This window comes from Lepidochelys olivacea (assembly GCF_965140295.1).
Source record: "Lepidochelys olivacea isolate rLepOli2 genome assembly, chromosome: 8".
NCBI lineage: Eukaryota > Metazoa > Chordata > Testudines > Cheloniidae > Lepidochelys > Lepidochelys olivacea.
Genome location: NC_140418.1, coordinates 917,177 through 980,015, shown reverse-complemented (window position 1 = coordinate 980,015; position 62,839 = coordinate 917,177). Strand labels below are relative to the sequence as shown.

The 62,839-nt window shown below is 64.6% G+C and overlaps 2 protein-coding genes across 2 annotated transcripts; one reads left to right on the top strand and one right to left on the bottom strand.

Moving 5' to 3' along the window:
- Positions 1 to 3,789: 3,789 nt before the first annotated feature.
- LOC311524667 (lateral signaling target protein 2 homolog) lies at positions 3,790 to 18,409 on the bottom strand. Its single transcript, XM_084635995.1, has 13 exons — positions 18,290 to 18,409; positions 12,025 to 12,165; positions 11,599 to 11,736; positions 10,951 to 11,153; positions 10,497 to 10,586; positions 9,875 to 9,964; positions 9,213 to 9,314; positions 7,863 to 8,555; positions 7,425 to 7,561; positions 6,351 to 6,464; positions 5,731 to 5,820; positions 4,389 to 4,501; positions 3,790 to 4,047 (listed from the first exon to the last, which is right to left on the bottom strand). Exons 1-13 carry the CDS (start codon positions 18,329 to 18,331, stop codon positions 3,916 to 3,918), a joined length of 2,085 nt encoding a protein of 694 aa, XP_084492121.1. The 5' UTR covers positions 18,332 to 18,409; the 3' UTR covers positions 3,790 to 3,915.
- An 8,611-nt stretch (positions 18,410 to 27,020) lies between these two features.
- FAM193B (family with sequence similarity 193 member B) lies at positions 27,021 to 48,168 on the top strand. Its single transcript, XM_084635994.1, has 10 exons — positions 27,021 to 27,149; positions 34,632 to 34,871; positions 36,432 to 36,654; positions 37,010 to 37,219; positions 38,730 to 39,099; positions 39,953 to 40,148; positions 40,528 to 40,764; positions 41,443 to 42,460; positions 42,882 to 42,957; positions 46,157 to 48,168. The coding sequence occupies exons 1-10, from the start codon at positions 27,114 to 27,116 to the stop codon at positions 46,251 to 46,253; spliced, it is 2,703 nt and encodes a 900-aa protein (XP_084492120.1). The 5' UTR covers positions 27,021 to 27,113; the 3' UTR covers positions 46,254 to 48,168.
- Positions 48,169 to 62,839: the final 14,671 nt, after the last annotated feature.

Genomic DNA, 62,839 nt, shown 5'->3' with positions numbered 1-62,839 from the left:
CACCATCTGGCATAACCAAGATTTGCTGGAGCAGCTGCGTTCCCTGCCGGTGCTGAAACTGGCCAGTCCTTCCCCATCACTGCCACCTCATGCCAGTCCTTCCACATGCGTCTCGGCCTCGGGGCGGGAAAAGGCAGCCCGAGCTGGAGCTGCCGGAGATGGCCGGGCCCAGCTGGCCAAGCCACAAGAGGGCCCATTCACAGCCCCCTACAGCTGCAGATGCATGGAAGCCGCTGTGGGATTCTGGGGTGAGGAGTAAAGACGCCTCCCTGGGGGAGCAGGACAGGGGCCTCTCTGCCCTGGCTCAGGGTGCGGGGCAGAGGATGCACCAGCAGCCATTGCTGAGTGGTGTTACCAGCGCAGCTGCAGCAAGGGGAGGGCCCAGCCCAGCCCTGGGGTTCTGGGGCATTGACTTTGGTCGCTGCTTGTGAGAGAGCCTGGAAGAGTCCACGGCCTTGGCCCTGATTCCCTGGCTGCTAGGAGCAGAGAGCAGCTGCTCACACCTCAGCCTGTCCAACCTCCACACCCTCTGTACCTTGTCCTCCAGCATCGAGGCACCAGGCTGGGCTGCTGGGAGCGGACGGGCCAGGTGCAAGAGCCTTCTGGACCAGAGCCCTCCTGGGCTTCACAGCTCATCAGTGCTGCTCAGCGGGCTCTGCCCCCACGCGCTGGGCAGGGAGAAGCCCGGCTCCCCGAGGGCTCACCCCACTCTGCAGCGGGGCCAGCACAGGCGGCTGAGGGGGGTGTAACGGGAGCCCTCCGTTCACTGGATCCTGCTGCTCTGTGCAGGCGATGCAAGCTCAGGGCTATCCCCCAGCCAGGCAGAGCAGGGCCCCTGGCACCCCTAGCTCCAGCGGGCGGCATGGGGCAGCCACTTGCCCCTCCTAACCGACGCCTGGCCGAAGTGTGGGAGAACCCAGAGCCAAGCCTGGGCCGGGCCAGGCCAGCCCAGCCCAGCCAGCACCTGCTGCACAAACCCCACAGGCCGGGCCCGCTGTGGCCTTACCAATAACTGGACCCCTGAGGCCCCACCCTTTCCCACCAAGGTCCTGCCCCCCCCCGCTCCCTCTCTCGCTGGATCCCTCAAGGAGCCCACCTGGCAACTGCAGGTAGGAGACGCCCAGGCTGAGCAGGGGTTGGTGCAGGTTGATGGCCAGAAACTGGGCCCCTGGCCACCCTAAATGGCACCTGGGCATAGAAGCCAAAACCTGGCCAGGTGGCAGCTCTCCCTGCCCATCCCCATTGTCCCCTGGCCTGGCCCCCACCCCACCCCCAGGCACTCGCTGGCATACAGCAGCAGGGGCAGAAGGACGTGCCTGCGGGCACCAGGAGACAGGCCACAGCATAGGCAGGACAGAGCCCCTCGTCCCTCCCCCGCCCAGGCTGAGTGGAGCAAGCCCTGCTCGGTGTTTGCAGACATTAGGGGTGGGGGGGAAAGCCCACCCAGCCTAGGCCCACAGCTGGCAAGGGTTACTGGACGTGGTGCCTCCCCCAGTCTGGGGTAACTAGTCTTCCTATTCAAAATCCAGACAACTGGTGACCACCTGAGTTTGGAGCCAGGCTGCCATCACCCGCACTGAGCAGGACCATACAGCTCAAGGGTCCTGCATTCCTGGGCCAGACCCACACCTGGCCCCCATTTGTAAAGTCATCCCGCAGGGCCAAGTCCCTGCCCTACAAGCATGCGGCATAAGGGATGTTTTCTGGGCTTGCCTGTGCCTGGCTTCCTCCCACAGCCAGCCACGGCCCCCTCTGCACGGCTGTGCTGCCTGCCCCCCGGGGAACAGAGGAGAGCTGCATTCAGCCACCACCCCCCTTTCTCTGGGCTGCAAACTTGGATCCTGAAAACAAGTTGTAATAATGTCCCCCGTTCTCCCACAGTCACCTGACTCCACGGTTCAGGGCTTACTCCAGCTGCAGCTAATGTTCCTGGTTTACTGCATTATTTGAAAACCAAACTTCATTTTGCTTGTGCACAACCTGTGCCATTCATGGATGCAGGTAACCTGCTCCCGCCACCTGCCCATCTTTAAAGGGACAAGAGCCACTGAAACAAAACATAACTTTTGCCATTGCTTCTTAAGTATGCGCGTTACACACAGAATCGTTGTCCTACGTTCCAGCCTAGCTGGGTGCTTGGATGCACTTTTTTAGTGAAAGCTTGGTTGCCCCTCGTGGTCAGGGTCACAGGCCAGCCCAGCAGCGAGCACCAGGAGCGGGGGACTCTGTGAAGCTGCAGACAGGGCCAAAGAGAGCTGTTGGTTGGCGTTTCGTTTGCTAGGCTCTACGCTGGCAGGTGTGGGACTGAATGGGAGCTTGCCTGAGAAAGGGCCTGCTGCACCGTGCCAGCCACATGCGGGTGCCCAGCCGTGGCTGTGGCCACTCTTCCACAGGGCACTAGCCTTCATCCAGCCTAGGGCTTGTTCTTCCTGGCAGAGCTTTCCACCAACCCTACCCAGGTGCAGGCTACAGCCTGGGCCTAGAACAGCTGCAGCTTCCCTAACCCAGCCAGGAGCTCAGAGCCACGATCCTCCCCTCCAGCCCGCTCGGGAGCAGAACCATGCAAGGACAGAGGTACCTATCCCACCACGGGGCTTGGGAGAGGAAAGTGTGAGCGCTTTGAGACCCTGGTTGGAAAGAGGAAGAGAAACTCTCCCCACACACACACAGTGGCAGGGGACAAGGAACAGCTCAGGAACCACCTGCAGCCCCCCCCCCCCGCCCCCAGAGTCAAGGTGCAGCCCACACTGACCGATGCCAGTGGGCAGGACCACCCCATTGGGCCAGCCGGACCCCTATGCTCACTGGGATGCGGAGTCTCCCGCGGCAGCCGCTTCCTCTGCACTCCACAGGGGCAGCTGCCTGCATTCCAATCTGCTCTGTGCCTGTTAGTTGCTGCCTTGGCTGGGTAGAGTCTAGGGGCTCCGGGTTTAGTCACTGCTCATGCCAGACCCTGCAGCACCCAGAGCCCCTCTTGCCCCCGGCAAGGCTGGGCAGCCCTCGAGATACAACACTGAGGTTTTCCCAGCCCTGCTTTCAACAGTGTGCAAGGGTGGGCTGGCTTCTGGCACCAGTCCCAGTGGCTGATCTGAGCTGTTCAGTGAGTAGGACAATGCACCTTGCCCACAGCATGGGGCAGGCGGGGATGGAGAGAAGAGAGGAGGAGTCCTCCCCCTGTTCCTAGGCCCCCCACCGTGCCTTGGTGCTGCAGGGGAGGCTTGCCACTGTCACCAGAGCCAGCACTTAGTACCCTGCCGTGCAGGCCCAGACCCCTGGCCTCAGAGCTTCCTTGGGACACGAACTGAGCTCCTGAACCCACCTGGCTTCGTTTGGGAGAGTGGCACAAGAGGCTGGGGCACTGGGCCCAGCTCATGGCCAGGTGGCCAGCACCAGGCTGCGTTCTCTGCAGTCACTTCAGGAAGCAGACCCTGCCTGTCCCAACGCCTCGAACTAGGAACAGGGAGGAGCACGTCAGGCGAGTCCGGCTGGGTCACTGTGGAGCCGGTTCTGTTGCCAGGGGGATCTGCTGTGGTCAGAGTGAGCAGGAGTGGCTGGAGTGCAGTGCCCACAAGTCCAGGCACCATCCCTGTGGGCCCTCCCTTTCCTACCGAGATGGCAGCTGGAGTGCAGCTGGCTGGCTCAGATCCAGGGAGGGTGCACGTGGGGATCTGCTGTCTCCACAGCCCACCCTCCAGCTCAGACAGGGAGTCCTTGACTTAAAGATAAAAACCCCATTGCAAGAAGTAGTGAGAGCCCTTCCGGGAGCTCCCCACCAGGTCTGCGCAGAGTCCCGGCCCGCTCCGTAGGTGGTGCAGGCTGCCAGAAGCCCTGAGCAGTCTTTGGTAGCTTTCCGAGGTAAAGGGTGTGCGATGATCCACGCCACTGGGGCCGCCAACGCACGCAGCCGAGAGCGGCTCAGGGGCGGCTGGGGGTCGGGGGCCTGGCGGGGAGGTGCATGGTGTAGCAGTGAGTGCAGACACGCACTGGCTTCAGGAGGCCGTAGTGAGGGAGCGGCGCCGTGTGCTGGGAGCAGCGAGAGCAGAAGATCTGCCAGGGAAAGAAACTGAGCCATGAGTGAGGGGCGCCGCGCGGGAATCCAGCTCCGGCCCGCTGCAGGGCCACCCGAGGCAGGGGCACCCAGCGCGCCCAAGGGCAGCAGCCGTGAGCACTTGCCTGTTCCTGCATCCGCCAGTCCACGCAGCCCTCCCCCCGTGGGCCCCACCGCCCACTCAGAGGCTGGGGAGGAGCCAGTCTGGGCTGCCCAGGAGCAGCCCCGCTGCCAACGGGGCTTCGTTTGCCCCTCCTCGCCACCCCACAGGCGTCCGCTGGCAGGAGCCCCCAGCGCAGCCGGCAGGGTGGGAGCCCCCTGCCCGAGCCCGGCTCCCTACCTTCCCGCAGCTGCGGCAGTGGTGACGCCGGCGGACCACGGAGAAGGGGGCCTGACACGCCGGGCACCGGCTGCAGGTGCCGTCCGGCACCCAGGGCGGCAGCCTGGAGATGCCTGCGGAGGGACAGGAGGAGGGCAGCTGGTGAGACGAGCCGGGCCCCGAGGAGGCGCATGAAGAAACCAGATCCTGCCGCGTGCCAGCAGCAAGGGGCGGGCAGAGCAGCTCACACAGACACGGCCAGCCAGGCACCGACAGTCCCCACCACTGGAACGCCTCCCCGGCTGGCTTGCTCCTCCTGCACAGGACTCAGCCACTTGCCCACCGTCACACGGGGACCTGAGCCCCTAACGACTGGGCCAGCCTGCCGCTAGTCACGGGGGAAAGGCAGCCAGAGATCCGGATCTTGTGCGAGCCCAGGGGCCGGAGCCTCACTTTGCACCAATCCTCAAGTGAGGGGGTGGCCGGGCACAGCTGGGCCTGCCCAGAGCTGGGAGGGGAGCATGCTGGAGAGGAAGGGCCTGCTCCAAGGGTTCGATACCTTTCACAGTGAGGGCATCCCAGGGGCTGGCCCCGGGCTGGAACAGGTGCTCTCGGCTTGGCCAATTAGGAGGGCGGGGCAGCACCTGGGCGCAATAAAAGCTCAAGGAGAAGAGACCAAGGTGGGTCCCTGGGGGGCAGGAGAAGGGGTTTGCCAGGGGAGGGGTGGACCTGTCTGAGGTGACCTTAACAGAACCTGGGGTCTGGCTGGGAAGAGCAGGTGCACTCGGGGAAGGGCTGGGGTAGCCGTGGGTGCAGAGGTGCAGGAGGGGAGCCTGGGGGGGGTGGCAAGCAGATGCTGGAGCCTGGTGGGTGCTACGTTGAGGGGGCGTTAAGGGCCGTGTCCCCTGACAGGAACGGGCTTGGGCCGGTTCTGCAGGGTGCAAGTGAGGTCAGTCTGCGGGGGGATGAGGGAGCAGTGGGAGGGGGAGCACTCGGGGACCCGCAGGTAACTAGCCACTGGCACAGCTACTACCGAGGGCCGGGGTGGCTCTCTCCTCACTGGAATATGTAAACCCAGCCCAGCTGTTCTCCTACCAGCCGCTCTAGGCAGCCAGGAATTGCTGCGGGGGCCTCTGCCCTGTCTCACACAGGAGGGCCGATTTGGTGATCACAGTGGGCCCCTGTGCCCTGATCCAGCAACCCAAGAGCTGCTCATGGAAACTGGAACTGTCTGGAACAGGAGGCCGGGGTGGGATCAGACCTCGTGTGGTGCCAGGGTGCTGACAGCAGGGACCAAGGAAGAGTTTATTTAGTCAACAATTAGGGGCCAGCAGGGACCCCAGTCACACTCTACCCCCCTTACCGTCTCCGTGCCCGGTCCTGTTCCCCTCCCTGTGGCTGGAGCACAGAGCACAGTCTGCCAAGGGGGAAGCTTCTCCCGCTTCTTCCTCCTCTGGGGTGCAAGGGGAAGCGTCAGCACCATGCACACAGGAGCTGTTCGCAGCAGGGAGGGGCTGGTTTCTGCTGCTCAGCTCCCTGCTTCGCGACCCAGCAGCTTGCCAGCAGGCGCACGCCCCGTGGGCAGAGGGCTGGGGCCCCACAGCACAAGGCGATGCTGTTTGTAGCCCGCAGCGTGGGGCTGGTGCTGCACATCGGCTCCCAGACAGTCCCGCAGCTTTAGAGGCCAGCCGCATGCTCCAGGGCAATTGCTCGGCCCCATCAGGGCAGTCCCCGTACCACAGTGTGGGGTGTACTTTGTCTGGGGTGCTGCCTGAGCCGTGTGCTTGGCCATCGCGCCTCCCCAGCCCTGGACCCTCCCCAGGGCAGATTTGGGAGCCAGCATCATGCAAGGGGCTCCCTGCTTGGCATTGCCACTAACCAGCGAGTGACAGACAAGACCGATGGGAGGAGCATCTTCTGGGCCAGCCCCACAGCCACCCCCTCCCGAGAGACTGCAGCTGACGGAGCAGGAGCATCACTCACGGCCGGTATCTGTCCCCACCGGAGCCTCGGGCTGGGACATCACGATGTGGAACACCGTCTTCAGGATGCTCCGCAGGTCGCTGGCGAAGTTGGTCTGCAGCTGGTCTGCCACCCCTGCCCGAGAGAGAGCAGCAGCGTCAGGGCCCGGGGGCCTGCAGCTGCCCCAGAGAGGGGCTCTGCCGGAGTGCTGGTGGCTTGGCCCACAGGGTGAGATTCAGACAGCGCCAAAGGACTCCGCACTAATGACTCGGTCTGGGGCTGGCCACCGCTGTGTCTGCAGGCAGTTCGGGGGGGTTAGCCCCACGCTCAGCATGGGGTGGCCTACGGAGACACCAGCGTCCCCAGACGACAATGGACTTTATAGGGACGTCCGCGAGGTGCTCGCAGAGCTCGGCTCCTCCAGGCCCGCAGACCCCCCCTCGGGGCTCTGGCCGAGGATGCAGCCTGCAGAGACTGCAGATCCCGCAGCAAAGCTCAGGCTTAAGCCAAGCGTTGGCAGGCAGTGCCGGGTGGGACATGTAGCCTCCACGGCTCTCTTGTGCAGATAGGCGGAGCCGCTGTTTTGGGCAGCGTTACCCTCGGGCTCTGTCCTGGGCTGGGCAGCCTGGGCACAGGCACCAGGCTGGGGCTGGCACTCGGCCTGCCGTGTCCGCTTGTGCCCAGCGGCTGGGAGCATGTGTGCATGCTCCCCCTGCCCTGTTCCAGAACCGCTCCAGGTCCTATGGGCCCAGCTAGCTCCACGCTGCTGCGGCTCCCTCTGTCCCCTTGCGGGGTCCCAGCGGGTGGCAAGACAGTGCCCTCTGATGAGCCACTCCCCGCTGCCCGCTGTGGGGAAGCGCCTGGAGGACGCACCCCCTGCAGTCACACCTGCTGGCAAGAGCCATTGCTGCCCCATGGCAAGAGCTGACTAGAAGCAGGTTTCTGTGCGCCTGGCTCACGCTCCCCTCACAGGGCACCCCACTGCCCGCAGCGAGCCCAGGACAGCCCCGTGCCCTGGACCCGGCTCCCCCACTGCAGCGCGGGACAGCGCAGGAGGCCAGAGTTCTCTCCCGGCCCGCTGCGCAGAGCACATACCAGAGATGCAGACGAAGAGCGTGTGGATCATGTCCTGGGTGCTGCTGTAACGGGAGCGGAGCTCTGAGCGTGCGCCGGGCAGAACAGCCCCGGGGAGCACTCTGCCCCGGGCACTGCCTGGCTGTTGCCCCAGGGGCCTGCTCAGAAGAGAGGAGCCAGTTACACAAGAGGGCACAGGTTGGTCCCCCTTCCCTGCCCCCCCAATCAAGCCCCCATCTGATCCGACAGCAGGGCCTTCCCTGCCTTCTTCACCCCCTGCCACCGGCACTGGCCCCTAGTTCAGACACCAGAACTGGGTTTGGTTGCCTCAGGTGACTCGTAGCCACATGGGCTACGAGGCTTGGCCTGGAGGAGGCACTGGTTTGCCCCAGGGAACTGCTCGCTGGGGCCCCTGGCATGGGTATCTGCTCCAGAGCCCTATCATTCATCACCACTTACCCGCCGCTGTTGCCAGGCAGGAGCGGGGGGAGAGGCCTCGCCCACCCGTTCTGCAGGCAGGCACAGGCCTCCATGCATCCTCCTGTCAGAGTCGGCTCCTGTGGCCTAGAAGCCACTAGTGCCAGCTGGCCACGGTCTGTGGAGCATGCCCAGGGCTGCTGGCCTCTGTCCCAGGGAGGCCCCATGCTGTCAGCGTGCCCTGCTCCCTCTGGCATGGCTGCATGCGTCTGCAGCCGCATGTCCCTGCTGGCATTGCCAGCTCTGCCAGGAACCCCCTGGCGCCCAGCCTGAGCAGGTGGCCACAGGCCCGGCGAGGCTGACCCTGTGCAGGCCGCATCCACATCACTAGTCCTCACGCTCAGGGGCCTTTCGGGGAGAGGGTCCGAGCCAGGGGGCACTGGCTCCTTTGCCTCCTCCTTGCCCTTTTGTGGGGCTCCACTCGCAGCCCCTGGGGCTCCAGCTGTTCCGCGGCTGCAGGCCACCGTGCGCTGGGCTCCCGCAGCAGCTGGGGGGTGCAGAGAGCAGTTGGGGGCGGGCTGCGGGGAGCACCAGGGGGCAGGGCGACGAGTATCCGGAGCCGCTTCGCCCCTGGGCTCAGGACCGGCTGCGCTGCAAGGACCCTCCGATTCGGCAGCACACAGGGTCTTCTCCAGCAGGGCGAGCTCCTCCTCCGAGAGCACCCGCAGCAGGTCCCTGCCGGAGACGGGCATGAGACCTTCCCAGGCTGGGCCTCCCTCTGCCCTCCCACAGCTGGGGGGCCGGGCGGGAGGGGAGCGAGGGCAGCTCCATGCCACCGGGCACCTGGGGCCCCACCACAGCTTGAGCTGGGCCCCTCCCAGGCACCAGCGCCAGGAGCGCACTGGCGAGGCAGTCTGTGCCGGGCCAGGGGTCGTGCTGCCAAAGGGCACCGCACCCCGGCTTTATTAACCCCACTGGAGCCCCTGTGCTCCCCATTACCCAGCCCCCCCACCCCACAGCGCTCCCCTTCCCCCTCCCCACCCTGCTCCCCACTGCCCAGCCCCCCCGCCCCACAGCGCTCCCCTTCCCCCTCCCCACTGCCCAGCCCCCCCGCCCTGCTCCCCACTGCCCAGCCCCCCCCGCCCCACAGCGCTGCCCTTCCCCCTCCCCACTGCCCAGCCCCCCCGCCCCACAGCGCTCCCCTTCCCCCTCCCCACTGCCCAGCCCTCCCCACCCTGCTCCCCACTGCCCAGCCCCCCCCACCCCACAGCGCTGCCCTTCCCCCTCCCCACTGCGCTCCCCTTCCCCCGCCCCACTGCCCAGCCCTCTCCCTCCCCCGGGCGCTCCCCCTCCCCTGCCCCATGGCTGCCCCCCACGGCCCAGTGCACCTACCTGATGTTTTTCAGCACGCTGCGAAAGGGGCTGAAGAGCCTGGACGTCTCCTCGGGCCTCCGCTCCAGGCCCAGGGGCCCCTCGGGATAGATGAGGAGCCCACTGCATGCAGGGAGAGGGAGCAGCCCCGTCAGCTCTGCCCTGGGCTGCCCCCTCCCAGCCCTGTCTCAAAGCAAACCCTGGCTCTCGGTCTGGGGCTCCAAACCGGAGGACACCAGCCTCCCACCAGCCGCTGGCCAGTGCCCAGGCCGGGGCGCAGCCAAAGGCTCAGCGAGTGGCTGGAAGGGGCAAGGGGTGGTGCAGGCCCTGTGGTCGGGAAGTGGTTCCAGGTCCCCTAGGGACACACCCGGGGCAGCTGAGCTCACGGGGAGAGGGGCTCAGCTCAGGCGCCCGCAGGCCAGTGACCCTTCTGCAGCAGCAGGGCGAGGAAGTGCCCTGTCCCGGGGCAGCTGCACTGCCTGGCGCCCAGCGGGGGGGGAGAGCGGGAGCCAGCCCAGGGCAGAGGAGAAGAGATGGGGCAGCTTGGAGTCGGGCAACCACTGCCCCACCCTGGGGAAGTCCTGGGCCACAGCTCCGGAAGCCCAGTGCGTGGGGGGATGCCTGGCTCCACACCACCCTGGCTTGTGCAGCCTCAGCCCCCCAGCACGGAGCTGCCCACTCACCTGATGATGGCCAGGCGGGGGATGGTGAACATCAGCAGCGGCTCGCACCCGTCAATCATGTCCTGGCTCAGGTAGCCGAGTTTCAGGGCTCTGCTCAGGGAGGGCAGAGGCAGGGGGCTTGAGACAGGCTGGGACCACGGGCTTCGTGCCAAAGAGCAGCAGCTGTTGCTTTAAGCCAGGCCTGGCAGGTGGGCTGGGGGACCCAGTGAACCTGATGCCCTTTGGTTCCCCAGCAGGCTTGCTGGGGGCGCCCCAGGAACGCTCTGTGAGCGTGACCCCAAGGCAGCAGCCGGGGGCTGGGGACAGTCTCTGCCCCCACATTGTGGCAGTCCAAGCACCCTGCTTCCAGGAACGGCCAGGGGGACGCTCCAGCTGCTCAGCACCCAGCTGGCTCATGGAGCGGTGCAGGCGAGAGCTCCCCGCCCACCAAGGAGTGGGGAGCTGGGGTGTCCCCACTCCTGTATCGACTGGCATTCAGCTCCCATTCACCACCGGTGAATCCAGCAGCCCCTGCATAAGCTGCAGGGGAACTACACCCCAAAGTAGGAGCGGGGGCGGAATTAGCAATTCTTGCCCAGGGCCTCTCCCCTCAGGGTGCCCTGCCAGCCGCGCAGCCCCTCACCTCTCCACTGTCTCACAGAAGAGCACCACGATCTCCTGCTGCTTGTAGAGCTCCTCCGGGGACTTCACCGTGACCAGCAAGGACACGTAGCTACAAGAGACAGGCCAGCCATGAATCCCAGCCCTGTCCTGCTTCCCAGGGCACCCAGCGGGGTGTCCTGGAACACTCTGGCCTGGAGCGAGGGGCCCAGATTGTGCCCAGGGGGCTCCTGACAGCAGATCTAGCCCTGTTTGACTCCCTCCAGAGTGGCTTGTCCCGGAGGATGCCCTTTGTCACAGCCCCCGCACTACGAAGGACAAGCAGCTACAGGCATTCTGCACCCACCACGCCCAGCCTGGCGCTCTCTGGGCTGCTGAGGAATGGCCGGGGCGGTGGCGGAGGCTGCTGGCCTGCCCTGCCCCAGTGCTTGCACCTGGCCTCTGTAGCCAAGCTGAGTTCTGTGCCTGGCACGTACCGGAGTTCAAATTCAGCGAAGAGCGTGTCAAACCGGATCAGCGCCATACGCATGGGCTCCGAGCAGGGGCTGGCCTGGCTCAGGCTCTGCTCCCGCAGCACTTTCCGCACCAGCTGCAAGCTGCACACCAGGTTCTTGGCCAGGGGACGCAGCTGCAGCCCGTCTGCTTCCTCCAGCTCCAGGACGGTGCCCGCCACCAGACACTGTGGAGACCACACGAGCCGCTCACGGAGCCAGCCCAGCGCAGCCCCTCCCCTGCCCACCTAGCCGAATCCCACCACCCCGAGAGCACGTGACAGGAGTCGTGGGCTCAGCACAGGCCCAGGGGCCAGGCAGCCTCCTCGGAGTTGGGCAGAGCACGTGGTCTGCTTGGGTGGAGCCCAGGGCTGGACAGTTGGGCGTGGGGGGGGGCACTTGCATGGCACCTCCCCTCAAGGTATCTGGGGACAGCAGGTGTTTTTAGCCCCTGGCTCTCTTGGGTGCAATCCAGTCTAGCATGAGGGAGACCATACAAAGGATCCTGGCACCCTTCCTGCGCCCCCCAAAAGGGGGTTCTGAGGCTCCAGACAGCTCCAGGAAGTGCATTTCCTAGAAGGACTGGGGTAGGGGAGCTCCCGGACTGCTCCCCGGGAATCACCGCAGGCTGACCTCAGCCGCAAACAGCACGTGGTTCCCCAGATTGTCCACCAGCAGCTCCTCCGGGAACTTGGCAAGGTAGTCACGGCAGTGCCTCTCCTTGGGGATGCACTCGTTCATGAGCTGCTCGATGAGGGTCAGCAGGTGAGCCTGGGCAGGGGAGCAGGAGGCGTCTGTTGAGATTGCTGTCCCACACACGAGGGATGCTGGTCGCTGGCGGGTCCCTGCCAAGCCATGCAGGGCGGGACAGAGCATGCACCATCTCTCCCAGCTCCTCCACCAGGGCCAGGGCCCCAGCCCTGAAGTCCCAGCCCTCCCTCCGCCCTCGCTGCGCTCCCACCCTGGACAGCAGCACAGCCCGCTACTCCAGCTGAGGGCAGGGCACGCGCACACGCCTTGGGCCTCATGTGGGGGGCAGGGCCCTGGTTCACAGGGTACCTGGCTGAGGTGCAGCTGGTTTAGCAGCACCAAGTATTGCTGAGGGTCTGTCTCCACGTCCAGGCCATTTATTTCCATCACCACGCGGGTCACCCTCTCGTCGGCGTAGAAGAACTGGGACAGCAGCCTGGGGTCGGATCGCTGGCGAGAGACATAGGGAGAAGGGGAGCCTCTGTCAGTCACTGTGGCACCCCAAGGACCAGAGCGCTGTGGCTCCAGCCTCCCCCAGCAGGAGGCACTGCAGGGAGCCCTGACTGCTGGAGGGGGTGTGACGAAGTGGGACTGTTCTTAGTGTTTCCTCTGAATAGTGTGGGGGTGCCTCAGTTTCCCCTAGGCAGTTCTTAAGTCTCTAGGGGGTGGGGTAAGGGTGTATGATCATTGCAGAGCCCTAGAGGACAGGTGTGTGCAGGGGTCTGGACACAGAGAACGGCCGACACCCTGTTTCCTGGCCACTGATGGCCTGGGCCCTTCCCCCCTCCAAGGTGAGACCTAAAGGGTTGGAAAACAAAGGAATCCGGTGACCTCCTGGCCTGGGAAAGGGACAAAGCCCAGAGGAGGAGCAGCAGGAGAGAGTTTCAGTTTGGGGCTGGCTGGGGACGAGGAGTGAAGGGCAGACGGGGTTGTCTGGCTCACGCCCCCCCAAAATGGACCCGGCTGATGGGTCCTGTTCTCTGCACCTACAAGCTCTGTGTTAGACCATGTTCCTGTCGTCTAATAAACCTTCTGTTTTACTGGCTGGCTGGGAGTCCCGTCTGACTGTGGAGTTGGGGGGCAGGACCCTCTGGCTCCCCCAGGACCCCACCTGGGCGGACTCGCTGTGGGAAGCGCACAGAGGGGCAGAGGAGGCTGAATGCTCCGAGGTCAGGCCCAGGAAGGTGGAAGCCGGGTGAGCCGTGTGTCCTGCAGACAGGCTGCTCACAGAGAGGAGACTTCCCCAGAGTCCAGCCTGGCTTCATGGGAAGCAGTTCCAGAGCATCGCCCGGGGACCCCGTGACAGGGGGAAGGGGACAGGCCCAGCTCCAGAGCCCTGTCCTGCTTGCTCATATTCGGCCCCAAGAGCTCACATGGAGCCAGTACGACATGCACCACGTGGCCAGAGCGGGTCTGGGGCAGCGCAGTGAGCAGAGGAGGGGCACAGGCAGGAAGGACGGACAGCACCTGCCTCCTCCCAACCCATCGCGCGAGGGGCCAGCACTGTGTCCTGTTCCCCGGGCCCCCCATGGGCAGGAAGAGCTTCAGGGACAGGCCGTGTGGGTCCGGGGGGAGCGGTACTCTGGGCACTGCAGCCAAGCATGTAAGCACCAGAGGCGATTCAGAGCTGGGGGCATGGGGCGAGCTTGGCTCTCCTCAGGCCAGACAGCAGCATCAGTGGCAGCATGAACCAGCCATGGGCCTCAAGCCCGAAATTCCCAAGGGGCACCGTGTCCTTTGGCCCCTCATTTCCCTCCCTGTTACTGGGGGGCTAGGTCATGGCGTGGGGATGGGGATGGCGAGAGCACCCTCACGCCACAGAACCCGCTTGTCAAAAGGCGCTCCCGGCCCTTCGCTCAGTGCGCCAGCCAGAGACACGGGGCAGCAACTCATCCACGTTCCTCCAGAGCCGGGGACAGAACCCAGGAGTCCTGGCTCCCAATACCCTGTCTGAAGAGCTAGATACGTCTGGTGCAACATGGACTGCCAAGTGGCCCCATTATTGCCGATGGCCTGGCCAGGAGCATCCAGCTACTGTCCTCGGTCGGGATCCCCAGGCTGCTCCCAAGGAAACCTGTGATGCCAAGATCATCTCTAGGCAGCCTCGGGCCAGCAGAGCTGAGTGCAAAGCTGCAGGCCGCGGCTGTTCCATCAGCAGGAGGCTGAGTTCAGAGCAGCCCCTAGCCCCTATCTGGCCCTGGGGTGAACATGTCCCAGGCCGTGACAAACAGCCCCCTAGGGCTCTTGGGGCTGTCGGCCTTCCTCCAGGTTTCAGAGTAACAGCCGTGTTAGTCTGTATTCGCAAAAAGAAAAGGAGGACTTCCTCCAAGGTCTGTGGGCCCAGGAGAGCAGAATACACCAGTTCTCCAAGCCACTCCTGGCCACAGCAGGCCGGACAGCAGGGTTCCCAGCATGGGTGCCAGCCAGAACCAGCGAATCCTCCAGAGGGGGAAGGGGTTGGGACGCGCCTGGAGAATTCCTGCAGCTCTCCTGCTGCCAGAGGAGCCAGGAGCCCCTGCCCTGAGGGCAGCACAACAGATCCCAACTGTCGCTGACGCTCCCAGGAACACTGATCTGTCCGTCCGTCCATCCCGCCCCCCACCCCAAGCCCAGCAGTGGAATTTTTTCAGGGCCACCCATGACCAGCAGGGGGTGCTGCAGCGGGGTTTGGGGCAGGACTGACAGCAGGAGGGCTGCAGGCTCAGTTGAAGCTCACCTATAAACCGTAGCGAGGAGGTCTGTCTCTCAGGCCACGGCACGCGCCCAGCCAGTGCACATGCTTGTGAACAGCCACAGCCGTGCAGAGCTCTTCAGCAATGAAGTCAGGGCCACAGCAGGCCCCCGCCTAAGGCCATGAGGTCACACAAGCCCCAGGCAGGCATGATGGAGCTAACCCGGTAAGAGGCCAAAGAGACTCAGCCATGAAGCAGGTTAGCAGCACACACCCCTGCAGCACGCCCGGCCTCTCACACGCTTCCTCAATCCAAGCCACTCCACAATTAGCTAACCACACAGCCGCTGAACTGGGTTGTGCAGAGGCAGCTAGAGTGAGTGGACCAGGCACAGGACTGGGATCCAGGAATCCTGGAGCTCTCATTTTGGTTCCACGCAAAGCCCCCACTGTGGACTGTGCAAGTCCCTACCTCAGTTTCCCCAGGTGTAGAACAGGGTTAATGAGCTCAAGCTGGATCCCAGTAGGGGTGGGGCTGGACGTGTGTGCACATGTCACACCCAGGTACAAGAGTCTGAGAAGGCAGCCTTTGTGACAGGGTGACTGCCCTCGGGAATAGTGAGAGCTAGTGGTCAGTCAGCCCCTGGCCTGGGGTGTGTCCCTTAAAGCCTGGGCCTTGTACAGAGGATGAAACGCGGAGAAGGGTAGAGCTAGGTGCCGGGAGAGCGGAAGATGGGCCCAGGGCAATCAGTCAGACTTGGGGAAAGCCCAGGCTGCTGTCCCTTTAAGGTCCTGGGACCAGAAGCCTTGTAGAGTGGCTGGGAGCAGAGCGTGTGTCCACATGCTGTCGCTGGGGCGATGCGTCGCCCCCACAAGGTATCCAGGGACCACGGCGTGGACAGGAGAACAGAGCCCTGCAGCTCCTCTTTCCCCACCACACACACACGGCTCCCGGGGCCGTGCACACAATGGGGTCACCTGGCGCTAAGACCCTCACTCCTGCACCTCTTGCGCGGGACCACCTCGCCTCTGCAAAGCCCCCAAACCTACTGTAACACTGCCAGCTGGGCGAGGGGCGGCATCCCCATCCTGCTTCGCCCCATGTGGGAGAGAGCCGCAGACCACAGGAGCCACTCTGGGAGGGGCCGGTGAGACTGATCAGGGACAGCAAGAGAGCCCCTCTGGGCCTCAAAGCATCGCTCTGGAGAAGGCAAACAGCCTACTGCAGCCTGCTAGCAATGCAGCCCCCGTCCCCCATGGGGAAAAGCAGAGAGAAGCCTGGACAGTGGCCACTAGCCACCTGCAGCTCTTCCCTTCACCCGGAAGCCACCCCTCCCGCCGTCAGGAGGGCACCTTGCAGCTGAGCAGTCGGTTGCCTTTCCTCGGCAGTGTCTAACATCAGCCCACAGCACGGCCTGGATCCACCTGCCGAGCTGCCTGTGGACACACCCTGCCTCCAGCCCCTCTGCTTCCCAGTCACCCAGGACTCTCTGGCGTAAGCACACAGGGCCCACCTGGGGCTGGCCATGGGGAATCCCAGCCTGGGCCTTCCCTGTAGCTTTCCTCCAGGGAAAGTTGAAGTGGCAGGGCCCGGCTCTCAGCTAGGTTGGCTGTGCCCTCCTGTTCCTTCCCCAGCCCCCCTCAGAGAGAGACGCAGCTCCTGGCGCTGGGTCACCCCCCGAGCCGGGCCTCAGGGCCAAGACAGGGATCTTCCCTCCTGGGCCTTGCTTGGCCCTGTTCCAGTCTAGGTGTCAGCACCCCGAGCGCCAGGCCCCACCCAGTCCCGTTCCCCTTCCTGGATGGGGGAAGACAACCCCCCCGCCCACATGTGGCCTTTTTTAAGCTGGAGTGGAAGGCCTGGGACTCCGGTAAACAGCTCCTGCCTGTTGACACCCTTCAGGCATGTGTAGGCTGTGGCCGTGGCCCTCCCCCACCCACCTTAGTCACCTCGGAGACATGCTCTTGTACCCGTCTTCCCCACAGCTCTGGCCCAGCCCAGGCCCGGGGCCCAGCCCTGCTGGCAGAGCAGCAGGGGCAGTAAGAGTGGGCCGGTTCTCACCCCAGCCAGACCCCGTGGACGCTGTCCAGCCCCTGGAGCGTGAACTGTGCTGAGCCACCCCCCAGCCTAAGCCCCTCTTCTCTGGACGGAGGGAAGGAGCTGCAGGGCGCGTACAGAGCTAGGCAGGCCAGGGGTGTCCCTGGGAACACACAGGGGCCAGGCCCCAGGAGTCGATGGGACACTTCCACCCTCTCTGCCTGCACAGGGGGCAGGGGCTGCCCGGAGCTCCAGGTCTGGGGAGAGGCTGGACAGCAGCACCCAGGGCAAGCGGACAGGTTCCTCAGCAGTGCCAGGTGCAGGGACAGCCTAGGTGCCTGGTTCAGACCGGGGCACTTACACCAGGGAGCCGTGGGGCCAGTCTCAGTGCCGACAGGCTCCTGCAAGGGGGCTGCAGCGCTTCCTGGCCAGGGCAGGGCACTGTGCCAGAGGGCAAAACTTGGGGCAAAGGGCCCTAGAGCCAAGCCCCCCCGCCAGCACTGCCAGTCCAGGCCGTCCCCCTCCACCTCAGAGAATCGCTGCCAGCGACAGGGGCAACCCACCCCTCATCTGATCCTTGGCTTGGCTGCCCCACAGCCCCCCAGGACCCAGGGATGAGTTCCCTGCCATCCCTGGGAAGAGCACGGGGTATGGGGGGGAGGGTACTGGGGCAGGGGATTCCTGCCAGCACCCCGAGGGGGGCAGATGGGAGTCCTGGGGGGTGGGACAGGGGGTCTCTGAGAGCCTCCCTGGGGGGCAGAGGGGAGTCCCGGCGGGTGGGGGTGGGACAGGGGGTCTCTGGCAGCCCTCCTGGGGGGCAGATGGGATTCCCAGGGGGTGTGACGGGGGTCTCTGGCAGAGGGGAGTCCCGGCAGGTGGGACAGGGGGTCTCTGGCAGCCCCCCCGAGGGCAGAGGGGAGTCCCGGCGGGTGGGGGTGGGACAGGGGTCTCTGGCAGCCCCCCCGGGGGCAGAGGGGAGTCCCGGCGGGTGGGGGTGGGACGGGGGTCTCTGGCAGCCCCCCCGAGGGCAGAGGGGAGTCCCGGCGGGTGGGGGTGGGACGGGGGTCTCTGGCAGCCCCCCCGAGGGCAGAGGGGAGTCCCGGCGGGTGGGGGTGGGACGGGGGTCTCTGGCAGCCCCCCCGAGGGCAGAGGGGAGTCCCGGCGGGTGGGGGTGGGACGGGGGTCTCTGGCAGCCCCCCCGAGGGCAGAGGGGAGTCCCGGCGGGTGGGGGTGGGACGGGGGTCTCTGGCAGCCCCCCCGGGGGCAGAGGGGAGTCCCGGCGGGTGGGGGTGGGACGGGGGTCTCTGGCAGCCCCCCCGGGGGCAGAGGGGAGTCCCGGCGGGTGGGGGTGGGACGGGGGGTCTCTGGCAGCCCCCCGGGGGGCAGAGGGGAGTCCCGGCGGGTGCGGGTGGGACGGGGGGTCTCTGGCAGCCCCCCGGGGGGCAGAGGGGAGTCCCGGCGGGTGCGGGTGGGACGGGGGTCTCTGGCAGCCCCCCGGGGGGCAGAGGGGAGTCCCGGCGGGTGCGGGTGGGACGGGGGGTCTCTGGCAGCCCCCCGGGGGGCAGAGGGGAGTCCCGGCGGGTGCGGGTGGGACGGGGGTCTCTGGCAGCCCCCCCGGGGGGCAGAGGGGAGTCCCGGCGGGTGCGGGTGGGACGGGGGGTCTCTGGCAGCCCCCCCGGGGGCAGAGGGGCGTCCCGGCGGGTGCGGGTGGGACGGGGGGTCTCTGGCAGCCCCCCCGGGGGCAGAGGGGAGTCCCGGCGGGTGCGGGTGGGACGGGGGTCTCTGGCAGCCCCCCCGGGGGGCAGAGGGGAGTCCCGGCGGGTGCGGGTGGGACGGGGGGTCTCTGGCAGGGGGAACTGGGGTCTCACCTTGGGGCGGTGCAGCCACTTCCTGACGGCCGCGGGCAGCATGTCGAGAGCGCGGCGGGAGCGCAGCGCCCGGTCCCGGACTCCCGGACTCCCGGCTCCCCGCCTCGCCGCCCGCACGGGGCGGGCCCGCAGCTGGCACCGCCCGGACGAGGAACAGGGGCGGTGCCTGCCGGGGCCAGCCCGCGCCCAGCGCCCCCGATTTCTCTCCCTTTTCAAAGTGCCCCTGGCAGGTCAAATTCTCCTTCAGCCCCGCGTGCGCCGCGCGGAAGGGACGTGCCCCAAACTCACACTGTGGCAGGTCTGGAATAGAACCCAGGAGTCCCGGCTCCCTCCCCTCCCCCGCCAACCACTAGACCCGCTCCCCTCCCAGGGCCAGGGCTAGAACTCAGGACTCCCGGCTTCCAGCCCCCCGTGCCCCGGAGACAGGAGGAGAACCCACCCCCTTTGTGCATTACACCACCCGGGCAGGGCGTCCCAGGCGTGCCCCTGCATGCCAAGGCACTGATACCAGAGACAGGCCGTTCCCCTGCTGGGCTGGGCCCGGGGGCCCGGGAATGGGTGCTGGGGGCAGGATGTGTGACGCCATGCATGTGGGGTGGGACGTGTCCCAAGGGACAGAGCGGCCTCAGACTGACCCACGGAGGAGTGTTTGGAAGGGTCCCAAAGGACGGCCGCGGAGGAGATGGAGGCAGGCAGGCAGGGCCCCAGACACCCCCACACCCAGAGTCACTGGCTGCTTGCCCTTGGGTGACGGGGAGCAGTAGGGGTGCCGGGTAGGCTGCCGCCAGCAGGGTGGCCGGGGTTTCCTGGGTTCTGCGTAACCGCAGGGTAGCTGGGGAGGGGATTTCACTCCTGAGCCACAGTCTAGTCATGTCTGTTATTCATGGAGTCGTCTGGCCCCAGCCCTGCTCCCAGCCTGTCCAACAGTCATAACCACCGTCCCTTCCGTGGCAATAGCCTCACCCCTGCTCGGATCTGCAGGGGCTGAGCCAAAGGACTTGGAGTGTCTCCCCACCCCCGGTCACCTGGGTTTGTGTGGAGCCAAGTCTGCAATGGCCCACAGCAGCAGCAGGGACCCCCACCGTGCTCTGCCCAGATCCCTCTTGCACTGTGAGGAGCGAGCATATGCTGGTAGCAGGCCTGGCTGGGGTAGCTGCCCTGTACCTTTAACTAGATGGGAGACAGCCCCTGGGCAGGGCTGGGTGTTGCAATGGGCTGGACCGTAGCCCAGAGCAGTTGTTTGGTTTTCTGAAGTTTGTCAGGACTCGCTGAGCCAGGCAGAACTCGTTCATCCCAGCATAGGCCACGGGTGCAGCCAAGCCAGGGATGCCTCTGACACCAGCTGGTGGCTCCAAGAGCAAGACTGTGATTAAGCTGCAGTGAGCCATGTGCTGGTCCTGCATGCAAGTCCTGCTGGTCCTGCATGGGAGGCAAGGACAGCTCCTGGCCCTGCTTGGGTCTTTGCACCACAGCACACCAGGAAGTGTAAGTGCTCTTAAGGACATTGGTGCCCTGCTAGTAGGAGACTGCCTCCTTCGGAGGCCATGCACCTAGAGTCTCTGTGTAAGAGCATAAGAACAGCCAGACTGGGTCAGCCCAATGGTCCAACCAGCCCTGTGTCCTGTCTGCCAACAGTGGCCAGTGCCAGGTGCTTCAGAGGGAGTGAAGAGAACAGGGCGATTACCGAGTGATCCAGGGCTTAAATTCAGCCGGAGCAGTCTGGAGCCGAGCTCTGGTAAATATTTTCAAAACCCCTGGAGTTTTTATAACATGTTTGGGGCAGGGGATATGTGGGGGCTCCAGGAAATACTCTATAAGAATTTAAGCCCTGGAGTGATCCATCCTGGTCAGCCACTGCCAGCTTCTGGCAAACATTGGTTAGCCACACTCAGAGCATGGGGTTGTGTCTCTGCCCATCCTGGCTAATAGCCATTGATGGACCCATCCTCCATGAATTTATCTAGCTCTTTTTTGAACCCAGTTATACTTCTGGCCGTCACAACATCCTCTGGCAATAAGTTCCACAAGTTGACTGTGCGTTGTGTGAAGAAGTACTTCCTGTTGTTTGTTTTAAACCTGCTGCCTCTTAATTTCCTTGGGTGACTCCCTAGTTCCTGTGTTATGTGAAGGGGTAAATAATACTTCCCTAGTCACTTTCTCCACACCAGCCATGATTTATAGACTGCTCTCATCTCCCCCTGAGTCCTCTCTTTTCCAAGCTGAGGAGTTCCAGCCTTTTTAATCTCTCAACATACGGAAGCTGTTCACACCCCTGATCATTTTTGTTGCCCTTCTCTGCACCTTCCCTGCCATCACCTACAAGGCAAGGGAAAGAATCCCAGTTACTCATGGTCCGCACCTGGGGGTGATTAACTGCCTCCTGGCGAGACAGGGCGGAGCTGGGCCTTTACGTAGGCCATGGGTGCTCCAGTGGAGGCAGCCTGCCGTGAAGCCCTGGTGTAGGGCTTGACAGGTAGCACCAGAGTCCAGATTAGGCTCCTGCAGGGGAAGCCTGAGGTAGGGCCACGAGGGAACTCCCATGAAGCCTGAGGCGGGGGAAGAGCTGTTTGGCTGAAGATTTTTCTTTGGCCTTTCGTTTGGACTTGGGGTGCTCCCTGGGAAGGGGTCTAGCCCCAGAAAACCCAGAGGGGAGAGGAGAGATGATGCAGGTCTGAGGGGGGAGCCCAATGGGTGCCTGCTGACAAGGGAGCCTGGGGGAAGGCCCGGGCTGGGGGAGCATTGGTAAGAGAAAGGCAGTGGTTTCACCCTCAGGAATGCTGAGTGGGGATGGTGCTGAGGGAAAAACAGAAAATATCCGTCTCACGCAGGGATTGATAGGATTGTGCATGTAGAAGCCTAGGCTCTACCATACCAGAGCAGATCAGGGTCACCTGACACTGACCACCATCTGCTGCTTCAGAGGAAGCTGCAAGAAACCCAGCAACTGGTAGGGTGAGGGCAGCCTGCCCCTGGGAAGCTTTGTGCAAATCCCCATTAGCTAGTGGGGATTCCTGAACTGAAGCTGGGGGGTTAGATCCCCTTCCCACCTCAGGTTGGTTTGTCTTTAACCCTTCCTATGCCATGTTGGATGTTCCTGTTCTCCATATAAACGTCCAGCCCTTTTTCTTGGAATCCTGTGAAGGTCTTTGCCTTGGTGATACCTTGTGGCAGTGAGTACCACAGGACGCTTGTGCACTGCATGGAAAAGGTCAGTTTTAAACATGCTGCCTTTCAATGGTTGAATTCCCCCGCCCCCCTCCTTGCTTCATGAAACGGGATTTGCTAGTTGTCCTGCTCTATTCCTGTACCTTTGTCCTGTGATCCGTGCCCGGGCTGCGTGGGCCCAAGCAGCAGGGGAAGCACTGCAGAGGCCTGCAACTTAACCAGATGAGACTGGACTACAAGCACCGAGTCTGGGTCAGAAAAAAGCCAGCCCCTCTGGGGTGAGCTGGGTCTCCGCCTCCTGCCCGCAGGGTCCATGCACGGGCCCTGCCCCTGACAGCCACTGCCACTTCGCTCCTGTGTGACTGCTGTGAAGTGAGGATGCGCAGCAGTCCGAACACCGCTCACCCCACAGCATGGAGGGCTGCCAGGAGCTGGGCATGCAGCTGCTAGGGCACACAGCCACCACAGCAACGCCCAGGCAGGAGCTGGCTCAAGTTTGGGGTGGGGGGGGGCTAGAAAATGACTTGACCCTCTTTGGCTTGGGTCAGGTGAGCTTGGTCTGGTTCCTGAATAAATATTAGGCCTGAGCAGACCCCTACTGTAGTGATCCATGTGCCCAGCAGCTGGGCAGCGTGGCACCTCGCTCCACAGCGCCCTCAGCCGGCTGATTCCAGAGCCATGGTGATGGACTCACAGGCAGGCCTGATTCCTGCTGAACAGTGCCCGCTAGAGGAAGCTGGGTTCTCACTGTGCAAGGGGCCTGCTTTCAGCCCACACAGAGAAGTGGGGCACAATCCTCTGTTTCTCCTGGTGCCCCTGTCTTACAGACACTGCGAGCTCTGGCGTGAGGGGTGCCACAGAGCCTTTGCCTACAGAGACAGGTAAGACAGGTAAGTGTGACGTCCTGCTGTGGCTCAGCCTGGCAGCAGGTGTGCGACTCGCACACAGCTGCACACCAGGAACTAGAGGCCCTCTTGAAATATGGCTCTGGGACTGCTCTCACAGCTGTGGGAGCCCCAATGCAATTAGAGTGCTCTCTCTCCTTCCTAGCCCCGTTCTCTCCCCGTTCCCTGCAGGGTTGGTTACTACAGAAACACTTGATTTTCCCCATCCTTTGATTGGAGTTTTCTGCCTGGGCTCCTAGATGGCCAAGCCCAAGAGCTGCACAGCCCCCTGTGCAGTCCTCTGTCCTACTGCTGCCGCCCCACGCAGCGCCAGCCTGTATCCGCTCCCCACAGGCTTGGAGGAAAGGCTGGGTGGCCGTGGCAGAGGGCTGACCTTGCTTGTTTCACCCATGATCTGACAGGACCTAGGGCTGAAGCCGCTGTGAGGGAGTGGCAGCCCCTTTCCCCTGACGGCTCGCAGCTGGTCAGCACGGGCAGCAGCCAGAGGCGCTCAGGAGCGAGAAAGCTCTTTCAATCCCACCAGTGCCCCGGCTGCCTCGTCAATCAGCCCAGCCCTGGCGAGCTAAGCAGCTGGCCTGGCGCAGGTGGGAAATGCTCGTTCGGATGCTGGCCCTGTGAGCGCTGTGGCTGTGTCTTCTCCACCCAGTACAGCAGCCTGGTGCTTTGGTGATGGGGACAAGTGTGTGTGTGTGGGGGGGGGGACACAGCGAAGTGGCAAAGGCCTACCCAGAAGCTCCCCTCTGCAGTGCCAGCCACATGGCCTCTCTGGCTTCATGCAGCTGCCCCAGCCGTGCTGGCTGCTCAGGGACGTGACCGGCTTCTGCTTCATGGGAAGGATGAATGCAGGAGCAGCCCTGTAACCCTGAGCAGGTCGTGCCGCGGGGCCAGGAACTAAAGCCCAGGCACATGCAGGCTCTCTGTCCCTGAGAGAGAAGTGCTGCCGGGGCAGACCACGGCGCAGGGCCTCCGGTCTGAACCCTGCCCAGCGGCTCTCCTTGGAAAGGGGAACGTGTCTGGGACAGGCAGGGCAAAGCAAGAGTAGCACCCCGGCCTCCATGGGGCTCAGCAAGGTACGCACATGGGGACAAGACGGGGACCCTGCCTGAGCGCCCCCTCATACCCCACAGCGCTGGGGGGGGCTCTCTACCTCCAGCCCGGCCCTTCCTGCCAAGTTGCCTCCCCCCCCGCCCCCCGGCTTCCCTCCCCACCCCCCCTTCCTGCCAAATCCCTCCCTCCTCCCCTCCACTCCCCTCCCAGCCAAGTTCCCTCCCCCTGCTCCCCTCCCAGCCCCCCCCTTCCTGCCAAATCCCTCCCTCCTCCCCTCCACTCCCCTCCCAGCCAAGTTCCCTCCCCCCGCTCCCCTCCCAGCCCCCCCCTTCCTGCCAAATCCCTCCCTCCTCCCCACCACTCCCCTCCCAGCCAAGTTCCCTCCCCCCGCTCCCCTCCCAGCCCCCCCCTTCCTGCCAAATCCCTCCCTCCTCCCCACCACTCCCCTCCCAGCCAAGTTCCCTCCCCCCGCTCCCCTCCCAGCCCCCCCCTTCCTGCCAAATCCCTCCCTCCTCCCCACCACTCCCCTCCCAGCCAAGTTCCCTCCCCCCGCTCCCCTCCCCACCCCCCCTTCCTGCCAAATCCCTCCCTCCCAGCCAAGGTCCCTCCCGTCCCCCCCCGTCCCCCCCGGCGCGCTTCCCCCTCCGCCCGCTGGGGGCGCGCTGCCCGGCCGCTGCCCGCTCCGGCGATGGCGGCGGCGGCTTCCCCGCGCCGGGCCGCCCCCGGGCAGGGGCCGGACGGGCCGCGCCGCCATATTGGCTGTTGTCCTGTCGGCGGCGGCGCGGGCCGGGCATGACTCGCAGGCGGAGCAGGGCGGCGGCGGCCGCGGCCGGGGCGCGCAGGGAGCGGGCGGGGGGCGCCGCCCCCCCCGCGCCCCCCCCGGCCCCCGGCCCCGCAGAGCCCCCCGAGGCGGCGCCGGGCAGCAGCGCGGAGCCGGGCAGAGCCCCGCAGGTACCGGCCCCCCTGCGCCCCCCCTGCACCCCCCGATCCCGGCCCCCCCCGCGCCCCCCCCGGCTCCCGGCCCCGCAGAGCCCCCCGAGGCGGCGCCGGGCAGCAGCGCGGAGCCGGGCGGAGCCGGGCAGAGCCCCGCAGGTACCGGCCCCCCCTGCGCCCCCCGATCCCGGCCCCCCTGCGCCCCCCGATCCCGGCCCCCCTGCGCCCCCCGATCCCTGCGCCCCCCCTGCGCCCCCCGATCCCGCCCCCCGATCCCGGCCCCCCTGCGCCCCCCGATCCCGGCCCCCCCGCGCCCCCCCCGGCCCCGCAGAGCCCCCCGAGGCGGCGCCGGGCAGCAGCGCGGAGCCGGGCAGAGCCCCGCAGGTACCGGCCCCCCCTGCGCCCCCCCGATCCCGGCCCCCCTGCGCCCCCCTGCACCCCCCGATCCCGGCCCCCCTGCGCCCCCCGATCCCGCCCCCCGATCCCGGCCCCCCTGCGCCCCCCCGCGCCCCCCGATCCCTGCCCCCCCGCGCCCCCCGATCCCGGCCCCTGATCCCGGCCCCTCCTGCCCCCCCTGCGCCCCTCCTGCGCCCCCCGATCCCGGCCCCTCCTGCGCCCCCCGATCCCGGCCCCCCGATCCCGGCCCCCCTGCGCCCCCCGATCCCGGCCCCCCTGCGCCCCCCGATCCCGGCCCCCCTGCGCCCCCCGATCCCGGCCCCCCTGCGCCCCCTGTGCCCCCCGGCCCCCCTGCGTCCCCCGATCCCGGCCCCCCTGCGCCCCCCCTGCACCCCCCGATCCCGGCCCCCGATCCCGACCCCCCTGCACCCCCCTGCACCCCCCTGCACCCCCCTGCGCCCCCCGATCCCGCCCCCCCGATCCCGCCCCCCCTGCGCCCCCCCTGCCCCCCCGATCCCGGCCCCCCTGCACCCCCTGCCCCCCCCGATCCCAGCCCCCGATCCCGGCCCCCCTGCGCCCCCCTGCACCCCCCGATCCTGGCCCCCCTGTACCCCTGTACCCCCCGCCTGCCCCCCCGATCCCCGCCCCCTGCACCCCTATACCCCCCGATCCCCGCCCCCCTGCACCCCTGGCCCCCCGTCTGCCCCCCGATCCCTGCCCCTTGCACCCCTGTACCCCCGATCCCTGCCCCCTGCCCCCCTGCCTGCCCCCCGATCCCCGCCCACTACATCCCTGTGGCCCCCAGCCTGTCCCTCCGATCCCCGCCCCCTGCACTCCTGTATCCCCCCGATCCCCGCCCCTGCCCCGATCCCCGTCCCCTGGCCCCTGCATCCCCTGTACCCCCCCGCCTGCCTCCCCGATCCCTGCCCCCTGTACCTCCCCGATCCCCGACCCCTGCACCCCCTGCCCCCTGCACCCCTGTACCCCCCGCCTGCCGCCCGATCCCCGCCCCCTGCATCCCTGTACCCCCCCGCCCCTGATCCCTGCCCCCCCGCCTGCCCCCTGCCCCCCCGATCCCTGCCTGCCCCCTGCTCCCCGATCCCCGCCTCCTGCATCCCCTGCCCCCCCGCCTGCTCCCCGATACCCGCCCCTGCATTCCCTGCACCCCCAGATCCCCGCCCCCAATCCCCGCCCCCCGCCTGCCCCCGCTCCCTGCACCCCGCTCCCTGCACCCCCTGCCTGCCCCTGCACCCCAATCCCCTAGCTCCTGTACCCGCCCCCCGATCCCCTGCCCGCATCCTGCAGCCCCTTGCACCCCACACCTCAATCCCCCAGCTCCTGCACCCCGCTCCCTGTACCCATATCCCGATCCTCTGCCCTGCCCCAGAATCTCTACCCCATCTCCTGCACCCCCGTTCCCCAGTCCCCCACTTGCACTCATGCCTAGCTCCTGATCTCCTGCACCCCACAACCCTTCTGCTCCCAGCCTCCTGTGCCTCCCCACTGCTTTCTGCCTCCAATTCACCTGCCCTGATCCCCTACTTGCACCCGACCCCCATCCCCGCCTGTATGTAGGTCCCACCCCAGTTCCCCTCTGCACCCCATTGGGGCCCTGCTCCCACCCCAATCAGGAGATGTGCGGGGATGGGTACATGGGTCATATGTACCCATCCCCGCACACCCCAATTCCTCCCTGCACACACCCCCTGCCTGTAGTGCTCACGCCAATCCCATCCAGCCCTCTGCACACGCCCACCTGGCACCCGTCCCGTTCCTGTCCTGGGCCTGCAGTTCTCCCCCTGCACCCCCCGGCCTCCTGCACCCACCCCTTGCCTGTAGCGCCCCATTATTCTGCGTGTAGTAGCCATGCCAATCTGCACCCATCCCAGGCTGGCAGCGCTTACCTGGGTCCTGCCCACCCTCCACCTGCAGCACCTACCCGGATCTCAGCCCGCACCCGCGTGCGCTCCCCCCTGCATCCATCCCCATGACCAGAGCTCCCCCAGTATGCAGAGCCCCGTGTCCCACCCCTGCAGGCAGCACCCTCCTCTCCCCCTCCCTCCAAGTCTCTGTACATAGAGCTTGGTGCCCCCTTCCTTCACTCTGCATCGCCCTTTCTGTTTCCTCCCTGCCTAGATGCAGAACCACATGCGCTCCTAGCCGCATCTCCGACCCTTACCACCTAGCCCGCTCCTTCCATCCCCCGTCCCTCTGTCAGCCGTCTGCTCTGCATGTGGCACCCACCTCGTTCCTTCCCTACCTAGCATGGTTCCCTCCACACTGAATCCAGCAGCCACAGCCTACCCTGCAGACACTCACCCCCATCTTTCCCCTGCTGCTCCCTTCGGGGGTGGGACAGGGGGCTGGAGCCATGCAGCATGCACCCCTCCAGGAGGGCTCAGGTCCTGTCCCAGGTGATCGCAGCATCCTCTTTCTGCTCTCCTGTGGGCAGTTTGCAAGTGGGTCTGACACCCAGCCCCCAACGGGCTGGCCCTAGCCAGGGCTCCGGCTGCACAAGGCGGTTTCTCTGCGCAGAACTCCACTTCCCCTCAAAGCAGAGGGGGCTTTGGGAATTGCAGACCATTGTGCCTCTTGCTGGAGCCGGGGGGGAGGCCTCTGCAGGAAGTGGGCTGCGGGGTGCACAGATAGTCACCTGCCTGGGTCTTGCAGTGCATTGGCAGCGTCCGCATGAACGCTCGGCTGTGCAAACTGTTGCCCCGGCCTCTCCAGGAGGAATTCGGGGCCCCCAGCTGGAGCAGCCGAGATGAACTGTGGCATTGGGATGAATTTGCAGAAATCTCCTGAGTTCCTGTGAGAGTGATGGGGTAAGGAGACGGCAGCTTTGCTGCAAGCAGAGGGCAGCCTGTGCTGGAAGCTGGCACAGGCAGGCAGGCTCCTGGGGAGCTGGCAGCGAGCTGTGCCCTGCAGCTCCTTTCCAGGTGGGATGTTGGACCAGGCTGGATACATCTCTGGGTAGGCTGCACCTCCCCCCAGTGCACTGAGATGGTGGATCTCCGGGACGGGAGGATTCACTTCGCTTTGTGAGAGCTCACGGTTGTGGTATTAACCCTGTGGAAAGCCAGGCTGTGCACAGCTGCTGCGGCCTGTGGAAAGGGCTCGTCTGCCCTCCACACCTGTCAGCCGAGCGTGTCCAGCCCAGCAAGGGTCAGGCAGGAGCAGAGTCGGGGCTTCACGTGACCGCACAAGGTGGGGACGCTGGAGCCTGTCTGTGGCTGGAGGCGCTAGGCACCTGGAACGCCAAGCTCATCTCTGTGCAGGACATTATTTGCCTGCTGCCTTTGGAGGGAATTCCTGCACCGCTTCCCTCCAGCGTGGGCCGGCTGGCTGCAAGGTGTAGAGAGCTTCTCCAGGGTGACAGCAGCCCCAGGTCCACAGGATCAGAAGCTATGGCAAGTAGCCGAAGATGTCGGGCAAAGTGGGGAAGGAGTTGGTGGGTAGTAGGACATACCAGCCTCGCATCTGGCACTACCTGGCCAGCTCGGCGAAGATGTCCTGGGAACTGGCCCCCTTCTCCCTCAGCCAGGCTCCGCAGGCCGGGGGGCTCAGTCTGTTCGTGCAGCTCACGTTGCCCTCTGGGCTGAGCCTGTTCAGAGTGTGGCTCTCGGGTATCTTTCTCCAGCTCCGAGTTCACTGCAAGGAGAAGAACTGGAAGCGTGTGGGGTCAGGTGCGGCGCAGCGCTGGGGGGCGGGGAAGGCTGCCCTCTCTGGAAGGGGAGGGAAGGGCACCTGGCACTGTGTATTTTCATGATGTGCTCAAGATGTCCCCCCAAGCGGCTAACCCCGGACCCCTGCTGGGAGGAGCATCTAGACTAGATTCCCATGTGCCCCGGCGTTGGGAGCGGAGCACGTCCATAAGCTGAGCGCACCGCAGAGGGCTATTGTAAGGGAGCTGCAGGGATAGGATAACCCGGCAGGAGACCAGCCTGCAGCCAGCTGGGGTTCAAACAGGGGAGGGCCTGGCGTTGCTGGCCAGCCCAGGGATGGAGTTCTGCGGAGAACAGCCAGCCAGGGATCACATCTGGCATGGCGGGTGGGCAGAGCAGCGGAGACTTGAGTCCCGGAGGGGAACGCCTGTTACATGTGGACTGTGAGTCGGACAGAGCTAGCATAGAGGGGCCCTGCTGCAAGACGGGGGCTCCCGGCAGGCACCCCCCAATACAGGTTCTGCTGGCCTTGTGTGTCACGGGGCTGTCTGTCTGCTCCTCACGCTGGGCCATGGCTGCTTGTTAGCAGGCAGTGATGCTAGCCGGCTGCTCCTGGATTTGCTGATCCTCGGGGCTGCATAGCCTTGTGCACAGGGACAAGAGGGGTGACCGTGTATCAGGGTCCTTCTCCTGCCCCTCTCTGTGGTCGCCATGGTGAGCCCTGCTCGGCACTGGGGCGCCCAGGGCTGTACACAGGTGTGGTCTCTCCAGAGCCGGGAGACGTTCCCCTACCTGCCCGTGTCTAGCTTCTCTAGGTCCTATTACAGCTCCCAGCATAGCCCACCGTGGATCCCTGGCCCTTTGCCACTCTCCCAGAACATTGGGCTGGAGGGCTGGCAGCTGGGCCAGGCAAGCTCCTGGGTGTCAGGGCCAGCAGCTCTTTGAAGTTGCAGATGCTCTGGTTCCTTCCTGTCCACCTGCATTCTGCATCCCTGACATGCTCTCTTGGAGTGGGGTGAACCAGACGGCCCACTGGAGTGCTGAGCTGGGCTGTCTGCCTCTGGTGGGGCAGGAATGGCTCACCTGGGCCTGAGGACCAGTGGGGCAGGGCTTGGCATTCCAGCTGCCCTAGTGCCTCTAGCCATGGACAGGCTCCAGCGTCCCCATCTTGCGCGGCCATGTGAAGCCTGGACAGTGCTCCCGCCTGACCCTTGCTGGGCTGGACACGATCGTCTGATGGGTGCGGAGAGCAGACAAGCCCTTTCCACAGCATGAGCTAGAGACACTGGGCTGGAGGGATGCTGGGAAGCCAGGCTTTATCCATGCTGGGAAGGGAGAGGCAGTGTCTGAGGGGAGCTGGCTGGCAGCTCCCTTGGCCACAGGCTGGGGGATTCTCCCCACTTGATGTTGGTGCAGGGCCAGCTGTGTGTATTCACCAAGAGTCAGCCCCCAGCACGGTGTGATGACAAGGAAATCAGCCCCCTGGGCTCACACCACTTGCTGATTCTCAGCGTGTAGGGGAGCCGCTTGCTTCCCAGCTCCTGGGAGATCATCAAAGTCAAAACTCAGTCTTAAATACATGTGTGAAGATGCAGCCTGCCTGTTTGCCCCTCCTAGCCCCTGGGTGTGAGGAGACAGCGTTCTGCCCCTACCCCGCCTGGGCGGGAGAGGCACAGCCCCACTCGGTCTTGTGCCAGGTTTTTGGTTGAGGGCAGCCCTGCGTGACTTAGGCAGATATCACGAGACCCTGGGCAGTCTGAGCAGTGAGACGCTCCAGCCACCAGTGATGACATGACTTGCCTGTGGACAGGCTGGTGGCAGAGTCCAGGCATCCTGTCCCTAGTCCCAGCTTAGCCACCGCCCCCTGCCCCAGGGGCATGTCAGGCTGCGTCCTGCTCCAGGGGCATGTCACTAGCTGTTCACGGAAGGAAAACCCTGGTGTGGATGCTGTCCCCAGGAGCCTGCCATGGGAAGGGGTGTTTGTCCGCACTCTGAAGGGGTCAGCCGTTCCAGGAAGGGTGGCCCAGCATAGAGGGCAGCTCCCTGCGGGATCACACCATGGTGCCACTCTGTCCTTACTGAGAACTTCAGGTCAGCCAAGCTCTCGTTGTTCTGAATTAGAATAGTGTAGGTGGTTAGGTGGCTTTTTTGTAATTAGGCCTCTCTCGAAGGCCAAGTCTGCTGGCGACCATAACGCCTCACTCGTCTGTTACCGTGCTGATACATTAGTGCTTTTAAATGACCATTTTGATATCTATTGATCGATATTTGAGCAGTTATTTCGGAGCCTATAAAAGCCCAGCCTTCGGCAGGGCCCCTCTGGTTCTGGAGCGCCCATCTGACTGAAGGCTCTATTTGGCCCCATTCTCATTGTTGGAGCACCTCACAATAACACCCACCCCCGTAGGGAGGCTGTGAGTGCTAGCCCCATTGTGTAGATGGGGACCTGATGCACAGAGAGTCCAAGGCCCTAAGCCATGAAGGTGCCCAAACCCCACCCTTAGGCACCCACGGCTCGTGGTTAGGCACCAAAGTTTCAGTTTGGGCTCCAGCGGGAGCCCCAGAATCCCTGCTGAGCCCTGTGTGCACCTGAGTTCTCAGCTTGAATGTTTCCTTGGAGCCGGTATTTCTGTCCCGAGCGTACACTTGCCTACGGCACATGCAGGGCCAATCCAGTAAGCCCCCAGAGCAGGCCTTCTGGGTCAGGTCCCAGGCAGAGTCCAGCTGGAGGACGTGATTAGAACACTTCTTGGGATGTGGGAGACCCCGGTTCAATCCCCCTCCCCCCGACAGGATTTGAACAGGGGTCTCTCACTCCCCAGGTGAGTGCTCTGCCCGGGGGGCTTTGGGAGAGTCCGGGGGGGCTCCCACAGGCTGTCCTGTACAAGCTGACGGCATTAGCGCAGGGGGTCTGGACCCCGGGTCTCCCACCCGCAGGGACCATTACCGAAAGAGTTACTCTCACTCTGCTGGGCCCCGTGACTGGGATAAACGCTTCAGCAGCGTTCCCACCGCTGGGCTACGAGCTGTACCAGTGGGTGCCTCCAGCAATCCTGCATGGAGCCAGGAGGCGCCACAGGAGAAGCCTTGGGTGCCTAAGGCGGCGGGTTCCCAGTGCGGAGCCTGAGCAGAGATGGGCGCCTCCCTGCGGCCCAGACTTAGGCCCCTCTCTCCAAGGGGGCGGGGCTTCGTGTCCCCCTCTTGTCCGTCTCCAAGGGGCTAGTGGCTCCCTGCCTCGTGGGCTGGCTTGTGGCCCTGTGCTTACAGCCCATCGCTCTCCAGGCGCTGCGCGGGGAGCACACGTTGCAGGGACGTTTCTGGGACTTCCTGCTTGTTCGGGGCCCCGGCACTCAGCCTCGTGCTGCTGAGGACCCTTCGGGGACTTGCTCAGGGCCCTATGGGAACCCTGGGGCAGAGCAGGGAACGGAACCCCGGTCTCCTCAGCTCCCCCCAGCACCGAACAGCAGACCCGTCCGTCCCTGCTGCCCGGGCACCCGTCACACAATGCCGCCCTAACGAATAGGTTCAAGGAGAAGCCATCCAGGGGCTCGCCAAGGTGTGTCCGCAGCACGGTGGCAAGGGACTTCGCAGGGCAGCTGCAGAGCCTGGCGGGGCAGGGGCACACCAGCCCTCTGGCCCTGGAGGGCTGGGACAGGCTCCCTCTGAAAGCCGCCAGGGTCCCAGTGAGCATGTGCAGTAGGTCTCTGGGCTGCTGGCTGGGTGTGGGCTGGAAGCGGCTGGAGCTGAGGCTGTATAAATACAGCTCTGGGGCTGGCTTGGTCCAAAGGGGCTGGGCGGGGCGGGGCGGGGGGTTGCCCCTTGTCCTGTCTGGGTTTGCCCCCTTATTGCAGGGGGACTCCTGTCAATAACTCACTCCCTTGGGGGCGTATGGGACCTGCCGGTTTGTAACTGGACTCTGGCACGTGGGAGGGGAGCCGGCTGCATGGGGCTAGCAAAGCCGGGGAACACGAGGAGCCAGTACACGGAAGATGTTCAGCTGAGGATGAAGTATGAGGAGTTGCACATGCCTCTGGAGGCAGCAGAATGCTACCGGGCTGGGGACGTGCAGGCTCGTGTCTGTAGGCAAACCTGCAGTGCTGTGAGGGGGAGTGATCAGCGCTCCCGGCTCTGCGTGTGGCCGAGTCACTTCTCCTCGCAGAGCCTGCCGGCTGGCGAACAGCAGACAGGCCCATCAGGAGGCGCAGTGGCTGTGCAGTGTCCATGGAGGGTGGGTGCTAAAGGGGGCCCAGGGCTCTGAGGGGGTTGTGCACGATGGCTGCTGGAAGCCTGGAGATTCTGGGCTGTATCCCCAGAAGTGTTGCAGAGCAGAAAGGGCCTGTTACTTGATGCTCATTTTACAGTTGTGGTGATGCTACCAGAAGCAAAAGGATTACTTTTTAGCTTTCTGTGCTGCCCTGGGGGGAGAGGGCTTGGACCCCGGCTCGGCTGATGGCCTCTGTGACACTCCAGACATTGACAGACGGGAATGAATTCAGGGGGTGAACGGCCATTGGTAGCACCGGGGCCACACCTGTGGGGGGTGATCCGCGGGAACTAGGGGTGATGGGGCTGCCCAGCTGGGGAAGTGTCTTTGGAGTTATGGGATAGTCTCCTGGGAAAGTGGGGAGCTTGGCTGTTTGGGGTGCTTCCTAGGCTAAGCAGAGCACCTGCTCAGGGCAACCCCTGCGAGCGCCCGGGGATGGGTCAGAACCTGGCAGGCCTTGTCCGCACCCCACACGGAGACTCGGCCACTGGGAGCTGAGGCTGGCGGAGGTCAGGCCAGATTTCAGTCCCTCTCCAGCAGATGCCCATGGGGGTGACGTGTGGCTGTCATTAGTGAGCGCAGAGAGGGAAAGCCCAGCTCAGCCCCTCCCCCAGCCTCTTTAAAAAGCCCCCCATGCCGGGTCTGTCGCAGCCCCCAGCAGCCTGCCCGGAGCTGACAGTCTCCTCGAGGCGCCCCGCCCCCAGCAGAGCAGGGGCTCCAGTGCTTTCGTTCTGTCTGTGTCTGGCTGGTTTCCGCGCTCGCTGGCAGAGCAGATGGCCGGGAGCCCTGCCCGCGGCTGGCACCTGTGCCTGGGGCGAGGGGCTTGGGGAACATCCTTCCCCCCGCTGCGCTAGCTCCCTCCCTGGGGTTGCCGCCAAGGGACACAATGACAGGCGTACTGGAGCCTGCGTCGACTTGCATTTCTCTGCTGGCAGCAGACCCTCCCGCCGGGTCCACATACTCTGCTTCTCACCTTCCCGACAGGTGCCTCCTGCATGCTCCCCCCGGGGTGGTGACATTGGCGCAGCCTGGCACTGCCCTGGGGGGCTCCTTTTTCCCCATTCTTGGGCAGCACTTGCTGCCCTCTCCCCCTGCCCGAGAGGCACAGGGTGAGCCAGGAGCCTGCCTGCCTCTCCCCTTCCCCCCAGGATCTGCGTCAGCCCTAGCAAGAGGAGAAGCTTGGCCCTTCCCTGTGCCCCCTTTGCTTCACCTTGAGTGTGAGGCGCCATCTGCTCCACAGCGGCAGTTAAACACGTGGCTCATTGTCCTGGCCCCGCTGCAGCGGCAAACAATGGGGGACCCCTCCCCAGCTCTGCACTCTGCTCTCCACAGCTGGTGGGGGGTCTCAAAAGTAGCCGTGGGCTGCGGCCTGGCTTCCCCACCAGCGCAGGCAGGAGGCCCTGGCCCTGGGTGCGACTGCGGGGCAGAATGCAAAGAGCAGCGAGGGCCTGCCTCCTGCCACATCTGTTCCTCTGTCCACACCAAACAAAGAGCTGGGGAGGGCCCAAGGCCAGTGGGGCTGGAACAAGGGTTTGGGCAGGGGGACAAGGTATCTAGAAAGCAGGGTATTGGCTGCCTACCCCAGTTGGTGTCCTCTGCCTGCCCTTGGGTATTCCCAGGGTCACTGCTTCTGCTCAGCTCTTCTCACTCAGCGCTCCCGGCATGTCTGTGCCCAAGCCAAAGGTGGGAGCTATTGGGAAGGGGCTGGCTGTGGTCATGACAGACTCCACAGCACTTCCCCTAAATGCCCAAGACTGCTGGATTGGGTAGTGCTGGGCTCCACTCGGTCTGTGAGGGCTGCCATAGTGGGATAGCAGCGTCCGGTGGGCACGGCTCTCAGAGGTGCTGCATGGACCCAGCCTGCTGGCCCTCGGGGCCTGTCCTGCGCCCGCACAAACACCTGGGAGCCCTGCAGCCTGCCTTGTGCCCAGCTGTGAGTGACTCGTTGCCCGTGTGTCCTGCTGCAGGTGCTGCCCACTGCCAACCAGTCTGTGCAGACATGTTGTTTGCTATGTCACCGAGAGCGCAAGGACTGGGGAGGCCCATCTCACAACGGGTTGGTCTCCCCGGGCGAGAGGCTGCCTCCAGACTTCGTGCCAACGCTCGTGCAGAACCTGCTGGGAGAAATGCCGCTGTGGATCTGCCAGAGCTGTCGGAAGAGTGTGGAGGAGGAGGAGCGGCGAGCTGTCCAGGAGCAGGCCTTGGCGGTAGGCAGCTGCTGTCCTCTGGCCATGCTGGTTAGGGCCATGGCTCCCCTCAAGGCAGGGGGTCCTGCTGAGCAATCGGTACTAATTGCCACGTGGCAGCAATGGCTGCTGAAGGTCCCCTTGAGCCTGGCACCCCTCTGGCCCTTGCTGAATGCCTATACACATACCTGTCTGCTGGGCATCTCCACGCGGCTGTCTCCTGAGGCTGTGATGCCCTCGGAGGGTTTCTCCTAGCTGGGGGGAGAGCCGGTAGTGCTGGTGGGGAAGGCAGGCGTTTGTTTGTTCAGGATTGTGTGAGAGCTGCCCATGTGGCATGAGGGGCCCCCTGCATGGTAAGGGCAGAGCTGGACGAGTGTGTGCACCACTGACTTACGCCTCAGTTCCGCGCCGCCCCCCATCCCTCTCCTGGCTGGGAAGACTGGCTCGCTGCTCCCGCAGACCTTCGGCTGTTCCTTGGGGTGAGGGGATTTTATTAAGTGACAGGAATTTCCCCCCGTGGCTTGGCAGGCCCAGCTCCTCACCAGAGCTGCCCCCCTCGAGGCCTGATTCCGGGCCCATCAGTCAGGGATTGGCAGCATCAGGCCAACGGAAACCATTGTGGTCAGCTCATCTGACCCCCGGTACAGCCCGGGCCTGAGAGCTGCCCCCAGACCTCCCCTACAGCAGATATGCTAGACAGACCTCCCAGCTGGATTTGAAATGGCCAGAGACTCTGCTGCAGCCTGTGGTAAGTTGTTCCAGTGGTCAGTTACTCTCATCGTTAAAAACGGGCCCTTATTTCCAGTCTGAATGGGTCTAGTGTCAATGTCCAGCCCTTGGATTGGGTTAGACCTGCCCCTGCCTGAGCGAAGGGCCCACTAGCAAATGTTTGGTCACTCTGTAGGCACTTAGAGGCTGAGATCTAGTCACCCCTAACACTTCCCTTTGGTAAACAAGGCAGATGGAACTTGAGGTATGGGCAGCCCTGGCCTCCATGCAGAGATGCACCAGGATTCATGCCTGTGCACATCCCTCCAGGGACGCTCTTGTTCTGGGTGAAGAGTGACAGAAGCACTTCATTAAAGGCGCCCAGTTGGTAGCCTGGTGCAGCTGACTGGTCTAGGCCAGAGCTTGCTGTTGTAGCCCTGCTGTACGCTGGAGAGTTAAGTCCGTGTAGCTGCGTCGCTCAGAGGTGTGGATGATCCACCCCCTGAGCGACAGAGTCATGCGGTGCACGGTGCTGCGTTGGCGGGAGAGCTTCTCCTCCAGCACGGCTCCCGTGTTCTTCAGGCAACGGGAGAGCTCTCTTAGAGCGACAGGTGCCGCTGTAAGTGTGTAGCGTAGACCTGCTCTCATCAAAGGCTGATGTGGAGACCAAGGTGGCAGAGTGGGGGAGACACAGGATGGGCCCCCCACGGCCAGGCTCGGTCCTGGCTGGGGGAGGCCCAGCAGGGAGCCCTGCGTGAGTGAGGATAGATTGGGGGCGTGTTGGGACTTGGCTTGGCCCTGGGGAGCCCAGACTAGACCCAGAGTGTTTGGGGATTCGCCTCCTGCTGCTTCATACTGTGAGTTTCTTTCCAGGTCTCATTATCGCACACGTCCTGCAAGTCGCAGTCTTGTGGGGGCGGCTCCCACTCCTCATCTTCCTCCTCATCATCTTCCTCCTCCTCGTGCCACGGGAACTCGGGGGACTGGGATCCCAGCTCCTTCCTGTCTGCTCACAAACTGTCGGGCCTCTGGAATTCCCAGCATGCCAACGGAGCCACGCAAGGCAGCCCCTTGGGGGGGCTCCCTGCTGCATTAGGTGAGTCCAGGCCAGCCCAGGACCATATGGGTCCCGGCCTGGCTACTGGCCATCTCTGGGTCCGGGCCTGAGTGGAGTGCTGTGCTGGCTGGCCTCCAGGGGCCCTGCCTTAGAGAGCAGAACCCCTGGGGTTCCCTGGGCTCTGGAAGGGCTGGCTAGGGGGAAAGGGAGCGCATGGCCTTAGTGCCCAGGGTACAAGGGGGGCTGGATCCTCCCTTGCTGCGCCGCGAGGCTGCAGCCGGATGTTGCGGGGAGCGATATGCGCTCTGCTTCGGAGCTGTTCCAGAGTCTCCAGTGCTGGCCCAGGCCAGGCTCTGCACAGGAGAAGCCGTCTCCAGCGCTGACTCCATTTCAGGTGACAAGCACCCCAGCCTCCCGCTGGCTCCGGAGTGCGTCGGCCAGGCTCCCGCTGCGGCACCTGGGCTCAAGGCCTGTCCCTACAGCCACACCGTCCCCGCAGCTTCCAGTGGGGCTGCCCCCGGTTCGCCTCTGCCTACCTCACTCGACTTCTGTACGACGCTTCCCAAGCAGTTCAAGAGCATGTGCCGCAGGCCCACCCCGCCAGGTGTGTACTTGGGGCTCCTTGGCACTGCTCCTTTCCCTCGCCTGCTCTCCCGGGCCAGCCTGCGGCAAAGCCCTTCTCCCATGGGCTCGGGTTGCCTGTGGTGGGGGAGAAGAGCATGGCAGGCCCAAGGCCCTGCCCAAGAAGGGCCTTTTCTCATTGCTGGAGGATGAAGAGTCCTGCAGAGCGTGGAAGCTGCTGGGCCAGGCCCCTTCCCCAGGATGCAGCTGTGTCCTCTGCCTGTGGCTGGGAGAAGCTCGATGGGCTGAGAAAGTCCCCTTGGCATCTCCTTGCCAGCAGGGAGCAGCCATAAGAGCGGCCAGATGGGGTCAGACCAAAGCTCCATCCAGCCCCGTGTCACGTCTGCCAACAGTGGCCAGTGCCAGGTGCCCCAGAGGGAATGAACAGAACAGGGAATCGTCCAGTGATCCATCCCCTGTCGCCCATTCCCAGCTTCTGGCAAACGGGCTAGGGACCCCATCCCTGCCCATCCTGGCTACTAGCCATTGATGGACCTATCCGCCATTAACATTAGTTCTTTTTTGAGCCCTGTTATAGTCTTGGCCTTCACAAAATCCGCTGGCAAAGAGTTCCACAGGTTGACTGCATGTTGTGTAGAAAAAATGCTTCCTTTTGTTTGTTTTAAACCTGCTACCTGTTAATGTCATTGGGTGGCCCCTAGTTCTCGTGTTATGAGAAGAAGTAAATAACACTTCCTTATTTACTTTCTCCACACCAGTCATGATTTTATAGACCTCAATCATATTCCCCTTTAGTAGTCCCTTTTCCAAGCTGAAAAGTCCCAGTCTTATTAATCTCTCCTCACATGGAAGCTGTTTCATCCCCCTCATCATTTTTGTTGCCCTTCTCTGTACCTTTTCCAATTCCAATAGATCTTTTTTGAGATGGGGCGACCACATCTGCATGCAGTATTAAAGATGTGGGTGTTCCATGGATTTATACAGAGGCAACATGGTATTTTCTGTTTTATTATCTCTCCCTTTCTTAATGATGCCCAACATTCTCTTAGCTGTTTTGACGGCCGCTGCTCATTGAGTGGATGTTTTCAGAGAACTATCCACAAGGACTCCAAGATCCCTTTCTTGAGTGGTAACAGCTAATTTAGACCCCATCATTTTATAGGTATAGTTGGGATGATCTTTTCCAATGTCCATTACTTTGATTTTATCAACATTGAATTTCATCTGCCATTTTGTTGCCCAGTCCTGGCAGCAGTGAGGATGCAGGAGGGTCCTCTGCAGCCCAGCGTGCTGGGCCAGGGTCAGAGCATGGGCCAGGGTGGGCCATGTGCTCTAGGGTCAGGGGTGGTGGAAGGTCCTCGGGGAGGAAGCCCCTGTTCTTTCTGCTCTTCTGCTGGGGCTCAGCAGAGCCTGCTGGGGTCCTGCTGGGCTCTGTGTGCGCATGGGTGCTCCCCTACCTGCCATGCTGGGCTGGGACAGCCTGGTGCCGCTGCGCTCATGCTTGACCCATCTTTGATCCTGCCTGTCTGCAGGTGAGGCCTTCCACTCCTTGGACCATCACCGGCACCCGGACCTTGCCGCTCCTCCCAACAGCCCCACGGGGCTCCCCTCCCAGCCACCGGCGCTGATCTCCACCAAGCAGTCACCCGCCCACCTGAACACCTCACCGCAGGCAGCGCCGGTCCCTGCAGCCAGCCCCCACGCAGCCGCTGCCGAGTCCCCTCCTGCTGGCACCCTCTCGCATGGCCAGGCCTCCTGCAAGAGCCCTCACCTGCCCCCCGCCAATGTGCCGCTTCTGAAGATGCCACCTCCGCTTTCAGGCTGTGCCCACCCCTGCAATGGGCACTGCAGCGGCTCCCTGGTGCCACCAGCTGCCCCGCACCAGCTGCCCAGCACTAACAGGTGAGAAGGTCTCTGCCTGCCTGTGGCTGGTGTGATGGCCCCTGGTGTTCTGAGGGCGCTAGCATGAGCCAGGGGCCCTGCCAGGGCTCAAGTTGCCCTGTCCTCATCCCAAGGAACCAGCCCTTGCAGGGCAGAAGGGCTCCTCACACCACGGCTCTGCAGAGATGGTCTCACTCCAGCACCACACAGCCCTGAGGCTCCAGGGCCTCTCCCTCCATGACAGTCTGCGAGGCAGACGTGGGCTTTGCTGCCTGTCTCTCCTGCAGTTCGGGAATTGATCCCTCTTGGCTCGGAGACCTGGGCCCGCCCAGCATGCTCTTTGTCACGAGCAGGACCAGGAGCCCAAGGACTAGCTGGTCTGCAGCCGTCTGCCCTGGCCCCTTGGAGTGGGCTGGAGCGTTGGGTTCCTCCCTGGGGATGCCTGTTGGCAGGGAGCCCCAGCCCACCTGGGGAGGGTCAGCAGAGAGTGCCGTAGTGGGGTCCGTGGTGGGTGGGGCGTGTAGTGCAGGCAGCTAGGCTCTGGCTGCACCCCCTGGCTCTGGCTCTGGTTTGCTGGCATGCTCGGCAAGTCTTTGCCCTACCAAAGGGCGTGGGGTCCCAGGGAGCAGCGCAGGGGTCTCTTCCCAGCCGATTAAACAAGCCAGTCAGTGTCAGGAGAGTGTCTGGGGGTGGGGACCACCTCCCCTGGGGCCTTCCCTCCCCTGCAAGGTGGCCCCAAGCAGTTCTGGGACATCGGAGGGGACTGCTCCTTTCGGCAGCCCCAGCACCGTCTGAGCTTGGCTCGGCTGCGGCCCCCAGTGCCTCACTGCCCTGGGTCTGCCTTCCAGCTACCTCCCTCCCTCCCTTCCCCCAGGGACCCCATGTGCAAAGGACACAAGTTCCCCAATGGTACCAGCTGCCACCCGCCACAGTCATGCGAGGCGGACGAGGGGCTCGGGGAGGATGAGGACAGCAGCTCCGAGCGCAGCTCCTGCACCTCCTCCTCCACCAACCAGAAAGACGGGAAATTCTGTGACTGCTGCTACTGTGAGTTCTTCGGCCACAACGCGGTAAGTGAGCCATTGAACTGGGCTTGCTGGCCAGGGGCGCTTGGGAGACTGCCATGCCGAGAGCACAGGCAGCTTTGTCCTCCACAGGCCTGACATCAGCCCCTCTTTGCTAGTCCAGCCCTGGAGAGCCACCCGGGAGCAGCCAGTCCGTCTCCATCTGACGCTGCCCCTGCCCCCTGCAGCTCGGCCAGCGCCTCTCAGTCCCAGCGCCCAGGGCCCCGTCTCAGCCCAGCAGCTCTCCTCGGCAAACTAGGAACCATGCTGCCTTCACCAATGAGCTGTGGGTGGGGCAGCCCCATAAGCAGAGGGTGGGAAGGGGCCTGGGAACAGCATCCATCTGTGCCAGGCAGGACAGTAGTAGCCCAGGTTGTCTCTGCAGCCCCCTGCGGCCCCCACGAGCCGGAACTATGCCGAGATCCGGGAGAAGCTGCGCTCCCGTCTCACCAAGAGGAAGGAGGAGCTCCCACAGAAGCTGGGCCACAGCAGCAGCTCGGGGGAGCCGGCCGTGGATCACCGGGACGTGGACGAGCTCCTGGACTACATCAACAGCTCGGAGCCCAAGCCCCTGAACAGCGCCAAGGCCGCCAAGCGGGCACGGCACAAGCAGAAGAAGAAGGTGAGGACCAGGGGAGGGGAATGTGCTGTTCCAGACCCAGTCCAGCGGGGGTCAGAGCCACCTTGGGTCCCGTTTTTCCCTTGGTAGCGGCCCTGGCCCCGAGCCCCCCCCCGGAATAGCCCAGAGTGTTAGACACACCCCAGAGTTGGGAAAGGCCTTGAGGCCCAGCCCTACCCACCCTACCTGGGAGGCTGGATCAGGGTTGCACCCCCATAGGGCTCTGTCCTCCCCACCTCGGAAGCTTTCCCTGTGCTTAGCGCCCTCCCCAGGGGCCTGTCAGGAACACCTCTGGCTCTTTGCAGGGACCTGGGCACCTCTCCCACGTGGGGTCTCCCCAGCATGTGCCTGTCCTAATGGGGCTGAGTGCCGGATCCCAGTGCGGGCCAGGGCCCCTCCTTGTTCTGGGAGCTGGGAATCAGCCACTGGCCTGTGGTGCAGCCTGTGCCAGCCGATAGGTCTCCCCCAGGCCTGAGCTGGTGGGCGGCCGTGCCGGAGCAGGGGCTGTCGTGCCCCCTCCAGAGGGCGTATGGCACCCCAGCTGTGCTTGCTACAGGCTGAGCTGCGCTGTGCAGCAGTGCTTGGGTTTGCCGCCCCACGCCCAGGGCGTGCCAGCCCGCTGGGCTTCTCTCCGGCCCCCTGAGAACCTCTCACCCTGGCCCACCGCCTTGCCTGTTCCAGGAGAAGGAGAAAGCCCAGCTGGAGGCGGAGGCCCAGAAGCGGGTGGCACGTGGCCCTCTGGCTGGCCAGGACAGGGAGCTGGCGGAGGAGAAGCTCCTGGAGTGGCCCCAGCTGGAGCTGGAGCGGGTGAACAGCTTCCTCAGCAGCCGGCTGCAGGAGATCAAGAACACCATTAAGGACTCCATCCGCGCCAGCTTCAGCGTCTACGACCTCAACCTGGACGTTGCTGACTTCCCCAAGAAGGCCGCTGTGCTGGAGCAGAAGACTCTGCTGTCCCACCTTAACGGCTCCTCGGGCCTGCAGGAGATCGATCTGGATCTCTCCCCTCTGAGCCTGGGCTCCTCCAAGAACCACATGCTGCTGCGGAGCGAGCTGGGCCCTCGCTGGGGGGAGGGCCCTGGGGAGGGGCCACCGCAGGCTGAGAACGGGGTGGTGACGCGCCTGAGCGCGGTGCCCAACCTCTCCCGGATGATCTGGGTCCAGTCCCCCCAGCCGACAGACTCTGCCCAGGAGAGCGGCGGGCCTGGCCTGGAGTGCAAGGAGGTGGCGCCGGCCAAGGGTCCAGAGCCACAGGAGCTGGCACCGGCGGGGGGCAGGCAGAGGAGGAACAAGCGACAGAGCTGCCAGGCGAGGAAGGGGGAATGCACCGTGGTGCCCGGCGCCCAGGCTGGGCTGGAGAGTCCCAGCTCGAAGGGGCTCGTGCTGGGAGCCAAGCACCCTTCAAAGCCTGGAGCAGTGCCCACTCTGCGGAGGGGGAGTGGCTGTGTGGAGCCGCCGGAGAGCGCCAAGGGGCAGGGCTGGGGCTGCGGCGGCTCCAGGCCCGAGAAGGAGAGGAGCAGCGAGTGGAAAGGCCGGAGGGGCGAGGGCAAAGCAGAGCAGCCGGAGCTGGTGCAGCCACCTCCCCTTGCCGCTGGGGACCAGCAGCCCCTGCACCCCGCCACCCTGGGCAGCTCCCCCCAGCCCAAGGGCAAGAGCAGGAAGAGCAGGAGCAGGATGGAGAAATCGAACACGTCCATCGGTGAGTCCCCTGTGCGGTCCCTCTGCTCAGCAGTGACCTTGTCCCAGCTCCGGCCTGTCATCCTGCGCAGCTGAGCGCTGTGGTGAGCGCGAAGCTCTCTTGTCGACTCGGCACGGTGCACGGGGGGAGTGGGGGGGTGGGCTCAGGTCGGTGTGGCTGTGTCGCCCCCCCCAGGCCACGGAGCTGTGCTGCCATAGGGTGGCTCTAGTGGAGACCAGTCAGTGGTGGTGTACCCTGGCTCTGCCCCCCTGCCCTGCACCCCATGGTGTCTATCCATTGCTCTTTGCTCCAAGCAGGCTCTGTGCCGGGCGGCAGCGCGGGCCCCTGGTGCTGAGGGGGGTGTTCTTGGGGCGTGCAGTCCTTGGCGCTGACCCTGCTCCGCCTGGAGCGCTTTGCTGACTGTGTCCCACCGCTTTGCCAGATGACGTGTTCCTGCCCAAAGACGTGGATGGGGCAGAGATGGACGAGACGGACCGAGAAGTAGAGTACTTCAAGAGGTGAGACCAGCCTGCAGCTCTCTGCGAGAGTGGGGCTGTGGGGGTGCCAGGAGGGGCATGTGTGTATCATCCTGGTGGGGGAGGGGCACTCCTGCCCTCTGGGACTCCATGTGTGGGGAGGGTCCCAGAGGCCAGGCTCCAGCCCGAGAGGCTCAGCTGTGCCATGCTGGAGGCATACCCAGAGGAGTGTTCGAAGAGCTAACCCCATTCTCCCTTCCTGCAGATGAAGCCCTTTACGTCTCGTCCGACCCTCAGTGGACATGGAGACCAGCTGATCCCCATCCACTTTGTAATAGCCCCCCCCTTGGTATCAACCCTCCCCCCTTTTGTTGTCTTTTCTCCAGACTAAACGCCGAGTTTTTTAACCGTTCCTCACAGGGCAGGGCTTCTAAACCTTTGATCATTTTTGTTGCTCTCAACTGGACTGTCTCCAGTTTGCTCACATCTTCTCTAAAGTGTAGCACCCAGAACTGGGCACTGCAGCTGGGGCCTCACCAGCGCTGAGTAGAGCGGGACAGTGACCTCCCCTGGCTTACGTACGACACTCCTGTTAGTACACCCCAGAATGATATTAGCCTTTTCTGCAACTTCATCCCATTGCTGTGATCCACTATAGCCTGCAGATCCTTGGCAGCAGGACTACTGTGTAGCCAGTTATTCCCTATTGTGTAGCTGGGCATTTGATTTTCCTTCGTAAGTGAAGTACTGTGCACTTGTCTTTAGTGAATTTGATCTTGTGATTTCAGACCAATTCCTAATTTGTAAAAGCGTTGTGAATTCAAATGCGAATCCTGACCCCCAAAGTGTTTGCAGCCCCTCCCAGCGTGGTGTCAGCCACACACTGTATGTGCACGCTCTCCACTCTGTTATCCAAGTCATGAATGAAAATAATGAATAGTACCAGACCCAGGGCTGACCCACACGGGACCCCACTAGAAACGCCCTCCCAGTTTGACAGCAAACCATTGATAACTCCTCTTTGAGCCCAGTCTTTTAGCCAGTTGTGCATCCACCTTCTAGTAATTCCATCTCGCCCGAACTTCCCCAGTTTGCTTCTGAGAATGTCATGCGGGACTGTGTCACAAGCCCTGCTAAAATCAAGACCTCACGTCTGCGGCTTCCCCCATCCGCTAGGCCAGTGACCCTGTCAAAGAAGAAGATGAGGTGGGTTCTTGACAAATCCACGCTGGCTGTTCCTTATAACCTGTTATCCTCAGGTGCTCACAAACAGATTGTGTAATAGTTTGTTCCAGTATCTTTCCAGGTATTGAAGTTAGGCTGACTGGTCTGTACTTTCCCAGGGCCTCTTTGTTCCCTTTTTGGAAGAGAGGTGTTGTGTTTGCTCATCTCCAGTCTTCTGGGCCCTCGCCTGTCCTCCAGGTATTCTTGAAGATACAGGAATTGCGAATGGTTCCGAGATGGCTTAGGCAGTGTTACCCGCACAAAATTCTTTGTCACTTGCACACTTTAGGACATCCCACCTCTACCTAGTTCCTAGGGATCAAGGCATAACCTGGTTCATTTAAGCACCCCAACCCTTTCCCAGTTCCTAGGGCTCCAGGCAAAAGGCACCAGACTTTACACCTCCATCGGCTCCGGGCTCTACTCCTCCGGGCTCAGAGCAAACACCCATTCCCTGTGGGCTCAGGGCTTAATCTTTGCGGGTTTACAGGGTCTTTTACCAGTGAAAGAGCCTCTCACAGTAATATCCGTCTTAACCTCTATTTATTAACAATCACCAAAACCATGCACATGCTACACATACAGTGCTCGCCACTCCCATTAAGACAGAAGAACTTTTCTTGATGGCCAGTCAGGATCAGGTCCATCTCGGGGACTCCAGTTTCTGCACGGTGTCATTGGCAGTGTTGAGTCTGGCAGCTCTGATCTTTGGGGCTGTGTCCTGGAGTTGGTTCTGCAAAACTTCCTTTTGGACCTCAGTTTATATAGTGAAACTTGAGTCCTGCTTAGCTGTACCTTAACCAATCATTTTACTAAAACATTACTAAACAATCCTAACACTGTAACAAAAATCGCTAACCAATCCTACCCCACCACCTAAATTAATTTACACAGAGCAAAATTAATTACGTAGCAGACAGAAACAATCGAAGAACCAGACAGAGCTCATACAGACAAACAATAGGGAAGTGGGGACCATAAAGATAAAATAATAAAGAACTGAGGATTTCACAACCACAACTATTGATAAGTGGTTTCTTGACAGACAGATGTTATCAAACTAGGTTTTCTTTAACCATCTTAAGATCTGTTTCTTTACCTGGTGATAGTGGAGGCCATTAGGAAAGGATCTCCTCCTTAACATCCTGATATTACATTGTTTTAATGTCATTTAGATGGAATGTGAGGATGTGACTTCCTGCTTCTTAGCTCATGGCTACTGCTCTCTTAATCTGGCTGCAGATAAAGGCCTTAGGCCTGAGCATATGGCTCTAAGAAAAGGCTTTATCTATACACTAGCTCCTTAAGAACCCTGGGGTGAATTTCCTCAGACCCTGCTGACTCAACTATGTTCAGCTTGTCTAATGATTCTCTAACCTGTTCTGTCCTTGCCTGGGCTTGCGTTCCGCCCCCTTGCTGTGTTAGCAAGTGTCTGGTCGTCATTAACCTTTTTAACGAGAAGCAAAGCAGGCGGCAAACACCTCCACCTCGTGAAGTCGTCAGTTCTGAGCTCCTCCCGGGGCCCTAGGAGAGGACCTAGGCTTTCCTTCTTCTTTCTCTTGCCCCAGTGTATTTATAGAACCGCTTAAGCCTTGTCTGTCCCTTGCCAGGTGTAACTGATTTTGTCGCCGCGTGCTCGTGCTGTTCTTTTGTACTTCTCAGCACTTGGTTCAGGTTTCCACTGATGTAGGATTCCTTTTTGATCTTCAGGTCATTAAAGGGCTCCTCATGGCCTCTGACCGTTTTCCCTGTCTCTCCTTTACTCAGGCTGGTTGGCAGTTGTGCTTTTAATATTGCCCCTGTGAGAAACTGCCTCCTCTCCTGGGCTCCTTTATTCCTGGGCTTTTCTTCCAAGGGACCTAGCCTGCTCTGGCTAGGGTGGGGAGGGTAGAATCCCTGGCTTGGGTGGTGCTGTGGGGCGGGGGGTGGATGGGTTGGGCAGTGGCTGTGCAGGGGGCAGGGAGCGGTCACTGTCTCTGCTCTTTCCCTGATTCTCTCTCTCTCTCCCCTCCCCCAGGTTCTGTCTGGATTCTGCTAAGCAAACTCGGCAGAAAGTGGCCGTGAACTGGACCAACTTCACCCTGAAGAAAACCACTTCAAGTGCAGCTCAGTGAGGTGTGGGGGGAGCCCCAGTGTGTGCAAGGGGCCCTGTGCCTACCCCCCAGCACCCACAGACACTCGCCTCACTGTGCCCCTCCCCCTGCTGTGGGGCTCCTTTTGTTTTCTCTGTGGGTTCCTCTTCCTGTGAATGTGGAACCCCTTCCCCCCAGGCCTGTCAGGCCTGCACCTCCCCAGCCAGTCACAGCTCTCGGCGGGGAGGGGGGGGCGGGGGACTCCCTAGCTTAGGCAGCCCCCTCCCCCGCCCAGTCCCTCTAGGGGATTTTCTCTTCTCCCAGCACTCCGTTGGTGATGTGCAGGGAGCCTGCCAGCGCCAGTGGGCAGCCCCCCCGTGCCAGCCTGGCGCGCAGCCGGGGGAAAGGACCATGCTGGACCTAATAAAGAACTTTTTAATTTTTTATTTTATTTAAAAAACCCAACTTTTTTTGTTGTTTTTTCCTGGCTTCCTGGGACACCCTAAGCCCCCCCCCACCCCCAGCTCAGCTGCCCTGCCAGCCTGTCACAGGAGATACCCAGCTTCCTGTAGCAAACAGGCCGTCCAAGCTCCCTGGGGGGTCCAGCTGACCCACTGTGTCCCAGCCAAGCTGAGGGTTTGGGCCCTAGGCAGCAGCTGCAACTTCCACTCTGCCTAGGGGCTGATTTCACTCCTCTCCTGACCCTTCTGCCTCCCATCGCTACCCAGCCGCAGGCCCTGAGCTCTTCCCTGGGTGGGAGGGGCACCTTGCACCTGCTGGGGGAAGCCTCATTGGCACCATAATGAGCACATTGCAGCATCCCATGAGCCCAGCAGCACCTGCAGAGGGGCCGGGGCCTCCCAGTCTGCAGGCGCTGCTCTCCCAGCAGTGTGGGTGCCTGCAGCAGCCCTCTGCACCCCCTTTGCACCAGTCCATGTGCTCTCTGCTCTTGGGTTCCCAAAGGGCCATGCCTGGCTGGGGGCAGAGTGCACCCAGAGCAGCACTTCTGGGAGCCAGGGGAGGGATGTGATTGGTAGTAGCTGGGCTGTGCCTCGCTCTCCCTCTGGCCAGCCCTATGGCCGAGCGGACCTGTGCACGTCAGGCTGCCGGGCCTGCTCAGGGGGCAATGCCTGTGCCCCGCGCCCAGTACAGGGTGAGGTCCTGATGGGCGTGCTGCCCAGCCCAGCCCTGCTTTGGATTGAGGGGGATCGAAAGCAGGGCGTGGGTGCCTCAGCTCGTGGAGCCTGGGGTAAGGGATGCCCAGGACAGGAGCTGGGGGCTTTCTCTGCCCCAGGGAGCAGCATGTGCACTCCACCTCCCCTCCCAGCTTGGGCCAAGCAGCACTGGGGCTGGGAGGAAAGAGGGCGCCAGGCAGCCCAGCGGGGTCGAACACAGCCTGAACTCTGCCACCTGCTCCATGCTGGATCTTCCTGCCCTGTGCAGATAACACCAGATTGGCTCCACCATGAGGCTCCACCCTCGGCTCTGTGGCTCACAGGGTTCTGGTGCATCCCTGGCCCGCCGGGCCCCTGCTTGTACCATAATCCCAGCCTAACCCTGGTGTGACAGGTGTGGGAGCCACGGCGGGCCGGGGGCTCTGGCTGACAGAGCAGCGCTTCCTAGTCTGTTCTCAGGGTGTGTGCTGAAGGGCAGAGGGATGGACAGGCAGTGGGTCCCCTTCTCCGCACACGTGCCCGGCGTTCCCCACACCAACCTAACCCCTTAGGGAGCTACAACGGAAACAAACTGCCAATCTCTGGACCACGATTTCTGGTGCTACCCGGTCCCCCAGCCTGCAGGTGGCTGGGAAGGTGCCGCTGGCCTTGCCCCGCCTGCAAAGGGAGCGTGCTGTGCAGCCAGCCACGGCCAGACTGGCTTCTCTGGTTTTTTTAATTATTTACTTTTGATACTGTGAAAATCTTTCATGCTGAAAGATAAAATGCCGTTTGGACACAGAGCGGGTGTGTGTGCTGTGTGATTAGCGGGTGGCTGGAGGGGGCAGGCCCCGAGCCAGCAGCGTGTCCCAGGTCCAGCCGGGCCCTGGCAGTGATTCTGATCAGCAGCAGCCCGAGGATGCCTTGGCCGTGACATCATGGCCCCCTCGTGGCACTGTGGGGGGGGGGGTAGATTGTGCCAGACGCTCCCCTGCTCTCCCCTGCCCCTGGCCATCTGCCCCTCTGAGTGCCTGGCTGCCGTTAAACCCAGCTGTCCCATGCTGACCTCTGCTGGCAGGGACTGCATGGCGGGGCCCCCCCGGGGATTGTAGGGGAATGGGTCAGTGCAGAGAGGCAAACACTTAGCCCTGCCTTGAGGGCAGGGGACTGGACTAATGGCCTCTCGAGGTCCCGTTCTGTCCCACGGTTCTGTGAGAGGGCCCCACGCTAGGCCAAGCAGCGGGGCAGCTTCCCGCATGGCCACGGGAGCACCGCCTAGCAGCTGTGGCAGTAAGGGTGGCCTTCCCAGCGCTCCCATTGATGGCTCTGGCACTGACCCAGCCTGGCTGGCACAGGCAGGAGACTCCCTAGCCTGGTATCATGGGCTGGGCCATGTGCCCCTGCCAGACCCCCTGGCTGCTGCAGGCAACGTGATCAGGCACCTCTCACCCAGCATGCCAGCCCGCCCCAGGGTGCAGGGGGGCCAGGCTGGGACACGGAGTTACACTGGCCCCCGCATTCAGGCAACCTCTGCTAGGATGTTGCCTGACCTCGGGTCAGGTCAGCCCTTGGGTGGGAGATGGGGAGCTGCAGGAAGTGCTGCTCCAGCAGGAGGCTTCCCTCTGCAGGGCTCTGTGCTGGGGGGCTGCTGGCCGGTAAGAAAGGCGGCTCTCAGGAGGTGCGGCCCAGCCACGCTTCAGGGCAGGTCATTCTGCCGCCTTCAGCCCCCTCTGCAGCTTCAGCTGCACAAGAGTCACACCCTAAAGGCCTTTGTGCCGGCCCCTGGAGGCCATGCTTCAGTACTGGCCAGGGAGGGTGACCTCGAGTAGGGGGTGGGAATCCACCTCTGTGGAGAAAGGGAATCCTTGGGCCAGGAGATCTGATAAAGTACCCAGTGAGGGGGCTACGGCAGGGGGCAGGGCCACTGCTCTCAGCCTGTCCTAACCCTACAACAGGCAGGCTGTCAATGACGGGGAAGCAGCGAGTTCACAAATGGTAAAAGGACATATTTGTTCTTTCAGTGAACGATTAGCCATGGGAACTCTCTGCCACATGATGGCAGTGAGGCCAAGAATTCAGCAGGATCCAAAAGGGGCTCGGATGTTTCCATGGAAAACAAGATCCAGAGATATGAGTAAATATGGAAACCAAATGAGTGCTTGGAAAGGAGAGGAACCTTCTGCTTTAGGGCATGAGCCAACCCTAACTTGGAGCGTTAGAGGAAGTGCCCCGAGTACAGTTCCCCATCGCTGCCATCTGCGGGGCTCTAACTTCTGAACCAGCTGGGGTGGGCCACCACTGGCGGCAGGAGACAGAGCCAGGTGCAGCCCTGCTCTGAGCCAGCCTGGCCGTGCCGGTGCTGCAGCGTGGGTGGGGAAGGCCAGCGTGAACAGCTGCCCCAAAGGTGGCTGGTCGATGGGAGGGCCGTGTACTGACGCCCAGCACCAGAGTCTCTCCGCCTCTCCCACAGCAGGGAGCTGGCGTTTGAGGATGAGGGCCTGGCCAAGAGGAGAGCTGGCAGATGTGGCAGAGCCGGGGGTTGGTGGGTAAGAACGGAGGGAAGGTGGGTGGGGAGGAGCAGCCTAGGCAGCCGCCCCGAGAGAGAACCCACAAATTATAGGGGGAGGGGCAGCAAAATAGCCCCCTCCCCGTTTGCCAAAGCAGGTGTCAAACCGTGCCCAAAGAGCTAGATGCTGCATGTGCCCCGGGCGCCTCAGCCAGGGCCACTGCTGGGGGGCGACGGCCCCGTGCGTGGCAGCTTCCCGGCCATGGGGTGGCCCGTGCTGCCTGGGCCATGCACAGGGTTTGAGGTCCAGGTCTGCAAGGAGGGTCTGTTTGCCATAGTCAGACCCACCCTGCAGCCTGAAGGTGCCAGTCTGCTGCAGCGGCGACCAGCCGCGCCCCGGAAAGGCCTGCCAGGAGCAGGGATAAAGCTGCTGTAACTTGCATTTTGGATCAGCAGCCAGCCAGGCGCACAGGCAGGTCAGTCCTGCCGCTGTGGTGCTAATGCCCAACAAACACCAGGCGGGCTCGTGGGCAATTCAGGGTCTGGAGGGCAGAGATCGGGGTCTGGAGGGAAGCTGGGGGCAGGGTCGGGGGGGCAGAGATTGGGGTGGGGGTTGGGTATCAGGGTCTGGGGGACAGAGATTGGGGTCTGGGGCGGAAGCTGGGGATCAGGGTCTGGGGGAAAGCTGGGGGCAGGGTCGGGGGGCAGAGATCAGGGTTGGGGTGCAGAGATCGGGGTCTGGGGGACAGAGATTGGGGTGGGGAGTGGAGATCGGGGGAAGCTGGGGGCAGGGTCGGGGGGGCAGAGATCGGGGGAAGCTGGCAGTGGGGTGGGGGGGTGGAGATCAGGGTCTGGGGGGAAGCTGGGGGCAGGGTCGGGGGGGCACAGATTGGGGTTGGGGGGGCAGAGATCAGGGGAAGCTGGGGGTGGGGTGGGGGGGTGGAGATCAGGGTCGGGGGAAGTTGGGGGGAGGGGCAGGGTCGGGGGGGCAGAGATCGGGGTCTGCGGGTCAGAGATTGGGGTGGGGGGTGGAGATCAGGGGAAGCTGGGGGCAGGGTAGCTGGGGGGCAGAGATCGGGGTCTAGGGGGCAGAGATCGGGGTCTGGGGGACAGAGATTGGGGTGGAGGTGGAGATTGGGGGAAGCTGGGAGTGGGGTGGAGATCAGGGGCTGGGGGGCAGAGATTGGGGTGGGGGTGGAGATTGGGGGAAGCTGGGGGTGGGGGGCAGAGATTGGGGTCTGGGGGGGAAGCTGGCTGTGGGGTGGGGGGGTGGAGATCAGGGTCTGGGGGGGAAGCTGGCTGTGGGGAGGGGGTGCAGAGATCGGGGTGGGGTGGGGGGTTGGGGATCGGGGTCTGGGGGCAGAGATTGGGGTGGGGTGGAGGGCAGAGATCGGGGTCTGGGGGGGAAGCTGGCTGTGGGGAGGGGGTGGAGATCAGGGTCTGGGGGACAGAGATTGGGGTGAGGGGTGGAGATTGGGGGAAGCTGGGAGCGGGGTGGGAATCAGGGGCTGGGGGACAGAGATTGGGGTGGGGGGTGGAGATTGGGGGAAGCTGTGGGGTGGGGGGCAGAGATCAGGGTCTGGGCGGGAAGCTGGCTGTGGGGAGGGGGTTGGGGATCAGGGTCTGGGGGGCAGAGATTGGGGTGGGGTGGGGGGCAGAGATTGGGGTCTGGGGGGGAAGCTGGCTGTGGGGTGGGGGGCAGAGATTGGGGTCTGGGGGGGAAGCTGGCTGTGGGGTGGGGGGCAGAGATCGAGGTCTGGGGGGCAGAGATTGGGGTGGGGGGTTGGGGATCAGGGTCTGGGGTCTGGGGGCAGAGATTGGGGTGGGGTGGGGGGCAGAGATTGGGGTCTGGGGGGGAAGCTGGCTGTGGGGTGGGGGTGCAGAGATCGGGGTCTGGGGGCAGAGATTGGGGTCTGGGGGCAGAGATTGGGGTGGGGTGGGGGGCAGAGATCAGGGTCTGGGGGGAAGCTGGCTGTGGGGTGGGGGGTTGGGGATCAGGGTCTGGGGGCAGAGATTGGGGTGGGGTGGGGGGCAGAGATTGGGGTCTGGGGGGAAGCTGGCTGTGGGGTGGGGGGCAGAGATCGGGGTCTGGGGGGGAAGCTGGCTGTGGGGTGGGGGTGCAGAGATCGGGCTGGGGGGCAGAGATTGGGGTCTGGGGGGGAAGCTGGCTGTGGGGTGGGGGTGCAGAGATCGGGGTCTGGGGGCAGAGATTGGGGTGGGGAGGGGGTGCAGAGATCGGGGTCTGGGGGGGAAGCTGGCTGTGGGGTGGGGGGTTGGGGATCAGGGTCTGGGGGGGAAGCTGGCTGTGGGGAGGGGGTGCAGAGATCGAGGTCTGGGGGGCAGAGATTGGGGTGGGGTGGGGGGCAGAGATCGGGGTCTGGGGGGGAAGCTGGCTGTGGGGAGGGGGTGCAGAGATCGGGGTCTGGGGGGCAGAGATTGGGGTGGGGGGTTGGGGATCAGGGTCTGGGGGCAGAGATTGGGGTGGGGTGGGGGGCAGAGATCGGGGTCTGGGGGGGAAGCTGGCTGTGGGGTGGGGGGTTGGGGATCAGGGTCTGGGGGCAGAGATTGGGGTGGGGTGGGGGGCAGAGATTGGGGTCGGGGGGGAAGCTGGCTGTGGGGTGGAGGTGCAGAGATCGGGGTCTGGGGGGCAGAGATTGGGGTGGGGGGTTGGGGATCAGGGTCTGGGGGCAGAGATTGGGGTGGGGTGGGGGGCAGAGATCGGGGTCTGGGGGGGAAGCTGGCTGTGGGGTGGGGGGTTGGGGATCAGGGTCTGGGGGGGCGGGGATTGGGGTGGGGTGGGGGGCAGAGATTGGGGTCTGGGGGGGAAGCTGGCTGTGGGGAGGGGGTGCAGAGATCGGGGTCTGGGGGGCAGAGATTGGGGTGGGGGGTTGGGGATCAGGGTCTGGGGGCAGAGATTGGGGTCGGGGGGGAAGCTGGCTGTGGGGTGGGGGGTTGGGGATCAGGGTCTGGGGGGCAGAGATTGGGGTGGGATGGGGGGCAGAGATTGGGGTCTGGGGGGGAAGCTGGCTGTGGGGAGGGGGTGCAGAGATGGGGTCTGGGGGGCAGAGATTGGGGTGGGGGGTTGGGGATCAGGGTCTGGGGGGCAGAGATTCGGGTGGGGGGCAGAGATCGGGGTCTGGGCGGGAAGCTGGCTGTGGGGTGGGGGGTTGGGGATCGGGGTCTGGGGGCAGAGATTGGGGTGGGGTGGGGGGTTGGGGATCAGGGTCTGGGGGCAGAGATTGGGGTGGGGTGGGGGGCAGAGATCATGGTCTGGGGGGCAGAGATTGGGTTGGGGATCAGGGTCTGGGGGGCAGAGATTGGGGTCTGGGGGGAAGCTGGCTGTGGGGTGGGGTGCAGAGATCGGGGTCTGGGGGGCAGAGATTGGGGTGGGGTGGGGGTCAGAGATTGGGGTCTGGGGGGGAAGCTGGCTGTGGGGTGGGGGGTTGGGGATCAGGGTCTGGGGGTAGAGATTGGGGTGGGGGGCAGAGATCGGGGTCTGGGGGGGAAGCTGGCTGTGGGGTGGGGGGCAGAGATCGGGGTCTGGGGGGCAGAGATTGGGGTCTGGGGGGGAAGCTGGCTGTGGGGAGGGGGTGCAGAGATTGGGGTGGGGTGGGGGGCAGAGATTGGGGTCTGGGGGGGAAGCTGGCTGTGGGGAGGGGGTGCAGAGATCGGGGTCTGGGGGGGAAGCTGGCTGTGGGGTGGGGGGTTGGGGATCAGGGTCTGGGGGGCAGAGATTGGGGTGGGGTGGGGGGCAGAGATTGGGGTCTGGGGGGGAAGCTGGCTGTGGGGTGGGGGGTTGGGGATCAGGGTCTGGGGGGCAGAGATTGGGGTGGGGTGGGGGGCAGAGATTGGGGTCTGGGGGGGAAGCTGGCTGTGGGGTGGGGGGTTGGGGATCAGGGTCTGGGGGCAGAGATTGGGGTGGGGTGGGGGGCAGAGATTGAGGTCTGGGGGGGAAGCTGGCTGTGGGGAGGGGGTGCAGAGATCGGGGTCTGGGGGGCAGAGATTGGGGTGGGGTGGGGGGCAGAGATCGGGGTCTGGGGGGGAAGCTGGATGTGGGGAGGGGGTGCACAGATCGGGGTCTGGGGGCAGAGATTGGGGTGAGGGGTGGAGATTGGGGGAAGCTGGGAGTGGGGTGGGAATCAGGGGCTGGGGGACAGAGATTGGGGTGGGGGGTGGAGATTGGGGGAAGCTGTGGGGTGGGGGGCAGAGATCAGGGTCTGGGCGGGAAGCTGGCTGTGGGGAGGGGGTTGGGGATCAGGGTCTGGGGGGCAGAGATTGGGGTGGGGTGGGGGGCAGAGATTGGGGTCTGGGGGGGAAGCTGGCTGTGGGGAGGGGGTGCAGAGATCGAGGTCTGGGGGGCAGAGATTGGGGTGGGGGTTGGGGATCAGGGTCTGGGGGCAGAGATTGGGGTGGGGTGGGGGGCAGAGATTGGGGTCTGGGGGGGAAGCTGGCTGTGGGGTGGGGGGCAGAGATCGAGGTCTGGGGGGCAGAGATTAGGGTGGGGGGTTGGGGATCAGGGTCTGGGGTCTGGGGGCAGAGATTGGGGTGGGGTGGGGGGCAGAGATCGGGGTCTGGGGGGAAGCTGGCTGTGGGGTGGGGGGCAGAGATCGGGGTCTGGGGGGGAAGCTGGCTGTGGGGTGGGGGTGCAGAGATCGGGGTCTGGGGGGCAGAGATTGGGGTGGGGGGCAGAGATTGGGGTCTGGGGGGGAAGCTGGCTGTGGGGTGGGGGTGCAGAGATCGGGGTCTGGGGGCAGAGATTGGGGTGGGGAGGGGGTGCAGAGATCGGGGTCTGGGGGGGAAGCTGGCTGTGGGGTGGGGGGTTGGGGATCAGGGTCTGGGGGGGAAGCTGGCTGTGGGGAGGGGGTGCAGAGATCGAGGTCTGGGGGGCAGAGATCGAGGTCTGGGGGCAGAGATCGGGGTCTGGGGGCAGAGATTGGGGTGGGGGGTTGGGGATCAGGGTCTGGGGGCAGAGATTGGGGTGGGGTGGGGGGCAGAGATTGGGGTCTGGGGGGAAGCTGGCTGTGGGGAGGGGGTGCAGAGATCGAGGTCTGGGGGGCAGAGATTGGGGTGGGGGTTGGGAATCAGGGTCTGGGGGACAGAGATTGGGGTCTGGGGCGGAAGCTGGGGATCAGGGTCTGGGGGAAAGCTGGGGGCAGGGTCGGGGGCAGAGATCAGGGTTGGGGTGCAGAGATCGGGGTCTGGGGGACAGAGATTGGGGTGGGGAGTGGAGATCGGGGGAAGCTGGGGGCAGGGTCGGGGGGGCAGAGATCGGGGGAAGCTGGCAGTGGGGTGGGGGGGTGGAGATCAGGGTCTGGGGGGAAGCTGGGGGCAGGGTCGGGGGGGCACAGATTGGGGTTGGGGGGGCAGAGATCAGGGGAAGCTGGGGGTGGGGTGGGGGGGTGGAGATCAGGGTCGGGGGAAGTTGGGGGGAGGGGCAGGGTCGGGGGGGCAGAGATCGGGGTCTGCGGGTCAGAGATTGGGGTGGGGGGTGGAGATCGGGGGTAGCTGGGGGGCAGAGATCAGGGTTGGGGGTGCAGAGATCGGGGTCTGGGGGACAGAGATTGGGGTGGGGGTGGAGATTGGGGGAAGCTGGGAGTGGGGTGGAGATCAGGGGCTGGGGGGCAGAGATTGGGGTGGGGGTGGAGATTGGGGGAAGCTGGGGGTGGGGGGCAGAGATTGGGGTCTGGGGGGGAAGCTGGCTGTGGGGTGGGGGGGTGGAGATCAGGGTCTGGGGGGGAAGCTGGCTGTGGGGAGGGGGTGGAGATCAGGGTCTGGGGGGCAGAGATTGGGGTGAGGGGTGGAGATTGGGGGAAGCTGTGGGGTGGGGGGCAGAGATCAGGGTCTGGGGGGGAAGCTGGCTGTGGGGAGGGGGTGCAGAGATCGGGGTCTGGGGGGCAGAGATTGGGGTGGGGTGGGGGGCAGAGATTGGGGTCTGGGGGGGAAGCTGGCTGTGGGGAGGGGGTGCAGAGATCGGGGTGTGGGGGGGAAGCTGGCTGTGGGGTGGGGGGTTGGGGATCAGGGTCTGGGGGGCAGAGATTGGGGTGGGGGGCAGAGATCGGGGTCTGGGGGGGAAGCTGGCTGTGGGGTTGGGGATCAGGGTCTGGGGGCAGAGATTGGGGTGGGGTGGGGGGCAGAGATCGGGGTCTGGGGGGGAAGCTGGCTGTGGGGTGGGGGGCAGAGATCGGGGTCTGGGGGCAGAGATTGGGGTGGGGTGGGGGGCAGAGATCGGGGTCTGGGGGGGAAGCTGGCTGTGGGGTGGGGGGCAGAGATCGGGGCTGGGGGGCAGAGATTGGGGTGGGGTGGGGGGTTGGGGATCGGGGTCTGGGGGCAGAGATCGGGGTCTGGTGGGGAAGCTGGCTGTGGGGTGGGGGGTTGGGGATCGGGGCTTGGGGGCAGAGATTGGGGTGGGGTGGGGGGTTGGGGATCGGGGTCTGGGGGGCAGAGATTGGGGTGGGGTGGGGGGTTGGGGATCGGGGTCTGGGGGGCAGAGATTGGGGTCTGGGGGGCAGAGATTGGGGTGGGGTGGGGGGTTGGGGATCGGGGTCTGGGGGGCAGAGATTGGGGTGGGGGGTTGGGGATCGGGGTCTGAGGGGCAGAGATTGGGGTGGGGTGGGGGGCAGAGATTGGGGTGGGGGGTTGGGGATCGGGGTCTGGGGGCAGAGATCGGGGTCTGGGGGGGAAGCTGGCTGTGGGGTGGGGGGCAGAGATCGGGGCTGGGGGGGAAGCTGGCTGTGGGGAGGGGTGCAGAGATCGGGGTCTGGGGGGCAGAGATCGGGGTCTGGGGGCAGAGATTGGGGTGGGGTGGGGGGCAGAGATCGGGGTCTGGGGGGGAAGCTGGCTGTGGGGTGGGGGGGTGGAGATCAGGGTCTGGGGGGGAAGCTGGCTGTGGGGAGGGGGTGCAGAGATCGGGGTGGGGTGGGGGGTTGGGGATTGGGGTCTGGGGGGCAGAGATTGGGGTGGGGTGGGGGGTTGGGGATCGGGGTCTGAGGGGCAGAGATTGGGGGGGTGGGGGGTTGGGGATCGGGGTCTGGGGGGCAGAGATTGGGGTGGGGTGGGGGGCAGAGATCGGGGCTGGGGGGGAAGCTGGCTGTGGGGTGGGGGGTTGGGGATCAGGGTCTGGGGGGCAGAGATTGGGGTCTGGGGGGCAGAGATTGGGGGGGGTTGGGGATCGGGGTCTGGGGGCAGAGATCGGGGTCTGGGGGGGAAGCTGGCTGTGGGGTGGGGGGCAGAGATCGGGGTCTGGGGGGGAAGCTGGCTGTGGGGTGGGGGGCAGAGATCGGGGTCTGGGGGGCAGAGATTGGGGTGAGGGGTGGAGATTGGGGGAAGCTGTGGGGTGGGGGGCAGAGATCAGGGTCTGGGGGGAAAGCTGGCTGTGGGGAGGGGGTGCAGAGATCGGGGTCTGGGGGACAGAGATTGGGGTGGGGAGTGGAGATCGGGGGAAGCTGGGGGCAGGGTCGGGGGGGCAGAGATCGGGGGAAGCTGGCAGTGGGGTGGGGGGGTGGAGATCAGGGTCTGGGGGGAAGCTGGGGGCAGGGTCGGGGGGGCACAGATTGGGGTTGGGGGGGCAGAGATCAGGGGAAGCTGGGGGTGGGGTGGGGGGGTGGAGATCAGGGTCGGGGGAAGTTGGGGGGAGGGGCAGGGTCGGGGGGGCAGAGATCGGGGTCTGCGGGTCAGAGATTGGGGTGGGGGGTGGAGATCGGGGGAAGCTGGGGGCAGGGTAGCTGGGGGGCAGAGATCGGGGTCTAGGGGGCAGAGATCGGGGTCTGGGGGACAGAGATTGGGGTGGGGGTGGAGATTGGGGGAAGCTGGGAGTGGGGTGGAGATCAGGGGCTGGGGGGCAGAGATTGGGGTGGGGGTGGAGATTGGGGGAAGCTGTGGGGTGGGGGGCAGAGATTGGGGTCTGGGGGGGAAGCTGGCTGTGGGGTGGGGGGGTGGAGATCAGGGTCTGGGGGGGAAGCTGGCTGTGGGGAGGGGGTGCAGAGATCGGGGTGGGGTGGGGGGTTGGGGATCGGGGTCTGGGGGCAGAGATTGGGGTGGGGTGGAGGGCAGAGATCGGGGTCTGGGGGGGAAGCTGGCTGTGGGGAGGGGGTGGAGATCAGGGTCTGGGGGACAGAGATTGGGGTGAGGGGTGGAGATTGGGGGAAGCTGGGAGCGGGGTGGGAATCAGGGGCTGGGGGACAGAGATTGGGGTGGGGGGTGGAGATTGGGGGAAGCTGTGGGGTGGGGGGCAGAGATCAGGGTCTGGGCGGGAAGCTGGCTGTGGGGAGGGGGTTGGGGATCAGGGTCTGGGGGGCAGAGATTGGGGTGGGGTGGGGGGCAGAGATTGGGGTCTGGGGGGGAAGCTGGCTGTGGGGTGGGGGGCAGAGATTGGGGTCTGGGGGGGAAGCTGGCTGTGGGGTGGGGGGCAGAGATCGAGGTCTGGGGGGCAGAGATTGGGGTGGGGGGTTGGGGATCAGGGTCTGGGGTCTGGGGGCAGAGATTGGGGTGGGGTGGGGGGCAGAGATTGGGGTCTGGGGGGGAAGCTGGCTGTGGGGTGGGGGTGCAGAGATCGGGGTCTGGGGGCAGAGATTGGGGTCTGGGGGCAGAGATTGGGGTGGGGTGGGGGGCAGAGATCAGGGTCTGGGGGGAAGCTGGCTGTGGGGTGGGGGGTTGGGGATCAGGGTCTGGGGGCAGAGATTGGGGTGGGGTGGGGGGCAGAGATTGGGGTCTGGGGGGAAGCTGGCTGTGGGGTGGGGGGCAGAGATCGGGGTCTGGGGGGGAAGCTGGCTGTGGGGTGGGGGTGCAGAGATCGGGCTGGGGGGCAGAGATTGGGGTCTGGGGGGGAAGCTGGCTGTGGGGTGGGGGTGCAGAGATTGGGGTCTGGGGGCAGAGATTGGGGTGGGGAGGGGGTGCAGAGATCGGGGTCTGGGGGGGAAGCTGGCTGTGGGGAGGGGGTGCAGAGATCGAGGTCTGGGGGGCAGAGATTGGGGTGGGGTGGGGGGCAGAGATCGGGGTCTGGGGGGGAAGCTGGCTGTGGGGAGGGGGTGCAGAGATCGGGGTCTGGGGGGCAGAGATTGGGGTGGGGGGTTGGGGATCAGGGTCTGGGGGCAGAGATTGGGGTGGGGTGGGGGGCAGAGATCGGGGTCTGGGGGGGAAGCTGGCTGTGGGGTGGGGGGTTGGGGATCAGGGTCTGGGGGCAGAGATTGGGGTGGGGTGGGGGGCAGAGATTGGGGTCGGGGGGGAAGCTGGCTGTGGGGTGGAGGTGCAGAGATCGGGGTCTGGGGGGCAGAGATTGGGGTGGGGGGTTGGGGATCAGGGTCTGGGGGCAGAGATTGGGGTGGGGTGGGGGGCAGAGATCGGGGTCTGGGGGGGAAGCTGGCTGTGGGGTGGGGGGTTGGGGATCAGGGTCTGGGGGGCGGGGATTGGGGTGGGGTGGGGGGCAGAGATTGGGGTCTGGGGGGGAAGCTGGCTGTGGGGAGGGGGTGCAGAGATCGGGGTCTGGGGGGCAGAGATTGGGGTGGGGGGTTGGGGATCAGGGTCTGGGGGCAGAGATTGGGGTCGGGGGGGAAGCTGGCTGTGGGGTGGGGGGTTGGGGATCAGGGTCTGGGGGGCAGAGATTGGGGTGGGGTGGGGGGTTGGGGATCAGGGTCTGGGGGGCAGAGATTGGGGTGGGATGGGGGGCAGAGATTGGGGTCTGGGGGGGAAGCTGGCTGTGGGGAGGGGGTGCAGAGATCGGAGTCTGGGGGGCAGAGATTGGGGTGGGGGGCAGAGATCGGGGTCTGGGCGGGAAGCTGGCTGTGGGGTGGGGGGTTGGGGATCGGGGTCTGGGGGCAGAGATTGGGGTGGGGTGGGGGGCAGAGATCATGGTCTGGGGGGCAGAGATTGGGTTGGGGATCAGGGTCTGGGGGGCAGAGATTGGGGTCTGGGGGGAAGCTGGCTGTGGGGTGGGGTGCAGAGATCGGGGTCTGGGGGGCAGAGATTGGGGTGGGGTGGGGGTCAGAGATTGGGGTCTGGGGGGGAAGCTGGCTGTGGGGTGGGGGGTTGGGGATCAGGGTCTGGGGGTAGAGATTGGGGTGGGGGGCAGAGATCGGGGTCTGGGGGGGAAGCTGGCTGTGGGGTGGGGGGCAGAGATCGGGGTCTGTGGGGCAGAGATTGGGGTCTGGGGGGGATGCTGGCTGTGGGGAGGGGGTGCAGAGATTGGGTTGGGGTGGGGGGCAGAGATTGGGGTCTGGGGGGGAAGCTGGCTGTGGGGAGGGGGTGCAGAGATCGGGGTCTGGGGGGGAAGCTGGCTGTGGGGTGGGGGGTTGGGGATCAGGGTCTGGGGGGCAGAGATTGGGGTGGGGTGGGGGGCAGAGATTGGGGTCTGGGGGGGAAGCTGGCTGTGGGGTGGGGGGTTGGGGATCAGGGTCTGGGGGGCAGAGATTGGGGTGGGGTGGGGGGCAGAGATTGGGGTCTGGGGGGGAAGCTGGCTGTGGGGTGGGGGGTTGGGGATCAGGGTCTGGGGGCAGAGATTGGGGTCTGGGGGGGAAGCTGGCTGTGGGGAGGGGGTGCAGAGATCAGGGTCTGGGGGGCAGAGATTGGGGTGGGGTGGGGGGCAGAGATCGGGGTCTGGGGGGGAAGCTGGATGTGGGGAGGGGGTGCACAGATCGGGGTCTGGGGGCAGAGATTGGGGTGAGGGGTGGAGATTGGGGGAAGCTGGGAGTGGGGTGGGAATCAGGGGCTGGGGGACAGAGATTGGGGTGGGGGGTGGAGATTGGGGGAAGCTGTGGGGTGGGGGGCAGAGATCAGGGTCTGGGCGGGAAGCTGGCTGTGGGGAGGGGGTTGGGGATCAGGGTCTGGGGGGCAGAGATTGGGGTGGGGGGCAGAGATTGGGGTCTGGGGGGGAAGCTGGCTGTGGGGAGGGGGTGCAGAGATCGAGGTCTGGGGGGCAGAGATTGGGGTGGGGGTTGGGGATCAGGGTCTGGGGGCAGAGATTGGGGTGGGGTGGGGGGCAGAGATTGGGGTCTGGGGGGGAAGCTGGCTGTGGGGTGGGGGGCAGAGATCGAGGTCTGGGGGGCAGAGATTAGGGTGGGGGGTTGGGGATCAGGGTCTGGGGTCTGGGGGCAGAGATTGGGGTGGGGTGGGGGGCAGAGATTGGGGTCTGGGGGGGAAGCTGGCTGTGGGGTGGGGGGCAGAGATTGGGGTCTGGGGGGGAAGCTGGCTGTGGGGTGGGGGGCAGAGGTCGAGGTCTGGGGGGCAGAGATTGGGGTGGGGGGTTGGGGATCAGGGTCTGGGGTCTGGGGGCAGAGATTGGGGTGGGGTGGGGGGCAGAGATTGGGGTCTGGGGGGGAAGCTGGCTGTGGGGTGGGGGTGCAGAGATCGGGGTCTGGGGGCAGAGATTGGGGTGGGGTGGGGGGCAGAGATCGGGGTCTGGGGGCAGAGATTGGGGTGGGGTGGGGGGCAGAGATCAGGGTCTGGGGGGAAGCTGGCTGTGGGGTGGGGGGTTGGGGATCAGGGTCTGGGGGCAGAGATTGGGGTCTGGGGGGAAGCTGGCTGTGGGGTGGGGGGCAGAGATCGGGCTGGGCGGCAGAGATTGGGGTCTGGGGGGGAAGCTGGCTGTGGGGTGGGGGTGCAGAGATCGGGGTCTGGGGGCAGAGATTGGGGTGGGGAGGGGGTGCAGAGATCGGGGTCTGGGGGGGAAGCTGGCTGTGGGGTGGGGGGTTGGGGATCAGGGTCTGGGGGGGAAGCTGGCTGTGGGGAGGGGGTGCAGAGATCGAGGTCTGGGGGGCAGAGATTGGGGTGGGGTGGGGGGCAGAGATCGGGGTCTGGGGGGGAAGCTGGCTGTGGGGAGGGGGTGCAGAGATCGGGGTCTGGGGGGCAGAGATTGGGGTGGGGGGTTGGGGATCAGGGTCTGGGGGCAGAGATTGGGGTGGGGTGGGGGGCAGAGATCGGGGTCTGGGGGGGAAGCTGGCTGTGGGGTGGAGGTGCAGAGATCGGGGTCTGGGGGGCAGAGATTGGGGTGGGGGGTTGGGGATCAGGGTCTGGGGGCAGAGATTGGGGTGGGGTGGGGGGCAGAGATCGGGGTCTGGGGGGGAAGCTGGCTGTGGGGTGGGGGGTTGGGGATCAGGGTCTGGGGGGCGGGGATTGGGGTGGGGGGTTGGGGATCGGGGTCTGGGGGCAGAGATCGGGGTCTGGGGGGGAAGCTGGCTGTGGGGTGGGGGGCAGAGATCGGGGCTGGGGGGGAAGCTGGCTGTGGGGAGGGGTGCAGAGATCTGGGTCTGGGGGGCAGAGATCGGGGTCTGGGGGCAGAGATTGGGGTGGGGTGGGGGGCAGAGATCGGGGTCTGGGGGGGAAGCTGGCTGTGGGGAGGGGTGCAGAGATCGGGGTCTGGGGGGCAGAGATCGGGGTCTGGGGGGAAGCTGGCTGTGGGGTGGGGGGCAGAGATCGGGGTCTGGGGGGGAAGCTGGCTGTGGGGTGGGGGGGTGGAGATCAGGGTCTGGGGGGGAAGCTGGCTGTGGGGAGGGGGTGCAGAGATCGGGGTGGGGTGGGGGGTTGGGGATTGGGGTCTGGGGGGCAGAGATTGGGGTGGGGTGGGGGGTTGGGGATCGGGGTCTGAGGGGCAGAGATTGGGGGGGGTGGGGGGTTGGGGATCGGGGTCTGGGGGGCAGAGATTGGGGTGGGGTGGGGAGCAGAGATCGGGGCTGGGGGGGAAGCTGGCTGTGGGGTGGGGGGTTGGGGATCAGGGTCTGGGGGGCAGAGATTGGGGTCTGGGGGGCAGAGATTGGGGGGGTTGGGGATCGGGGTCTGGGGGCAGAGATCGGGGTCTGGGGGGGAAGCTGGCTGTGGGGTGGGGGGCAGAGATCGGGGTCTGGGGGGGAAGCTGGCTGTGGGGTGGGGGGCAGAGATCGGGGTCTGGGGGGCAGAGATTGGGGTGAGGGGTGGAGATTGGGGGAAGCTGTGGGGTGGGGGGCAGAGATCAGGGTCTGGGGGGGAAGCTGGCTGTGGGGAGG

Excerpts from the sequence above, each read along its gene's own strand:
- LOC311524667 (XM_084635995.1), bottom strand. The coding sequence starts at position 18,331 with ATGCTGCCCGCGGCCGTCAGGAAGTGGCTGCACCGCCCCAAG. Across the intron at positions 12,166-18,289 it reads AGTGGCTGCACCGCCCCAAG|CGATCCGACCCCAGGCTGCT; the intron begins GTGAGACCCCAG and ends GTCTCTCGCCAG. Across the intron at positions 9,965-10,496 it reads TTCTGTGAGACAGTGGAGAG|AGCCCTGAAACTCGGCTACC; the intron begins GTGAGGGGCTGC and ends CTCCCTGAGCAG.
- FAM193B (XM_084635994.1), top strand. The coding sequence starts at position 27,114 with ATGCACCCCTCCAGGAGGGCTCAGGTCCTGTCCCAG. Across the intron at positions 27,150-34,631 it reads GGGCTCAGGTCCTGTCCCAG|GTGCTGCCCACTGCCAACCA; the intron begins GTGATCGCAGCA and ends GTCCTGCTGCAG. Across the intron at positions 42,461-42,881 it reads GAAATCGAACACGTCCATCG|ATGACGTGTTCCTGCCCAAA; the intron begins GTGAGTCCCCTG and ends CCGCTTTGCCAG.